Source organism: Cannabis sativa, chromosome 2 (genome assembly GCF_029168945.1).
Source record: "Cannabis sativa cultivar Pink pepper isolate KNU-18-1 chromosome 2, ASM2916894v1, whole genome shotgun sequence".
NCBI classification, from domain to species: domain Eukaryota; kingdom Viridiplantae; phylum Streptophyta; class Magnoliopsida; order Rosales; family Cannabaceae; genus Cannabis; species Cannabis sativa.
Window position 1 is genome coordinate 5,059,630 of NC_083602.1, and position 72,089 is coordinate 5,131,718.

A 72,089-nucleotide genomic window follows, 5' to 3' on the forward strand; every position below is an offset into this window, starting at 1 on the left:
GTCCATAATAACTGCCTTATTAAAAATCTTGCTGAAAACTTGATCAAAGGAAAAAGAGTATAGTGTAAACTAACTCCCCCTCATTTAGGCATTTGTGGAGATCTTCTAATCGACGAATTTCGATCTTGTCTGCCGTCTTCTCAAATGTTGATGTTGGTAATAGCTTTGTGAATAAGTTTGTAAGATTGACACTTGATTGAATATGTTGAACACCAATATGCATTTTCTTGAAGCGTATAAGAAGAATTTCGTGAAATGTGTTCTAACTCTATCTCCTTCAATGTACCTCCTTTTAGTTGAACGATGCAAGCAGTATTATCCATAGAGAATTGTTTGGGTTGATACTTCTTTATTGAGTGCAATCCATATGTTTCCCGAATATGTTATGCCAATGATCTCACTCACACACATTCTCTACTTGCTTCATAAAATGCAAGTATGTTAACATGATTTATAGTTGCCTCGTTAAAAACCTTGCCAGAAAAACCCAGTGGGACAAAATCTGAGCTAGGGAAAAGAGTACAATATGTATTTCATATTCATAATTATTTGCAAGTTGCCTCGTTAAAAACCTTGCCAGGAAAACCCATTGGGACAAAACCTGAACTAAGGGAAAAAGAGTGCAACATGAATATGTCTCCCCCTCATGCACATATGATCCATAATTCTTTTGGTGATAATATATCTCATAAGATTATTGTTATCACTTTTAAAATATCACCATATATAATCTTTGATCATATATTTTCTATAACTCTTCCAGAGTATGTATGGACTTCTAAATTATAGATGAGGGGTTCGTGGAACATTAGTCTTTATCCAACTAATTGTATCATTCATGTGTGTACACAACTTTGTTCATACGAAAATTTAAAATTTCAAGTAGATATGAACATAACACATTAATGGTACTACAAATTTTCATTTGTGACAATGATGGTACTCCAAGACCATATATTTATTCCATCTTGTTTTATGATATTAATTTCCATATCAAATGATCATATATCTATAATTCTTGATACATATGAAGTACTTCAGGACTTCAATACTAATGAACAAACTTTATACATTTAATATTTCTCGATATACAAAAGAAATAAAAGTTTGTTCTTCAATTAATCAAAAACTCTTCAAGAGTCTATCACAACGTATAATTTACGTATTTATACTGCATAGACAACCATACGTATTTTTCAAACAATAATTTACTTACATGCCTTTATTTCATACAAAGATCTTTGTCATATAGTGCGCGCGACTTAGAATTTATATCACTTAAGACATGTATTAAATTCTTCTAGAATTTTTAGATAAGGCTTATTTCAAATTCTCACTATATTAGGAGCTCCAAATAAATAACCTTTTGTTGCAACATTTATGTGACGCTTATAAATCCTCATAAAATATATTCCAGGCTATAATCAAATAATGATTATATTTTCTCAATATTTAAGCCTTACTTCAATCAATCTCATGTCTATGCAAACTTTGTACAACAATTCATTATGTACAAATACATATATGCAAATTTCTCATTAGAAATATTTATTTGCACACCCTACAGGTCTTACTTCACTTTATGTGAGTAAATTTGCCTGGATTGCGTCAAAATATTTTGGCCAAAAATCAAAATGTAAGTCGATGATTCTCGACAAATCTAATACCATGATCCTTGCTATCTCATGTTAGTTTATTGCATATGCAAACATTCAATATTTATTGTCGACAAAAATTTCAATAAATGATAATTTCCTCCCATATTGACATAACTTATAGAGATCTCTTTAAATTACATATTTTTCAAATATGTTTATCATTTATAGGTACCTATATAGAATCACTTCAGGGATTCAATTATGATCAAATGTGTTATGTCTAACTTCTCTTGGGAGTCTTTTCGAGTACGTTTTCATCACGTTATCATTTTAATACTTTATAACATTAAGGTATCTCCATGAGTACCTCTAGATTTAACAACTTCGTGGCAAATCAAATGAACATTTATTAATAATTTCTACATTGTTCATTTACGCTTCGGCGTTTTTCAACTCATTCTATCTCAACTTTGAATAATATTGATTTGCAGTTGGTATATATCATTTTGAACTATATTGTTCTTATATACTTTGTGCAAGGATCATTTTTCAAAAATTATCATCGATCCCAATTGCTTCTCTCCCCCTGATCGAGAGAATTTTTAAAAATTGTGTTATCTAATAATATTAATATACCGTAGTGGATTTCGGTATATCACAATGAATCAATATTTGTTTAAACTCATATATACTATATGACATTGAACTTCAAAGTTCAATAAACTTCCCTGATTTCAAGTTCAATCCTTATGAACTTAATTCATTTCTAAGAATGAGTCATACGTGTATAATTAGAAATACATAAATTTACACATTTTGTAAATGCATGATTATATAATCTTATCACATCGATAAGAAACTATGCAATAAAAATCTAATAATGATTGTTAAGAAAATATAATTTAAATATTTTCTATGTGCAAATATATGCACATTCTTCTTTTGAGCCTGATAAATAACAATGAGAAGAATCTTCTGGTTCTTCAACAAAATTTAGTCAAATTCTTTGACAATTTATTGCATATGATTGATCATGTCAAAATAATTCAATTCATGAACTTCAGGTTCACTATAATTTGTATTTCAATGAAACTTTCAAAATGTAATGTAAATTCATTACAACATAATCATTACAAGTTTCATTTTTATATACACGAATAATATAATTATATTATTCTCCAAAACATATACACTCTTCAGGAATCACTATCATCAATTCAATGATGTGTATAATTTAAAAGATACATGACAACTTCATCATGTTATTGTAATGGTCAAATATATATAACCATAACATATCATTTATTTTTCCTGATATCTTTTTAACAAGTCGTCTAATTTATTAATAGACTATTCATCAGTCTAATTATCATGACTTGATATATTATATATTTAAATGTACAACAAGTACATATAATAAGTTATTTATTATCACTTTCATAACTAGATAAAAGTTACACATCTAGGTACATACAAAGACATTTTACTACTCAAAGTAGCAATTGTATGTAAGGCTTCTTCAGGAAGCTTTTCAATACTAATCATTTTGTGATTCTTTATCACTTTGATTATATTGGATCACTAACAAATATTAGTAAATTATATATCCACTTTTGGGAATATGCAAACTGAATTATATGGTAACTATATATTTACATATCATGTACCAACAATAGTTTGAAACTATTGATTTCAAGAAATAATAAAATATGTATATATTAATTTGCTTCTGGCATTACCAATATATGTGAAATCTATATTCTTTGAAATAGAATTTCATGTCTATTCATTCTCTTTAGGGAATGATATTTAAATATTCTAAATGTACAATAAATTTGTACAATTCACATTCTATTCAATAATCAAGTATACTTTTATCTTGATTATAAGTATGTCCGTACTACAGGTACGCGACCACTATTATTCAATTCCACACATGATATATAAATTTCATGCACTTTGATTGTGTGTGGTATCTCATCTTTTGGTTGTTTCCACTTTTTTCTGGAAATATTTGAGTAGTAAATAATGTCATTGATTATTTAAAATCATTACATTCACTTCGCGGAATGACGTTGAACAAGTAGAACATTATTATAAATTTCTTAAAAATTTATTACTTGTTCATTCATAAAAATATAAGAAATTATTCAACAATTTCTTTTACGATCTTTCAAAGAATATATGAATGCAATTTTTGCATAGTCTCCAAGATGTATGCAAAATTTAATCTTTAATATATGTCAGATTCAATAATTTCCAACATTGCAAGTAATAACAATGTATAATAACATGACTAATACGAAGAATCTTTAAAAGTAATTGACTTCAATTCGTATCATTCTCTGCAGGGAATGATGAACAATAAATACATGACTCATGTATTTAAATTACATTAGTCATGCTCATTGTTATTCTTATACTTTGATGTTTCAATGCAATTTTCTTAACATTCTTTTTGGATATTCAAAACCCAGTATAAAATTGCATCAATAATAATCATTTTTAATGATTCTTTAGTTGTATTCACATAAATACAATCATTTTTTTTTTTACAAATATAAAACATTTACTTCAGGAAATGTTTGTCAAAATCTATATCGATATTAGATTACTTTTCATTGTCCTCAAAGAATACAAGAACATATATATAAATATGTATTCATCTCTTTCATTATATATCCATCAACTATATAATGAATATTACGTTTGCATAATCTTCTAGATATATGCAAGATTTTATTGAGGACGCATAATCATCAGGATATATGCAATATTTTATCGAGGATGCATAATCTTCAGGATATATACAATTTTTTTTTATCGATGATGCATAATCTTCAGGATATATGCAATATTTTATCGATGATGCATAATCTTCAGGATATATGCAATATTTTATCGATGATGCATAATCTTTAGGATATATGCAATATTTTATCGATAATACATAATCTTTTAGATATATGTATAATTTATATAGATTTTCTCTATCATATCATAGGCACACATACATTGTAAATATTATGAATGATAAGAACATAATATATATATAAAATTAATAATAAATATATAAAAACATATACATACATATATAATATATAGATAAAAAGAAAAAAGAAACCAAATGATTCTTGAAATTGTTTCAGTCAGATGAGTATATATATAAATATATATTTAGTGTATCGTGACTTTGAAACAATTCAAGAATTTTAACAAAATACTTACATTGGGTCTTAGACAGAGATTGATGCTTGAAGCTTGGGCAGAGACTCGTGCTGATAACGTGTTATAAAATAATATAATATAATATAAAGTAGATGAGAAGAAAGAAGAAGAAGATGTAGAGAGAAAGAGAAAGTGAAGGAGAATTTCTGAGTTGTTTATTCCAATGGGGTGAACCCCTATTTATACAAATACAAGAGTGAGATATTAAGAAACTAAGAAAAAGGGAAACTAAGAAAAGAGTAATGTTAATTACAATTAATGGTAATAAATAAAAGATTTGGACATCCACATAATTAATAATATTTATAACAGCGGCTAAATTATTTGAATTTTAAGGTTTAGTATGATTTAAATTAATTTTTGTAATATTTTAATTAATTAAGATTACATGGGCTAATGAAAATCTACCAGGTGTACATTTGTATACATAGAGGTAATCTACTTAGGCATTTAACAGTCAAAAACTAACAGAAAAGTAGAGACCAAAAAGTAATTGAGGTTTGGTGGGTTTTACCACTAAAATTTCAGAAGAGTTGATTATACAAAATCTTAAAGTTCAAATAGTTTAGCTGTAATTACCAAAAAAAAAAAAAATATTTTTTATGGTCGTGTGCGTTATAGTTATTTAGGACAAACTGTAAAATTTTGATAAATTTAGAAAAATTTAACACGCTAAAAATAAGATTTAAACAGTCTGTTGTATGTATGTCTTTTTTGTTTTATACGGTGTGTGAAATAGATTGTGTGAACACTGATTTTTATATTATAAATTATTTTAAATTTTTAAAATTTTGATTTTTTTTTTTAAATAACCATAATGTATACGATTATGAAAAAAAATTAAACTAAATTTTTTTCCTATATCAGTGCATTATTTTTTTAGGTCCATTTTAAAAGCTCCCAATATTTTTTCAACAAAAAAAATTGAGCATTGCTAATTATTTTATTTTTAAGCTTTTAAGATTAAGAAACTCCCAACATGAAAGCATTGCTAATTATCAATTTACTAGTGAAAGTTATACGTGTCATGCATGTAGAATAAAATATTTATAAAAAATACTACTAGTACTCAAAATTAGTATAAGTTATTAATATTGTTGTACAATATTATTAAGTATCAAGTCATATTGTTAATTATTTGTAAGCTGAAAACTATTTCCACTCAAATATATATATATATATATATATATAAAAAAAAATTTAAATGCACCTTAAAAACTAATTGTACAATATACATCTCTATCATATTTTCAGCATATAAAATATAATCATTCTATTATTTTTATATGACAGTGCACACTTATATTTTAGTGTCAGAGAATAATTTTGTTGCGCTTGTTGTTTTCAATAATCTTGTAAAATAAATTATTTAAATCTGATTAAAAGAAAAAATTACAAAATATTTTAAATGAGTATACAATTTGTTGGGCCTCATTCCTCCACTAGTCCACTTTAACTCTCACATTAGTATGATATTGTCCGATTTGGACCGAAGCCCTCACGGTTTTATTTTGGGCACTTTTTCAAAAGGCCTCATGCTAATGGAGTTGGCAAAACACTTATATTCAAGACAACTCTTGCTCATTCTTTTAATGTGGGACTTGGGCTGATACCCCAAAATCTTACCCTCAAACCAAGGACCACATACTCGTGACCTCCCCTCCAGTAAAACCACCTTATGTCGCCGCTATCACCAACAAAACTCGTCGCCCAACCATCAACTTGTTAGGATTTATGCCCTAAAAACTTGTAAAGATATTTCTGATTATTAATAAGAGTTGAACATTTTGATAAATGCATAAATGTTAAATTATTAATATTTAATATTGAATAATTTACATATAAATATCAAAAAATTCCTTATTCATACACGAGGTTGTGATTTAGATCACTTAGTCAAGAATAAAACAATCAGCAACATATTAAAGTTTAGGAAATCTTTAATCAATAGTTTTAGTGCAGTTCACTGATGCCCGTTATTCGGTGCAGGTAATCTTGATTCAGCTTATTGATGTAGCATGACATCTAAGTGAATGTATTGTATATAAGAAAGATTATATATGACAATGACCGATATAATAAAGTTGCCTTTATCAAACTTACAATCTACTACAAAGACCTAATTCATATCATAAAGATGATCAATAGTATATCAGCCTAAATCTTAAGTAATCATGAACTCTTGTTCATGTTATTAGGTTCTTTGATTTACTCGTTAAAGTTTCTCAGAGAATATGATTCTTACAACTTCTGTTTTGAGAATTCAATAATGTGGATGGTTGGGAACATGATCTATAATTATAGAATCTTGACTTTCCTAACGGATCAAATGTTAGTTCCCTTTAAGTGTTAATTCTAGAACTAAAAAGTTGTGCACAAACTTAGATTGGATATAAATTATACTTTCACTAGTGAATTAACTTTACTAAAAGATAAATAAGTAATTAGAAGGGTAAAATAGTAATTTGATAAAAAAAACTAATTACGAACCGACACAATGGGGGCTAATCACTATAATTGATCATATCAATGGACACTTTAGTAAAAATTAGTATATATAATTCTATTAAGAGTTCAATTTCATATTTATAGTGGAGTAATCATAGAATTAATAAACAAGATTATTTGATTGATGAAATTCAATAAATAAATCTAGTTTATTGGAGCTTAGAAGTATAGATTCATGGTCCTCAGATCGCCACATTGAAACACTGTCAAGGGGTAGGATAAATGTTGTATATAGAGGTTTAGAAAAATCTATTTTGAATTAGCAAAATAGTAATTATTTATTTTGTAATGAATAATTTATTTATCAAATTAACTAAATAGAAAAAAAAAACAAAAGTTATCGCGACAAAAGGCACATTCATTGTCTTAAATAAGACATTGGAGGCACCACATGCACTGTGTTCAGACACAGTGCATGCATCCCACATGTGTGGGGAGTCCTTATTGGCTTTGTCTTTTTGGATTAATTAATTAATTCAATGAATAAATATTTAAATTTGAAAAGTAGTTGAGATATTCTCTTAAGTGGTTGAGAGATTCTCTCAATGAGTTATTTGTTATATTTATATAAATACCTATAATCGAATCAGTTATATTGTAAATTCAAATAATTAAATATGCTTTAATAAATATATTTGAATTTAAATAATTAATTAAATAAAATCTATATTGTGTTTATTCAAATATATAGTATAATAAAGTTCTGAATATAAGTTTTAGAATAGAAATTTTCACGTAACTTTTTTGAAAGCCTAAAAAAGAGTTTTTACCAAAAACTTTTTTCTCTCTATCACATGAGAAATTATTCTTGCTCATGTGTTGAGATATATACAAGAACTATTGACCCTCTTTGTTTTGATGATTAACAAATATTTGATTATTATTTTCTACTAATGATTTGTTGATTTTGTAGTACAAATTAAAGATAATTAAGCATTTTAAAGCAAAATTAACTCCAATGGAAAAATGGTAATTTTTACCAAAATTCTCGAAAGTGATTCAAAGTAGATTTCAAGACTCAAGGAACTTAAGACAAGACTTCATTATAGTTTATTTACAAATCTTAGTCTTGTGCTATGATTTATAAGTCCACATTTAAAATTTTCTAAGTATGAAATTTGGCTCACTAACTTGTGCAGCAAGTTATTTTACAAAAATAATATTTAAATTTTCTAAATTAATTTTTAAGATAACATATCATTTAATTAAGAGAAGGCAACTGAAATTTTTGAAATCGGATAAATGAGTAAAAAGTTGTGCACGTTTTAGTTCAAAAAAAATATAAAGCCATCCAAAATTATGGTTTCCATTCGGTATTCCGGATCACGGCAGAATGCACCTTGAAAATTGTGTTAACAACTATAAATGATTATATTTCACTCCAATACTATATAAACTCATTTTTTACTCAAAAATCAATGTTGGTTGAGCATTTATTTTATATACCAAAAATATTCAAGTGATTTTAAGAGCTCCTAAGTCTAAAATCTAACAAAATATTTTTCACACACTTTGAGCTAAAACTTGTACTTATTTCTTCTAAGTGTGCTTATTAATCATTCTAGGTTCTTAATTGTATCATTATACTTTAAGAGTGAGTTTGCTTGTAATTCTAAACACATTTTCAAATTGTGATTGAGGTGAGATTGTCATCGGTATCGTAAAAAACCGAGTTAGAGTGAGATTGGCACTACAATAATCTGAAAAAGAGTTTGATAGTCCTTGGCAGTGAAAAATTATTGTAAGAGGTTTGGAAACACTTTGATGAAAAATGCCCAATTATAAGGCTTAGTCAAGCCCATTAGCTTGGCTCGATAATGGAACTCCAAGCTAGCTCTATAGCTTTGAAGATCAAGGACATAGGTGGCTTTGGTCTACTGAACCTTGTAAGAATTGAGAGTTAGTAATTTCTTACCCTTAAACTCTGTACTTTACAAGCTTGATTATTTACTCTCTATATTTACTTGTCATATTATTTGTATTTACTTGATTAATTTAAATTGCATAGTTTTGTGTTGAAAATTTTATTTTACCGAAATTAGTTTAAATTTCTAATTCACCCTTCTTTTGAAAATATATCTTGGTTAATAATTGGTATCAGAGCTAGGGCTCATTTGTTTGATTAGATTTCATAATCTAGAGCATGATGTTTCCAAGTAATTCACAAAATAACATGTTAAAAGGTTTGAGGACAAATAGAGCACCATACTTCAATGGAGTAGATTTTCCTTAATGGAAAATTAGAATGGAAACTAACCTTCAATATATGGATTATGATTTGTGGCATATAGTGTCTAATGATCATTACATTCCCAAACATGTTAGAAATGGTGTAGAAGTTATTAAGATCTATGAGGCATATGATAAGAACGATAAGAAAATACTTTTTAAAAATACTAGAGCTAAATATGCACTCATATGTGATTTGGATAGAGATGTGTTTAAAAATATTGAACAAGTCTCTACCGCATTTGATATGTGAAAAATGCTTGAAATTACTCATCAAGAAACTAGTGCTATGAAAGAGACTAAAATTCAATTTTATTCCACTCAATATGAGAACACCTTAAGTTTTTGTTTTAAGCCTTTTTCAGGACACACAATAGTTGTACAAACGGGAAAATCAAACTGATTAAGTTGTCTTTTTTAATAAAAATATAAAAATTATTTTGTAAGATATATTTTAAAAGAAAAAATTATTGCTTTATATATATATAGATATATTTTAAAAAATAAAGTAAAAGCATTATCCTTAAATCACATTCTTTAAGAAAATAAACAAGTTCTCCCATTCCTTATTTTTAGTAAACAATGGAATAGAATTGTTACTATACCTATGATATTTCCATTCCAAGTAACTAAAAATGCCATAAATTTAACATTAGTGGATTATATATACAAAGACATATATATGGTGTGATGATTTAAAATCAATTATTTAATGAATGTAAGAATCCACACAACTTAATAGAAACTTAATGAGCCTGTATCAATAGATAGGAAGTTCCTCCAGATCAAAATAAATAAATAAATAAATAAAATATTTAGGAATGAAGAATCTCAGTTTCTATCATGTAAAGATCATTTTATTCCTCTTAATTAATTAATTAATAGAATCATAGCAAATAAAGTCCAATAATTATTCTTCAGCAGCAGCAGCAGCAGCACTTGCAGCACTTAAATCCACTGATAGATCAAGCTCCTGATTCATCAATCAAAAATATTAATTAAGCTAATAAGAAACTCAAAATAAACAAGAATGAAACAATGATCAATTTATTTATTTAGTTATATATATAAATATATATATTCATGAGTTTGATGAGTAGTATAGTAAAAGTAAAAAAAGATTATTACCTTTCCAGTAATCTTGCTGTAGAGGGCAAGGACATCTTTTACTGTGGACTCAAAGTGAGTAGTTGCATCATAGCTCTGCAACAATCAATTAGGTCATTCAATTTACTTAAAACAGTCTATGTTAATTACACATAAATACCACAAAACAAGTGTATAATTATTACAATAATGCTTGATAGTTGATCTTGTATCATATTTGCAAGAACAAATTATTATAAAATCTTATGTTATGTTTAGTTCGGAGTAATCAAGGTTGGTCTTGAAATTCAGTAAGTTATATAAAAAAAATATTTTTTTGGCCTTTATTTAAAAAAAATATAATATTTTTTAAAATCAGTAAAAAAAAAATTGTAATTTTAAAAGGGAACAAATTTTTTTTGAACCACCAGGTTAAGTGAGCTTTAAGCATATGTCTACCCCGTTTATACTCAGGGCCGAGTCTTGAAATAATAAAAGTAGAAGAATATGAATACGAGCTGAAATAAGATTAAATGTAGAATAACTCTTTTTTTTTTCTTCTTATTTTTGGAAGGAATTGACAACCAAAATAATATGAAAGCCATTCTAATACTTTAAAGAAATTTTTTAATAGCAAAATAACTTCTTAAAAAAATTTATTAGTAAAATAACCATCTTACACAAACATAAAAGGACTATTATAGTGACCATAATTTAAATTATGGAACCATAATAGTCGCACCGTGTAAATTCAATGAAAATCGATTCCTTTTCTTTTTTAAAATAAAAGTTAATTATTACTTACAGTTGATATGAAACAGTTGTCGAGTTGAGGATCGTTAGTGGGTTTGAATCTATCATAGGTGTAATAAAATATCTCATCTACTGGTCCAAGTAGATCAACTCCAGGCTTCAATTCTAGTTCTGGATTCTCAGTCTCTGCTTCTGTTGAAACAAAAGCAATATATTTCCCTTTTGCAGCCACATTGTGAGCATAAGAACAACAAAATAGGTACCTATATATATATATGTATGTCAAATTATAAGGGTTGAGTTCAGAAAACATGTATGTAACTATTTAGTAGTATTTAAACTGAAGGAAAGGTTATTAATTACTGCATTATCCAGTGTTAGAGAAAGATATATAGTTAACTTACACATCAGATTTACGACCAAGTTGCTTCTGAGGCAGAATAACCTGGGCAGAGTGAGAATCCATGGTATTTGGAATAGGATGGCTCATTATACATACAGCACGAGCAACTTTTCCAACCTTTACAACCTGTTATACACATATGATTAATAGGCAAGGCAAATAATTCAAACACAACCTGTTATGTCTGTTTTTATTAGGGGACATTCTTTTTCTAGTGATTTAGGATCATAGTTAGAAAATGTAGTTATCTAAATTTCCATTGGTATCTTTGATACATATACATGAATTAGTTGTGCATGCTTTTTAAATGGATGAACAACTTGTTTCACTATATAACTTTCTATTTTTGCTTTCACATGTATAGGCCTTTAACATGTATGAAATTATTGGGTTTTTAATGATATTGGTCAATACTCTAAAAAAAAAGTCAAATAATTTATACCTTATCTGGTAAATATGATGGATCACACACAACTTTGTTGCATTTAGCTGTTTCTCCCTCTGAGGTCACTCCAATTGCTTTTCCATCACTATCAAATTCTACCTGTAGTCCAAAACATAAAATTGTCATAACAAAACACTATGAGCTAGATGAACATCCCCACAAATAAGATTAATGTAAGGTTCCTTAAAGTCTACAACACATATAACATGTCAATTTATATGTGACATTACATATCAAGCTATCAACCACGAATCAAGATCACCTGTCCAAATATTATATCCCATATTATGTCTAACCAATATAATGATGACACATTATTTAATTTATTTTTGTAAGGTTTATACTCTAAAACTAACGGAGCAAGTCTGTTAGCTACAAAAAATGGTAGAACTAATCTTTTTAATTAAGGAAATTATAATCATAATATAATTAAAATAACTAAAAAAATAATAATAATTTGTATATTTTTTATCTAAATGATAAGGACATAATATTAATAGGAATCATTGAAAAAAAAAAAGAAGAACCCTTTAATTTTTCTTGTAAAAAGAAAAAAATGATTGTATTATTAAAGACAAATCAAAATTATTATAATTGGTGTGAAGAAAAAAAAATACAAATGATCAATTGTGCACAAATATCAAAATAATAAAAATAATAAATACTTAAATATTTTGCCATATTACTATTATTATTATGAATCTATTACACATAAAATAAAAATAATCATTTGTAAATATTTGATATAGTACTTTCTAATTTTCACTATTGTTTAGAATAATCTTCAAGTTGACGATAATTTAGTGGCCATGAATGTACTTAAAAAAAAAATCATATATTCTTGTTATAAAATGAGGATATAATCAATTATATAAAATAAGTAATGTAATATGTAGAAGTGTTTTGTAAAAATAATTTTTATGAAATTTTTTATTAGTAAAATAAATTTACAAAAAAAATTATTAGTAAAATAATCTTGTAAGGTAGCGGAAACGACCATAAATTATATTGTGCAACCATATATGATTACTATAGTCACAAAACGGCTATAAATTTACACTGGGCAACTATTATAGTCGGATAGAGTAAATGAAATAAGGTTATTTTGTAAATTTTAATATTCACATTATTATATTTACAAATTTCACTATTATATATGGATACCCACTGCAAAGTTCAACCATGTTTCTTTGACTATTTTGATCTCCATGTATATTTTGAATCTATACAAATATTATATGTTAATATAAAAAATTAAAAAAAAAATATGTAGCAATTATATTGATAATATTTAATTTTAAAACTTGTAGTTAATAGAATTGCTCCGTTAGTTTTAGTGAGTTAACTTTACAAAAATAAATTAAATGATGTGTCATCATCATATTGGTTAGACATAATATGGGATATAGTATTTGGACAGAGAATCTTGATTCATCAACCACACCACCAACAAATTTAGTGGGCAGTTCGAGTGACCCCACTAATAAATTTCAACCAATTAGGAAAAAGAAAAAATAGTTAGGCAATGTTGCCCAAATTGGACAACAATGCCCATTTTATTGCTTCCCACCCCACATTTCCAACTACTTCTTGCCAATGCCAATGTAGCTCTAACATGTTATTGTGTTTGGGCAAGTTAAGGTATTTTATAGCAACACTCTTCTAATAAATATCTTAATAAATGATGAGTTTATTACCTTGCATTCTGGCTTGTTGAGCATGTAAGTTCCACCATAAACTGCACTTAATCGAGCAAATGCCTGCCAATGAAAATCACAAGTTATCAACTAATTTATCTTTTTCTCATCTACAAAATATATTAATATATATATACAAAAATATGAAATGGTAGAAACAAATTAACCTGAGGCAACTCTCCCAATCCATACACTGGATATATATAGGGTGACCCTCCTTGAAATCGTGCTAGAGAGTCTGCATAGAGCTATACAGAAGAAGAAAGAATAATACAGTTATTTATTATAAGAACAATTATATCTCAAACTTTTAAAAACATATGCTGAAGTATTTTTCTTTTCTAATTTTTTTTCAGACGATGTTCGTTATAGTCACAGCAACATTTCTGGAAATTTTTAAAGGATTCTGAATATATAGTTTTCAGTGCTAAAAAAATTTAAATGCTTCTCTGTTGTGAGTACCAATACCATAACTAGAATTTTTAGAAAGTTTTTTTTAAAAAAAAGGCTACTTCACATTTTTGCCCCTAAACTTTGACATGTACTAAATTATGCCCCCTAAACTTTTCTAGCCGTTATAAATTCTCCCTAATTTATTGAGATTGTTGGATTTAAGGACTTTTGTCTAATTTCATTTAATTTTACTAATTCGGTGATTGTCCATGAACTAAATCATGCTCCGTGAACTTTGATATCTACCAAATTATGTCTCTCGAATTTTGACATGTGCAAAATCATACCCCTTAACTTTCATCCATGTTAGACTTTTCTTATTAAAATTAGACAAAAATCCTTAAATCTATCAATCTCAATAGTTTATGGAAAATTTTTAACAGTCTTCAAATTTCATGGGCATAATTTTGTATATGTAAAAGTTCGGGGGTAAAAATCCTAATTAACCTTTTTAAAAAAAATATTCTAACATATGTTTTTGAACGCGAAGATTGAGAAAAAAGTTGACAGTAGCGCTTACCTATAAAGTTAAATTTCTTAGATTGGTTATATGAGAAAGATGGAGCAAAACAAAACACACCTTCATCTTTTGTACAAATTCCATGGCTGGCTCATCCAAGTAAGAATCATCAATATGAAGTGCCAAGGCATGACCAATGAAATCTATTGTATCATCTTCCAATCCATACTTCCTACAAAAACATGAAAAGAATTCACAAAATTAAATTATTACATCATTCAAACATCTAATTATTAATTGATCATTCAATCAATATTGAAATCTTAAAAAACCAAATCTAATTATTAAACATGCATTAGTGGAGGTTAATACATACATAATAAGCTCTCTAGCAGTAACTTTGTTCAAATCTAGTCCTTCATGAGATTTTGGGTCACTTTCTTCATAGTCTTGGACATAAATAAAGAACTTTCTTGCACGACGTTTCTCGAATAAACCCATCAATGGAGATTTCAGAGCTTCAACATCAGTGGCTGGAACTTTATATATCTAATTAACAAAAAAAGAAATTTATTGTTACTCTCAGGGTGGGTTTGGTTGGAGTAATAAAATGAAGAAACAAAAAATCAAATTTTATTACATTTTTATATTTTGTTTTGTTTTTTTATCTATTTTATACATATTAAATATATTTGGATAAATACCATTTTAGACTTTGTGTTTTGTAAAAGTTACCAATTAGACCATCTGTTTTGTTAAATGACAAAATAGACCTTCTATTTTGTTAAATGGTAAAAATGGAACCTGAGCTCAATTTATAACAATTTTAGTTTTTAATATAATCAACTTTAAGACGATTTTTAACACGAACATATACAGAAAATGTAACTAGTTTTGTCATAATATCTCTAGATCAGATTATTATTAAGTTTTATTTTGAAAAAAATCAGTTCATATAGTCCTATTTGTACAATTTTAAAAAATACAGGATAGGATCCAATTAATAACTTTTACAAAACAAATGGTCCAAAATAATAGTTACCCTACTCATTTTTATTCTTATTTTCATTCTTCCAATCAAATTAATGTACACTCAAAGTTTCACTAACAAAATATAGGAAAGAATAAAAAATCTATTTCCTTCTTAGTTGTTTGGTTGGTAAGTAAGAAAGAAAATTAAATTATTATAAAATTACTATATTACCTTTAAATTATTAGTATATTTATTTATTTTTTCACAAAAATAAATTAATAATTTTACATTAATATTTTGTAAAACTTTTCTCTCCAATTTGGAGGATAAAACTTTTAGTGCATCCCACCTCAAATTTTTCTATCTACTTCTATTTTCTTCACAATTTTCTTTCTAACCAAACAAACATTTTTTTTTTACTTCTTTCCTTCCAAACATTTCTTTCCACTCCATTTTCTCCTCTATCAAACATAGGTAAGAGATATTAAAATAGTTTACATTTTGAAGGTTATAGTATACCTTTCCTTTGTTGTAGACAAAACTACCATCTACAGCCTTGAAGTTTAAGTACTTGGTGACATTTGTGTGGATAAGAACACGAACCAAAGCACCATTTGCCATCATGAACTACATAAGAATAAAAATATATAATAGTAGAATAAACCATTCTAATAAGGCCAATACTATAATATGTTTTCATTCAATTACAATACTATAATATATATAGATATGCATATACCTTGGGTATCATATCAACATTATACTCCTTGCTCGAGCCTAAATGTTCTGCAATTGTGTCATTTCCCTTGAAACGCTTCCATAGCTATGAAGAATATGATACAAGTTTAGAAAATGGGGAAAATGAAAGACACAATTGATATATTTTTTTTTCTTTCAAGATCTACATTTATGAGAACTAGTTATTACCACACACAGTATACACTAAGAAATGATATATTTATTTTTATTTATACATATAATAAGTGAGATTTATCTTAAATAATTATATTTAGTTTAGTAACTGATTAATTAATTCAATTTAATTAGTTAGTCTTATCATTTTCTTGTATTGAACGAGTATATAAATAAAGCTCTCATCTACAAACAAGCTATGATGTTCAAGTTTGGTTATGAGGTTTCTCATTTATCCTTCTCTCTTTAATCTCTGTTGAATTCTTTTATGGTATCAGAGCATTTCTGACCAACATCCATGACTTTCTCCGACGACAACTCGTCCCCTGTAGGAGTCATTGATCCTCTGCCTTAGGCCACTCAACCCACACAATCGTTCTCTACTAGTCAACATTGAAATCTATTTTCCAATTCTCTCACTTTATGTCTTATGCTCAAACATCGAGCTAACTTCCTAGCATAAAAGTCTCAAGTAGTACCCACAGTCATTGGCCATGAATTGGACAAGATTCTCTTCAGTGATGTTACGCCACCTCTCAAGCTTGTCAATGGAGAGCCTAATCTTGTGTTTACTCAATGGCCAAAAAAAGGTCAATTACTTCTCTCACGACTTAGATCGTCGATGACCAAAGGCATTCTTGATACTGTTGCGAGCTACACTAGTTCATATTCTGTTTGGAAGGCGCTCGAATAGAAGTTTTCCGGTCAGTCTAAGGCCAGATTACTTCAACTAAAAGGGAAGCTCTCGAACATTCAAAAAAGTAATCTCAGCATTTCAGATTACATCGATAAGATCAAGTCTTTATGTGATTCTTTATCTGCTGCTGGACATCCTATTTCTAATTTTGATTTGATCCTGCATTTACTCAATAGTCTTGATTCGAAGTTCAATCCCTATTGTTTCTAATATAACTTCTAGAAGTGATACTCTTTCACTTGAAGTTCAAGCCCTACTTTAGAGTTTTTCCAGTCTTACCAGTAGTGCCTATAGGCTTTCACTTACTACTGCAGGTTCTCCTTTTGAAGACAAGAGTCTGTATAGAAGCACTTTGGGTGCTTTTCAATACTTGACTCTTACCAGGCTAGATGTTGCTTTCATTATTAAGAAACTTTCCCAGTTCATTCATGCTCCCACTTTTGTCTACTGGGAAGCTTGTAAATGATTGTTTCGATACTTAAAAGGGACTATCTCTGAAGGTCTTCTTCTCAGGTTTGTTCCTCGAATGTCCATTAAAAGTTTGCTCTGATGTAGATTGGGCTAGCATTGATGACAGACGCTCCACAAGGGGATATGCAGTGCTTCTTAGCCTTAATCTTATTTCTTGGTCTGCCAAAAAACAAGTTGTTGCACGATCTTCTACAGAGTCAAAGTTTAAATCTTTAACCAACACTGCAACAAAGGTCAAGTGACTGCTTTCCCTGATTACTCAGCTTCATGTTAAGTTGCTGGTATCCCCATTATTTGGGTTGATAATCAGGGAGTTGCTGCTTCAGCTACCAATCCAATCTTCCATGCTCGGCGCAAGCACATTAAGATTAATCAACATTTTGTATTTGATCAAATATTGAATAATGAGCTTTCAGTTTGTTTTGTGCCGTATGTGAACCAAATTGCCAATGTTTACTAAATGTTTGCCTAAGAATAGGTTTCATTAACTCAAAACCAAACTTAAAGTTGTCACCATCCCTTTTCGTTTAAGGAATGATAACCAACCAACTAATTTAATTTAATTAGTTGGTTGTAGGCTTAACATTTAGTTATCTGTCCACTCTGTTATAACAGAATTCATTTTCTTGTATTAAATTGAGTATATAAATAAAGCTCTCATCTCTAAACAAGTTATGATTTTCAAACTTAGTTATGAGCTTTCTCATTCATCCTTTTTTATCTCTTTGGTCTGTGTTGAATTCTTTCATATTTAATTTTTTTAAACATAATTATATATGTTCACCTATCATTACAAGTATATATATTTATAAAATTATATTAGTGAAAAAAATAACCTGAGTAAGATTGAGAGAAGTAGACTCTCCTCCATAATAGTCATTTCTGTCCATATGCAATACCTGATCCCAATAAATACAATGATATGTCACTACATCATATATTATATATCATATAGAAATCAAAATATGCATCTATAAAATCTATATATCACTAGATCATATATTATTTATTACAAGCATAATTAAGCAGAAATAAAAATATTGTCAGGAAAATATAACATTATAATTATTAATTAAGAAAAAATAATTGTGTAACCAAATAACATGCAAAATTATAATTAGAAATTTAGTTATTTGATTCTGTAATTACAATTGGTATGATAATATAGAGAAGCATTTTAATAATTTGAAATGAGAATATAAAGAAAAGAATGAAGAGAAAATTAGATGAGATTAATATGAATGGTAGTTAGTTACTTTGAGACCGTGAACAGAGAGAAGACCACTGAGGATGCATTCTTTGAGACCAGTTCCCAGAACGATGATGTCGTATTGTTCATCCATGGCCAAATCACAGACAGAAATCAGAGAGAGAGATTAGAAGAGAGATTAGTATAAATTAGTGATATATTGATTGATTTAATATATATATATATATAGAAGAGTATAGGAAGAAGAAGAGGTCTTTATTGGGGAGTTAATTGACGAAACTCACGCACAGATCACTACAAATTATTACACCTCTTTTTTTTATTATTTATATATAATTAATTAGATTAATTTTAACCTTGAAAAAATTACATTAATTAAGAAAATAAAAATATTAAAATTTAACTTCAAATATTAAGAAATTAAAATAACTTCAGAAAAAAAATAAGTAAATTTTCCATTAAAAAATTAAAAATCTCCTACAAAAATAACTAAAATATTAATAAAAATCTCCTACAAAAATAACTAAAATATTAATTAAAAAAAAAAAGCAGTTTCATATGAAAACATGAAAAATGTGTGTATTGACATGATTTTTTGTCAGATTAATTGTAAAAAATTAGACGATTCCAATAAAATATTTTGGCAAAATAAAACCGCGAAAAATAAAAGTGACACTAGGATTTATATAGTAGTTCATCTAGGTTTACATCATCTTTTATTAATTTAATCTGATATACTAAAGTTATTTTCTCAAGGGTGTGTATACAATAATACAATAAGAGTTCGTTTGGAACGTCGTATTAGGTCGTATTGTATTGTATTGTATTATATTGAATTGGATTATATATCATATTTTTACATAATACTATGTTAAACTTTAATTTATACTAAAATATTATATATTTAGGTGTCCATCAAATTTAATACTACATATAGTTTTACATAAAAATATTACATAAAATGCAATTCAATATAATACAATACAATACAATACAATACGACTTAATATGGCGTTCCAAACGAGCTATAAGAGATTTCTAGGCAAAATCCGTATCCAAGTTTATGAACAAAAGGCTCATGGGAGAACAAGTACTCATAAACTTGATCGCAATAGTAGTGGTGATCAATGTTCTTATGAACAGTGAACCAAAAGAGCCAAGAATAAAGAGTGACCCTTCTTCTTGGTAGAATAATATTTGAAGAGTCAATGGTGAATGTATGATGAAGATGATGTCGTTAAAGTATGAAGAACTCAAAGTCTAAGAAAGAGATGAAGAAGAGAGAGATCTCAAGAGGCGATCAAAAGGTAGTCAGAAAGCGATCCCCAAATCCTAGCCTACCATTATGTCTACAAGAGGCGATCAAAAGGTGGTCGGGGTATCTCACTCAAAATCTCGTATCTTATTACAAAATAATGAATAATAAATGTAAATAAATAAAAAAAAATCTAGGAAAAAGATCCCACACTTATAGGAAAATACTCCATAATATTGGGATTGTCGTTGAACTTGGGTAACTTTCATTTTTTTTCCTTAAAGTTTGCTTATGGGGCATAGTGCTTCATCCTTGGAGAATAAGCAAAATAGAGATATGTGACCATATTTAATTATACATCACATTGGAGAGTATGTGATTACAAATGATATGGCATAGCTCTCCCAATAACTCCTTCTGGTCCCAACTTAATCTAACCAATGAATTCTGCACAAAGTCTGCCAGTCTGTCTTGTGAGCCAATTTTGAGCCTGATAGCTTCAGAATTGTGCTATGACCATGAGACAAGTTTAGATCCGTCTTGAAAAGAGCTTTAAATTTAAAGTTGACCCAAGTTTTTTGGATAAATATTGAGAGTTCTGCATGTGTTTACTGAAAGATTGTAAGTACATTTCAACTCCAAATTCGACTTGTGCCACGTCATCATGCCAAAAAGTGGCAGTGGTCAGTCGTGCATGTTCTCGGACACTTTCGAGTGTGTTTTAACTTTTTTTTTTATGTTGAATCATATTTTTCAAGTTTTGGGGTCCCGAAACCTCATCTCGATGTCCGAAACACTAATTGGAGACCTTTGCCATCTTTCGGTGCCAAAAGATGGCAGTGCTAGGCCAAGGTTGTTGGGAAGAATTTGATAGTGCCAACTAGTAATAAATATGAGCACGGCCTAAACTTGATTGGGATAGGAGTCAACTAAGCTTGGAAGGGGCTAGGGAACAGCAGCATCGAACATCGTATTTTGTTAAGCAACTTCAATTTGCAACCAAGGTGGAGATTTGTTGGTTATGGTTACAAGTTTCGTCTTTTAGAAAGCTAGATCTTGGAAGCTAGTTGTTCTTCTAAAATTCAGTTCTGCGAAGCTAGCTGTCCCTCTGAAAAAGAGTTACGGGAAGCTTGGTGATCTTTCGAATAAGCTTGTTCCAAAAAGCTTGTGGCCATTCCGAATGGTCATTCAGGATAGCTTGTCATTATTCTGAAACATCCTTTTGGAGTGCTTGTCGTTAGTATGGAACGCTCGTTTGCAAAGCTTGTACCCATCTGGATCGTCCGTATGGGACACTTGTTTACTTACGAAGAGCGTGTTGTTGAAGCTGACGTGGAGACTTAAAGGTAATGTTAGTTAAGTAATTTAGCGCCAATATAAGTCTACATATTGCTATCATCTTTGTAATCAAGAGTGGTGAGTTGAGTTAGAGCTTAAGAGTGAAATCAATGTTGTGTAAGGTTAAAGAGAGAGTGTGTCGTAAAAGTAGAGAGAAATTTCATCTTGTAATCGATGACACAGTTTGTAAGACTCTTGTAACCTTGTAAGCAATTATCAATAAAAAATATGGTTGTTGTTGTTCCAACCGAGATGCTAAACATTGCACATGACTCGAACTCGTTAAATCCCGATGTTATCTTCTCCTTGTTTTACTAATTTAATCCATTATATGGTTCTTGTGATTATCTATTATAGTAATTTAATATTGTTCTTGAATGAGTGTCTGTTGATTTGGTGTTCTTTCATTGTAAGCCATTGATTAATTCATAACATCAGAGTATGCTTCTACTCTTATTCCTTATCCAAAACTGTTAGAATTTAGGAATAAGATGAATGAGGTTCCATTTCAAAACCAATTGGCTTTATTTCCACACATTAGCAATGTGGGACTAACTCTTAATACACCCTTCTCACGTTTGGGCCTGAAAAGTGTGGGTATAACAAACGACCTTTGAGAGACCACAGGACCGAACGTGACATTTGAAAGAATCCCACAAGGCCAAATATCGGGAAATTTGTGGGTGTAAACGTCGAGAAATTTGTGGATTTTAAAACAGGTCAAAGACCTCAACATTATAAATTGGCACACATTGGCCGAAAGGTCCCAAACGGAGGTTAAAGGAGAGACAGCGGAAGTATCTGTTTGGACCGGCAGTACTTTTGGCTCACAACGGATCACAAACGACTTTTTTGGACCGGTGGCAATTTGGGCTCACAACGGATCACAAGTGGCTCTGATACCATGTTAGAATTTGAGATATAAGGTGAATAGGGTTCCATCTCAAAACCAATTGGCTTTATTTCCACACATTAGTAATGTGAGACTAACTTTTAATAAAAACCACCTCAAGCTAATTGATGGACCCCTCCTCCATCGGACTGTCTAAAAATCAATTGTAATGTGGCTGTTGGTGTGGATTAATTCTATGATGATTGCAATAGTCAGGCCCGACCCTGGGCATAGGCGGGCTAGGCCTAATCCTAGGGCCCACCCAGCCCAGGGGCCCAATTTTTTTTTTCCTCTTTTAAAATTATACATTTTTTTTTACCGATTTTGAAAAATACTACATTTTTTTTAACATAAAGGCCCAAAAAATTTTTTTTTCCTTATGGCCCACTTTGTTTCAGGGCCGGCCCTGGCAATAGTGGCTAAAAACCATCTTTCAAATATCGTGTGGATGACTACTAAGAATTTACATTTCAAAGACCTGTTGGTGGTGAAGTCAGTGCCTGTGAATTTGCTATGGAAAATGCAATTAATAAAGCTAACCTTTTTGTAATTGTGAAAAGTTTATTCAAAGATAGTAATAAAAAAATTACCAAAAACTTAGATATTTTAATTTTAATTTGATAATTATCTATAACTATATAAAAATGAGAATGTAGGTTTGGGCTTCCTACATTAAATTACAAAAATATCTTTTTTTTTTGTTAATTACTATTAAATCCTCACATTATTTAATCACAAGAAAAAAATTATAATTTAGAGAACTCCACTTTTTATATACAATGCATACAAATACATATTTTTATTTCTTTTTACTAATAGTTTTTTCATATGATTTGTTTATATATAAAAAGACTACAAAAATAAAAAGTGTGAATAATTTTTGGGTTTTACATATTAAATTATTTATTTAACCTTTGTCTTTTTTTTTTTATTAAAATTATTTATAATTTAATATAAATTACATTACTTTAATAACCACTATACTTTTGAGAAATTTTGTAAGTGATATTTTTTGTGGATAACTATATATTAGTTAATAATAACACAACAAATCAATATAAATAATCTGTTATAAAATAATATAAAGTAGATGAGAAGAAAGAAGAAGAAGATGAAGAGAGAAAGAGAAAGTGAATGAGAATTTCTGAGTTGTTTATTCCAATGGGGTGAACCCATATTTATACAAATACAAGAGTGAGATATTAAGAAACTAAGAAAAAGATGAATATTGATTACAATTAATGGTAATAAATAAAAGATTTGGACATCCACATAATTATTAATATTTATAACACTCCCCCTTGGATGTCCATAATAACTGTCTTATTAAAAATCTTGCTGAAAACTTGATCAAAGGAAAAAGAGTATAGTGTAAACTAACTCCCCCTCATTTAAGCATTTGTGGAGATCTTCTAATCGACGAATTTCGATCTTATCTGCCGTCTTCTCAAATGTTGATGTTGGTAATAACTTTGTGAATAAGTTTACAAGATTGACACTTGATTAAATATGTTGAACACCAATATGTATTTTCTTGAAGCGTATAAAGAAGAATTTCGTGAAATGTGTTCTAACTCTATCTCCTTCAATGTACCATCCTTTTAGTTGAACGATACAAGCAGTATTATCCATAGAGAATTGCTTGGGTTGATACTTCTTTATTGGGTGCAATCCATATGTTTCCCGAATATGCTATGTCAATGATCTCACTCACACACATTCTCTGCTTGCTTCATAAAATGCAAGTATGTTAACATGATCTAAAGTTGCCTCTTTAAAAACCTTGTCAGAAAAACCCAGTGGGACAAAATCTGAGCTAAGGAAAAAAGAGTACAATATAAATTTCATATTCATAACTATTTGCAAGTTGCCTCGTTAAAAACCTTGCCAGGAAAACCCAGTGGGACAAAACCTGAGCTAAGGGAAAAAGAGTGCAACATGAATATGTCTCCCCCTCATGCACATATGATCCATAATTCTTTTGGTGATAATAGATCTCATAAGATTATTGTTATCAATTTTAAAATATCACCATATATAATCTTTGATCATATATTTTCTATAACTCTTCCAGAGTATGTATGGACTTCTAAATTATAGATGAGGGGTTCGTGGAACATTAGTCTTTATCCAACTAATTGTATCATTCATGTGTGTACACAACTTTGTTCACACTATTTCAAGTAGATATGAACATAACACATTAATGATAATATAAATTTTCGTTTGTAACAATGATGGTACTCCAAGACCATATATTTGTTCCATCTTGTTGTATGATCTTAATTTCCATATCAAATGATCATATATCTATAATTCTTAATACATATGAAGTACTTCAGGACTTCAATACTAATGAACAAACTTTATACATTTAATATTTCTCGATATACAAAAGAAATAAAAGTTTGTTTTGCAATTAATCAAAAACTCTTCGCAGTCTATCACAACGTATAATTTACGTATTTATACTGCATAGACAACCATACGTATTTTTCAAACAATAATTTACTTACATGTCTTTATTTCATACAAAGATCTTTGTCATATAGTGCGCGCGACTTAGAATTTATATCACTTAAGGCATGTATTAAATTCTTCTAGAATTTTTAGATAAGGCTTATTTCAAATTCTCACTATAATAGGAGCTCCAAATAAATAATCTTTTGTTGCAACATTTATGTGACGCTTATAAATCCTCATAAAATATATTCCAGGCTATAATCAAATCATGATTATATTTTCTCAATATTTAAGCCTTACTTCAATCAATCTCATGTCTATGCAAACTTTGTACAACAATTCATTATGTACAAATACATATATGCAAATTTCTCATTAGAAATATTTATTTGCACACCCTACAGGTCTTACTTCACTTTATGTGAGTAAATTTGCCTGGACTGCGTCATAATATTTAGGCCAAAAATCAAATTGTATGTCGATAATTCTCGACAAATCTAATACCATGATCCTTGCTATCTCATGTTAGTTTATTGCATATGCACACATTCAATATTTATTGTCGACAAAAATTTCAATAAATGATAATTTCCTCCCATATTGACATAACTTATAGAGATCTCTTTAAATTACATATTTTCAAATATGTTTATCATTTATAAAAATTTATAACGAATCACTTCAGGGATTCAATTATGATGAAATATGTTATGTCTAACTTCTCTTGGGAGTCTCTTCGAGTACCGTTTTCATCACGGTTATCATTTTAATACTTTATAACATTAAGGTATCTTTATGAGTACCTCTAGATTTAACAACTTCAGGGCAAATCAAATGAACATTTACTAATAATTTCTATATTGTTCATTTACGCTTCAGGCGTTTTCAACTCATTCTAACTCAACTTTGAGTAATATTGATTTGCAGTTGGTATATATCATTTTGAACTATATCGTTCTTATATACTTTGTGCAAGGATCATTTTTCAAAAATTATCATCGATCCCAACTGCTTCTCTCCCCCTGATCGAGAGAATTTTTAAAAATTGTGATATCTAATAATATTAATATACCTGTAGGGATTTCAATATATCACAATGAATCAATATTTATTTAAACCCATATATACTATATGACATTGAACTTCAGGTTCAATAAACTTCACGTTCAAGTTCAATACTTATGAACTTAATTCATTTCTAAGAATGAGTCACACGTGTATAATAAGAAATACATAAATTTACACATTTTGTAAATGCATGATCATAAAATCTTATCACATCGATAAGAAACTATGCAATAAAAATCTAACAATGGCTCAAGATTGTTTAAGAAATATAATTTAAATATTTTTATGTGCAAATATATGCATATTCTTCTTTTGAGCCTTATAAATTAATAATGAGAAGAATCTTCTGGTTCTTCAACAAAATTTAGTCAAATCCTTTAACAATTTTTTGCATATGATTGATCATGTCAAAATAATTCAATTCATGAACTTCAGGTTCACTATAATTTGTATTTCAATGAAACTTTCAAAAGGTAATGTAAATTCATTACAACATAATCATTACAAGTTTCATTTTTATATACACGAATAATATAATTATATTATTCTCCAAAACATACACTCTTCAGGAGTTACTATTATGTTTATCAAACTTTATATTTCTTCAGGAATCACTATCATCAATTCAATGATGTGTATAATTTAAAGATACATGACAACTTCATCATGTTATTGTAATGGTCAAATAGATATAACCATAATATATCATTCATTTTTCCTGGTATCTTTTTAACAAGTCGTCTAATTTATTAATAGACTATTCATTAGTCTAATTATCATGACTTGATATATTATATATTTAAATGTACAACCAGTACATACAATAAGCTATTTCTTATTACTTTCATAACTAGATAAAAGTTATACATCTAGGTACATACAAATATATTTTACCACTCCAAGTAGCAATTGTATGTAAGACTTCTTCAGGAAGCTTTTCAAATAATCATTTTGTGATTCTTTATCACTTTGATTATATTGGATCACTAACAAATATTAGTAAATTATATATCCACTTTTGGGAATATGCAAACTGAATTATATAGTAACTATATATATCCTGTACTAACAATAGTTTGAAACTATTGATTTCAAGAGATAATAAAATATGTATATATTAATTTGCTTCTGGCATTACCAATATATGTGAAATCTATAGAATTTCATGTCTATTCATTCTCTTTAGGTAATGATATTTAAATATTCTAAATGTACAATAAATTTGTACAATTCACATTCTATTAAATAATCAAGTATACTTTTATCTTGATTATAAGTGTGTCCGTACTACAGGTACGCGACCACTATTATTCAATTCCACACATGATAGATAGATTTCATGCACTTTGATTGTGTGTGGTATCTCATCTTTTGGTTGTTTCCACTTTTTTCTGGAAATATTTGAGTAGTAAATAATGTCATTGATTATTTAAAATCATTACATTCACTTCGGGGAATGACGTTGAACAAGTAGAACATTATTATAAATTTCTTAAAAATTTATTACTTGTTCATCCATAAAAATATAAGAAATTATTCAACAATTTCTTTTACGATATTTATTCAAAGAATATATGAATGCAATTTTTGCATAGTCTCCAAGATGTATGCAAAATATAATCTTTAATATATGTCAGATTCAATAATTTCCAACATTGCAAGTAATAACAATGTATAGTAACATGACTAATACAAACAATCTTTAAAAGTAGTTGAATTCAATTCATATCATTCTCTACAGGGAATGATGAACAATAAATACATGTCTCATGTATTCAAATAATATTAGTCATGCTCACTGTTATTCTTATACTTTGATGTTTCAATGCAATTTTCTTAATATTCTTTTTAGGTATTCAAAACCCACTATAAAATTGCATCAATAATAATTATTTTTAATGATTCTTTAGTTGTATTCACATAAATACAATCATTTTTTTTTTGACAAATATAAAACATTTACTTCAGGAAATGTTTGTCAAAATGTATATCGATATTAGATTACTTTTCATTGTAATCAAAGAATACAAGAACATACATATAAATATGTATTCATCTCTTTCATTATATATCCATCAACTATATAATGAATATTACGTTTGCATAATCTTCAGGATATATGCAAGATTTTATTGAGGACGCATAATCATCAGGATATATGCAATATTTTATCGAGGATGTATAATCTTCAGGATATATGCAATATTTTTATCGATGATGCATAATCTTCAGGATATATGCAATATTTTATCGATGATGCATAATCTTCAGGATATATGCAATATTTTATCGATGATGCATAATCTTTAGGATATATGCAATATTTTATCGATGATACATAATCTTCTGGATATATGTATAATTTATATAGATTTTCTCTATCATATCATAGGCACACATATAGTGTAAATATTATGAATGATAAGAACATTATATATATATGAAATCAATAATAAATATATAAAAATATATACATACATATATAATATATAGATATATAGATAAAAAGAAAAAAAAAACCAAATGATTCTTGAAATTGTTTCAGTCAGAGGAGTATATATATAAATATATATTTAGTGTATTTTGACTTTGAAACAATTCAAGAACTTTAACAAGATACTTACATTGGGACTTGGACAAAGACTCGTGCTTGAAGCTTGAGCAGAGACTCGTGCTGATAACGTGTTATAAAATAATATAAAGTAGATGAGAAGAAAGAAGAAGAAGATGAAGAGAGAAAGAGAAAGTGAATGAGAATTTCTGAGTTGTTTATTCCAATGGGGTGAACCCCTAGTTATACAAATACAAGAGTGAGATATTAAGAAACTAAGAAAAAGGGAAACTAAGAAAAAGATGAATATTGATTACAATTAATGGTAATAAATAAAAGATTTGGACATCCACATAATTATTAATATTTATAACATAATCGTATTTGTGTATGTATATATTACAGTTTATATCTATGTATATATTATAGTTTATATTTATAAACATTACCATAAATAATTATATATTAGCTAATAATTACATAATAAATTAATATAAATTATAATCATATTTATGTTGATGAAACAATATGTATATATTATAATTTATCTATAAAAATATTACCATTAAAAATAAAAAATTATTAAAATATTCTTTTAATTACTCTCTATGAATAATTTATAATCTATAACTATATAAAAAATATTAATAGTTTTTAGACTTTTACATCTTAAATTACTTAACTCGTATCTTTTTTCTTCCATTAAATTTTTTTATAATTTAATATAAATTAAATTATTTTGATAACTATTAGAAATTTTGTGATATATTAGCTAATAATCATACAACAAATAAATATAAATAATCATAGTTATGAAACACTATGCATACATTATAATTTATCTATAAACATTAAAATTAACAACAAAAATTATTAAAATATTCTAATCCCTTATATATATAATAAGTATCGTCTCCCCGCCTAGCTCTATCAACAGGCCCTTTCTTTTGCAATACTTAATAAGGTCTCTCATGGCCCAATTATTATTACAGCGTTCTCCACCATAGAATTCGGCCTTCGGGGTCAACCCGGCGGCTTCTATGAGGAAGGCGACGCAAAGGAGGCTCGAGGGCTTGTTAAGGAAGGTGACAAGGGCCGACGAAGGGGGGAAAATGAAAGGCGTTTTTTGGTCCCCCCTGAGCCGGGGGGTGTGCCACGACGAAACAAGGGAATGAAAGGCCGCTTTGCGTTGGAAGCTCCTAGCTTTATTGCGAGCCAAAAACCTTGATGGATTCCCCTTCCTCTTCTATCCTCAGTACTAGAGATGAACGAATTCCATATGCCCACTCGCACGTGCAGTTCTTAGGGGGGGGGGGAGAACTAGTAGGACTAGAGCCAAGCTTCGACCGCGAATGCTCGTCGCTTCTGGCCGCCTTATTCCGTCACCCGAGATCCAAGTGAGTGTGAGGGGTTCAAAAACTTTTTTTCTGATGATTTTCTTCGCTGGGTTAGATTCCCGATCCACTCATCTTCAAACGCGGCTTCCAGTATCGGGACAAAATGGGGTTGGAGATCAGAGAGAGGTTTGTGTACTGCTCCTGTCTAGCAAAGAGCCAAAGATCGTAGCGTGTCTACTATTGCTAGTGATTTAACCCCCTCCTCATATAAAGTAAGAAGTGCCACAGCTTTCCTCTCCCGCTTATTGATTAGGGCGAGCTAGATGTAATCTCCCCTTCACTTCGATCTTTGCCTTTGCCTACGTAGTCTTTTTTCCTGCTATTTGCTTTTGCCTTCGGGAGAATAGATGTATTTCTTACTTCCCCTAGAGAGACTTGGGATCACCATGTATTCTAATCTTTCCCCCCTCCTGGGCCTAGCCCTCTTTCTCAACTCGAGTCTTAAGTTCAGCGACTTTCATCGTTGACGAACACCTGCGCTAATAAGACAAAGAAGTGGGGAGTCTATGCCTTGAATGAATCAGTAACAACGAATTAGTGGAATGAGAGATCAAGAGACGAATAGGGGCCTAACCTCGGTCGGAGATAGCAGCTCATGAACTGCCCTGCTCGAAGGATCGTAGCCCGAACTGACCTAGCTGCAGAGGAGAAGTTTGACTTCCGAGAGCGGATCCTAGCTTGGACTAATCTTTTTCCCTAGCTCCCGGCGAAAGGATACGTAGGTTTTTCTGTGTTCGAATCCTTTCCATCATGAAGAAATAAGTGGCTCGACTCCCAGGCTAAGCTCCCCCGGAACCTGTAGCGGGCTTCAAAAAGAACGATAGAAAGCTCTGACAAAGCCATTCAGAGGAAATCGGGCAAGCAAGCTACCGCACTACGGCGGGAAACAAGCAAATGAGAAATCTACCGTTTTAACACTCAGAAAAAAAACCTAGATAAAGAAGCTATTGTCCTATAGAGCTTCCACCTTCCCTACACTAAATCAAAGGAGCTACTAGAACAGCTAAGGTAGGTAGTAGCTCCTTTCATTTCATCGAGTGCTGCTAGCTCCTATTCGAAAAAGATTACCTTCGTTTAATTTTCCACTGTTGGAGACCGGAACCGGAGACTTTAGGCGAGAAAATTTATATCACGTCATCGGTTTCCGTTGTTGGACCATATGTTACCACTTAAGATGCTTGAGTAATTGATGTAGCTGAATCACCTACCCCCCTTATAATCGTCTAAAGGATCTGCCCTTGCTGGATCTTTTTCCATAACTTTGGTTGCTGAGTCGGTTTCTGCCATAGATGATCAAACTGCTTTCGCCGGAGCAGATGATGTCCAAAGGGAGTTGTGCTCTTCCCATTTTTGACTTAGATTATAGGTTTAGGGTAAACCTTTGAAGAGGATCCCTATCTTTATCTCTATCCACGGGGATACCCGGAAAGAAATCTATCTATGAATCGATCTAGACTATCCTCTATCCGGATAGATATGTCCCTATGAGCGACTACGCCGATCTTTATATGTTTTGGCCACGTCCGTTTCCGCTCCGAAGAAGAAGGTTTAGATCTTTCAATCTTATGTCGTGAGGGATGTGACCTATGTTAGGTCCATAAGATACCACAGCTTTTAGTGTTCTATGATTCACCTCCGAATAACGTTTACCCACAACGGAGGAGCCGCCCCCACCAGGCAGGCGGCCACAGGTCATAACGCACTCTTCGCACAACAAATCCACTTTGAAGTTGACTTATTCGCTCGGCCAATCGTCGGAATGTGTACGAGATACCATAAGGGCCCAATATCTCAATAGCACCTTTGTCTAAAGCTTCGAATGAGACTTCATATCCGAAACGCAGGTCAGGGGCCCAGCTAACGCGTGAAACACTCCGCCTGGGGAGTACGGTCGCAAGACCGAAACTCAAAGGAATTGACGGGGGCCTGCACAAGCGGTGGAGCATGTGGTTTAATTCGATACAACGCGCAAAACCTTACCAGCCCTTGACATATGAAGAAAAAAACTTGTCCTTAACAGGATGGTACTTATCATTGGCATTGGGCAGGTGAACTTGGCTACACAACAACTCTTACTCTAGCAGAGCTGTAGCAAAGGAAGAAAGCGTAGAGGCTCCGCCTGATCCCCGGAGATGGAACAACTTCTGACCCTGGCCCCGGCTTAACCACACTAAGATTTATTCAGTCTAATTGGAGCCTTAATATATAACGCGATATGATAGAAAGATAAAAAGATGGTCATGGTTTAAACTAGATTGTCCCAGTTGGAGTTCTGACTATAGCTGCAACCTATCTCATATTGACGCCGTTCTGGCGCTCTCTCCCTTTTTTAGAGGGGGTCGCCTTTTCTTTTGATAAACCAGAACAGATACAGAAGCCTTGAGTCTAAAAACCTCATCAACTCCTTTCTTCTAGTGATCTGCTTAAACTCGCTCTCTAGGATCTATGTTTACCCAATAGTTTAGAAATTATCGACCAACCCGGGAAGAGCAGGGATAGAAGACTAAGCCTGATCGTAGACCACCCTCCTGCCTTGATCGACTGCCATAAGTAAGTACTATGACGAAGCGGCTGTTGCTCACCCGACACGATCGTACGAGGTCACAATTCACTCAACACGATCATCCGGGGTGAACAAGAATTGGGGATCGGATGCGGGCGAAAGCCAAAGTTAGCACGATCGGGAAGGGGGGACAATGAACTGACCCACTCTTCCTTCCTGCATTTGTGATTGTTCCAATGCCCAAGGAAAACAGCCCCACAGCCTCTCTCTCGTGGGCTAACCAATGCGCCCCTACTAACAGCTATCTAATGCAAATATCTCATTTATGAGCAGCTTAAAGGCAACTGAGAGCAAGCAAACCGTAAGGCCCACTCGACCTGTATGGATACCCCCGACCCGGCTAGTGGATTCCGAACTTATATCAAATCAAATGAGTAAGCAGAGTCTAAAGTTTCAGATATCAATATATTGTTTTAATCACTCTTTATGAATAATTATATATTAGATAATAATCAAATAACAAATTATTTTAATAATTATATTTATATTGATGAATAGAAATAATTTGCAAGCATATATTATAATTTAAGTATAAACTTGATCAACAATTAAAGAAAATTAGTAAAATAATTTAATTTTTTTTTGTATTAATTATTATAATAATATAATTATTTATCATATATAACTTAATATACAAGATAATTATTTATAATATAAATAATAAAAATATTATTTTTGATATATATTTTGTTTTAATTTTATAAGTATAATTCACGTGCTTACTAGTAGTACAAAACAGTAAAATAGTTCAAATAAAAATTCTGAGTTCGTTTGTAATTATATCACTACTTGTTTGAGTTATTCTAAGTGGTTAGACTGTAATTTTTTTAAGACTTTCAGGTTGTTTAATTTTAAAGCTCATAATATTACTAGCCAAGCTGAAACTTTAAAGGGTAAATATCATTTTAGACCCTCTGTTTTACAAAATTTATCAATTGGACCCTGTGTTTTGTTAAATGACAAAATGGATCCTGTATTTTTTAAAATACTACAAATAGGACCCTGAATTGATTTTTTGTCAAAATAAAGTTTAATTATAATCCGATCTAAAAGTGTTATAACAAAACTGTTTATATTTTTTTGTACCTGTTCGTATTAAGCATTGTCTTCAAGTTGGTTGTATTAAAAAAAAGTTAAAAATTAAGTTCAGGGTCTTATTTTTACTATTTTAGAAAATACAGGGTTTATTTTGTCATTTCACAAAACACAAGGTCCAATCTATAACTTTTGCAAAATACAGGATCCAAAATAGTATTTACCCAACTTTAAATGTTATTGGATTTATTGAGGTTTTTTTCAAAAAAAAAAAAAAAAAAAAATCTGTATTAGTACACTTTACTAAAAAAAATAATAATACATGTGAATAAATAATTTATCAGCATTATAAATGGTAGAAAGTATATAAAATTATACTTGACAACATATATTTCTTTTATTATTACACTTTGTCTTATTCTAAATAAAATGAAAGTAAATATTTTTAATATTCAAACTACAAACACACTGCCTTAATTATAACTGCAATTGGGAAATGGTAACCTGCAATAAATAAAATAAAAGTTACTTTCAACCATTATTTGTGAGTGAAATCGAATTTAATATATAAATATATATAGATACTTCAATAAAAAAAACCGAATAATAATATATATACACTTAAAATATATGTAATAATTTTTTTTAATGAATTATATTTATAAAGAGTAAATTTACCATAAACAAATATATTTTTTTAGAGATATTAACAAACATAAATACTTTTGAATTTCTAATTACTATAAACTCAATAATATTTTTTTTAGTAATATAAGTATCAAATATTAATAAATTGTAATTTTTATTTAGTTTCGTCAATATAAATTTCATTAGTATATGACACATATAAAACTCAAAGTTCTAAGTTATTGAATCTGAATAAAAACGTGTAATATTAATTATTTTTAAATGAATTTTCTTTTAACAAATTCAAAAGTTAAGTTTGATTATAAATTTACGATACTAACAAAGATAAAAATTACAGTTTCACTAATATTAAATACTTATATCGCTATAAAAATTAGTAGATTTATATTGTTTACGAATTTAAAATTTTAGGTACTTATGGCACAACTGCTTATATATATGTATAAAAATTGAAATAAATAAGCAACAATGTTTGTACAAAAAGAATGTTTTGGATTCAGCTTTTTATTTTGGTAGAAGCTCTTAAGAGAACTTAGATCATATGGGATATAATTCCAATCTTTAAAAATATTAGAGCTAAACTAAAAACACATTAAATTAAATCTTCTAAACTCTTTTATTTTAAAGTTTCTTTAAAATTTATTATTTATCCTCTACATTTACAAAATACTAATATTCATTATCCTTAACATATTTTATTAATTATTTGAGATTTAATTTTATTTTTATATAAGAATATATGTAAATATTAATATTTTATATTTGAAATGAATAAAATATATTAAAATAAAAAAATAGATGCATATTGTAAAGTAAAAATTTGAAGTAAAATAGAGAAATTAAAATCTTGGTGAGATAATATTCTAAAAAAAGAATTTACATAATAGACCAAAAAAAATTTTAAAAAAATTAGAAAAATACGTTAACACGAAAAAATTTTATTTTTATGCGCTTTGAGTTTTTTTATTTACAAAAACATATCTTTTGTAAAACTAATAAACTGTCTTTTTGGTTTTATTATAGTTTATCTATAGTTGTATCAAAATTGTCATGAGATTATATTTTTAATTATTTTATAATTTATTTATAGTTGATTTATAGTTGTTGTAAGGGTAATTTCTTATTATTTTTTTTGAGGAGATTTATGTATTTGTTTGTAAAAAAGTACAATACCTCTTGCTCTTGTGGTCCAAAATATAAGCTATGAGTAACCTAATTAACCAAACCAACCAACCAGGCTGTTAAACTTAACAACTTTTAATAATATGTACTACCTTGCTTGCTAGTTTTGAAAAGTAAATATAGTACTTTCTTTTTTTGAATGAAGTATATATTATATAGTACTTTTATCATACATACTTATACATACTTATATATAATACATTATAAAGGAAGTAATAATTATTAGCTAATATATTTTGCAAATTATATTATTGTATTCTAGTTTTTGTGAAGTACAAAAGAGTAATCTTATTTCAACTGCCACCAACTCTTTACTTTTCTTTATTTCTATGTTCCTCTTATGGATTTTGTATAAAGAAATAGTAAAATTATTTTTCAGAATTTTCGACAATATTAATTTTGTTCCCTAAAATATACGGCTTGTTAAGAATTTTCTTTATATTTTTACTTTTACAGAAATTTAGTCTTTCTGTTAGGTTTCATTTCATTATTCTGTTTAAATGCTAACGTATTTTTGCTAATTAATAACTTTGCTCCCTAAATTTTGATAACTATCAAACATTTTCCTTAAAAATAAAAATAAGAAAGATTCAATATGTTTTATAGTATTTCTTAAAAAATTAACTTAGCTCCTAAAAAATTATTTTAAATGATTAAGAAAACTAAAAACAAAATTAAAATATTAAAACTAATTAAATGATTTAGAAATTATTTATTTTTATGAAAAAATTCATTTAGATATAAAAATATATATATATTAAAATTTTAATTTTCGTAAAAAAATTTACGGGAACAAGCTTGAGTCTATTTTTTTTTGTCCAAAAATTTAAATTTTCTTAAGTTAACATAATATTTTTCTAGTTTAATTTATAATTTTTTTCAAAATAATTTTATATTTTTATTTGATTTTTAATTACTTTTCTTTATTTTTTAAGATATATGAGTTTATAAATATAAATAAGTTTAATTTTTTCTTAAAAAAATATTAATTTATTTAAATTATTTATTGGATTTTCAATAGTTTTAGTTTCATTTTTTAAGATAAGTGTTTATAATAAAATATTTTTGAAAATATTTTTTTAGGAATAATTTAGGTTTTCTTAAATAAACTTAATATTATTTAATTAGTTTAATATTTTTAACATTTTTTTTAATAATTTTTATTAATTTTTTTTAGAATTCATAGAATATTATAATTTTTTAAATTATTTTTTTTTAATGAACAGAGAAAAATTTTGTATTTGTCAAAATTTAGGGGGTAAAAATGCTAACTTTTAACGGTAAAAAATGGAATTTAACAAAAAATAAAAAAGTATCAAAAGTTCAAGGGGTAAAAATGCTAATTATTTATAATTATATATATATATCATTTCTAGTAATAATGAATAAATTTCATATTTTATAGGGATTATTTCACAAATACACAAAAACAACAAAAAATTACAAAAATACGATTTCACGGAATTTTAAATATTTTTACGATATTTTTATGTTATTTATAGAAAATACGGTCTTTTTATGTTGTATTCTTGTTAATTTTGTTGTTGATTTTTTGTTATTTGTATATTATTTTTTGTTGTTGTTTTAATGTTATTTAAATGTTATTTTCATGTTACTTTTATGTAGTTTTCTTGTTATTTTCGTATTGTTTTCATGAAAACCGTAAAAATATAAAAAAAAAAAATTCTATAAACGTAAAAATATAATTTTTTTATAAAAAATTGTGCCTTATGTAATTATCCCTATTTTGTATTTCTTAGGAGAATTTAAAATGTTAGGTTTTGCCAATGGTGGAGAGATTCTAGTGGATATTATGTGTAACTTTAGATTAATAAAAAAACAGTTATATGTGAATTCAAAATATGAAAACATTTTAGTGTGTAATATTTGGAAAAATATTTTAAATATATATATGATTATTCTAATAAAAAATGCTCATACTATTTTATTTATATATATCTAAAAAGAATATTTATTAGGTGCCTTAAACGGTTGAAAGTGTTAGACTAAATTTGAGAAAATTTCAGAGAGATTGATTATGCTTAGAGTTGGAGTAGTCTTTTAATTATAAAAATATATTGAGGAAATTATAATTTTTATAGGTTTTTATATTTTTTATAAATAAATATGATTTTTTTTTTCTTTTAAAAAGGTTATTGTATGGGAAAATTGGATAAGGGTAATTAAGTACCCTTATGGTAAGCTGAGGGATAACTAATTACCATAAAAGGTAACCAGTTACTTTATGCTGTTTTTTTAAAAAAAATTCTCAAGAAAAAAATCATATATTTTTTTTTTACAAATTTATACTTTAAAAATTATAAAAATGCACGAGTTGAAAAATAATTACGTACCCGAGTTTGAGAGTAGTATCTGATGAGTCAAAATGATTTTGATTTTGACTTTGAGTTTGAGGTTGATTGAATATATGACTATTAGTTGAGGTTGAGTCAATTAAGCATTTCTCTAATGCATCTCCAACTTTTACCACATTACTCTTCTGCCATAGAATATTTAATTTAATCCTCTATACCATTATTAATATATATATATATAATTATAAAGAGAAATGATAAAAGACACTCGTGGTGCCTAGCATCCTCCTACGTGTCAATATACATCGTTATTGGTCTAATTTAGTATCGGGTCTCATATAGTTTAATATAATAACTTTTAGGAAGTATTGCTAGCCAATCGTGAAACGACACGTCTTAAGAGTGTTATGCACTACTGGTGACTAATAGCAATGCTCAATTATAAAATATCACATTAATTAATTTAATACACAAATATCAAATTAACTATCACCTGTTGTACTCGCTGGTTATCTTCTAGTAGCTCAATTCCCTTCACATATAATTAATAAAAATTAATTAATTAATGGCCACACCAAGAAAAATAAAATAAAAAGTATGTGATTTCCACAATGATCATAGTATTATTAACACTCTCTAATATATTTAAAATAATGTGATTCCATTGAAATATTTGAGAAATATCCTATCAAATTTTCATCTTCACATTCACATGCATAATAAATCTTACTATATATATATAAATTCTTTTTAGTAAAATTCAGACCTATAATAAATAAACCAGTTAATAAGTTGACCATTTTTGTGAACAATAAATTAGAATAGAAGCAAAGTAAGAAGATATCAAATTAAGCATGTTTGATAGGCAAACATATATATATAAACACTAAGTATATAGTAAAAAATATAATAAATAAAATAAAAAGCTAATTAGTAATTTTTCCCCCCGAACTTTGACACGTACTAAATCATGCCCCCTGAACTTTTTTTGCCGTTAAAAATTCCCCCTGAACTATTAAAATTGTTAAATTTAAGGACTTTTATCTAATTTTAGTAAAAAAATTCTAACATGGATTAAAGTTCAGGGAGCATGATTTAATACATATAAAAGTTTGAGGGGCATGACTTGGTAGATATCAAAGTTTGGGGAGCATGATTTAGTACTTGAAACAGTAAAATTTAATGAAATTAGACAAAAGTCCTTAAATTTAACAATCTCAATAGTTTAGGGAGAATTTTTAACGGCTAAAAAAGTTCAGGGAACATGATTTGATATATGTCAAAGTTCAGGGGGAAAAATTGCTAATTAGCCTAGTTTTATACATGTTTATCAAACACTAAGAAGATATCAAATTAAGCATTAATTCTCTTTTAGAAATGGAAAACTCATTTCATTATTTTCATCTCTAATATTTGTCATTAACTAAAATTAATAGACAAATGACTCAATTAAAAAAGGAAAAATAAAAGTATTTACTCATGTGGGATGGAGTTATAGGGGTGTTCATCCGATCCAATCCGCACTTTTTTGGTCAAACAACATCCAATCCGCACTAACTGCGGATTTCATATTTTGGATCCAATCCGATCCGCATAAGAGTTTAAATCTAATCCAATCCAATCCGCAATAGTGCGGATTGGATCGGTTATTTTTTTAATAATAAATTATTTAATATTTCATAAAAAAAAATTAAAAAAAAACTATTGTCTCTTAATCTCCAATAATAATCTATTTCTATCTCTATTTATATACAAATTAAACCAATATATATCAATATATATATACTTATCTATTTACACTAAAATATATATGTATCTATTACTAAAATAAATAAGCTAGAGTATATATATATATTTAAACTTTATGTGTATGTGTCTATGTGAATAAGAATTATTTTTCTTGTGTTTTTCATTACAAAATAAATAAAATGCACCAACTCAATATATTACTAAAAAAGATTAAGAAATTAGAAGTTTGTATCTTTTTTTAGTTAATATATATTATGTATTATAATTTTTTAAATATATATATAATTAAGTGCGGATTGGATTGGATCGGTTATTTTTTGAGGTCAAACAACATCCAATCCGCACAAGTGCGGATTTTTGATTTTTCAATCCAATCCAATCCGCACAAGTGCGGATATCCGTATTTTGCGGATTGGATTGGATTGGATCGTGCGGATTGGATTGAATCGGATACTTTGTGAACACCCCTTATATTGATGTTAAGAATTGGTTTTGAAGAATATACTGATGATACTTTTTTACTTCTGATTTTTGATTTTGAGTTATGCATAATATTATGTTTTCTTTATGCAATAATACATAAAATAAATATAAATACATATATATTCTTTGCTTCATGGTCTGAATGCCCTAAAATGTAGTTTGCATATGGAATTTGTATATGAGAAACTATAGATTAAACTACATTTTCAGAGTTTTATTTATAGATCAGTTACAATATAGGCAACTAATGAAGAAAGAGGAGCAAATATAAGCAGTTAAGAATATATATATCTATAATATATATATAGGATATATATATAGGATATATTGGTTGCATAAACTATGCTCGCATAAATTATGTGGTAGAGTTTGACTCAAATCAATTTAGTTATCTGTATTTATTAAGTTGTAATTTAATTTTAAATAATTATTAATTGTGAGAAAATGTATCTTAGTAGCCAAGTTTAAAGAGCCTTAGTGATTTAAGTTTTAGAGTGTCTTTGTGCCCAAGATCTGAGACTATTTAAATATGTTTTTTTTTTTTGTATTTGTGAGAGGTGTGTGTATGTGAGAAGAAGAGCAAGATGTGATGAAGTGAGTGAGAGAAAGTGAGTGAGTAAAAAGCAAATGGTGTATTGGAATTTAATGGAGAGATTGAGATATGAGTGTATGTAATTTTGAAGTTATAAGTGATTATATCTCTATTTGTGGATTTGGTACTTTACCAAATTGAGTAAAATTTCTTCACTTTGTTTCTTTATTATATCATTACGCTTGAAGTTTATTATTTTTTTCCAACATGTGGTATCAAGAGCTAAGGTTCAAATCTACACCAAAAATGTCAAAGATGACTTTCAAAAAATTTGAGATTGAGCTTTTTGATAGAAAGAACGATTTCAGTTTATGGCAGAGCACAATGAAAGATGTGTTAATACAACAATGACTCCTGAAGGCACTGTAGGGAAAGAAGCCTGAGAGTATGATTGATGAAGTTTGGGAGTATTGTAGGCAAAAGCGGTAAGCACTATTCACTTAAGTTTAACTCTTGAATTAAAGTAAAGTATATTGAATAAAACAATTTTTTCTGGGTTATGAAAAATGTTAGAAAAACTCTATATGTCAAAATTCCTAACAAATAGATTATATTTGAAAAAACAATTATATGAGTTGAAGATAATTGAAGGAGATGATGTTAGGGATCATATAAATAGATTTAAAAAGTGCATAACTTAATTGTTAATTTTAGATATGTCAAAATTGATGAAGAGGATGATCAAACTATTATTTTGTTGGCTTCTTCACCAATATCAAATGAGACACTAGTGACTACACCTTGGGTTGGAAATACTACTTTAATTGTGGATGATGTGTCGACTGCTCTTTTAGAGACATATAGCATTAAGCAACCAAATAGTATGTCTCATACTGATCAAGCTCTTATGACAATGTCAGAATCAAGCTGTGGTAGGAGTACATCGAGAGAAAAATATGATGACAGTAGAGACAATCGCACTTATTGACACTCTTGGAGGGAAGTAGAATGCTACTGTTTTCACAAAAAGGACATGTTAGGAAGAATTGTGAAGAGTTGATTAAGCATCTTGAAGCAATGAAGAATTAAGAATGCAAAGACACGTCAGATTATCATTCCACAAATGTTGCTGGTTAGGGGTGTTCACAAAGTATCCGATCCAATCCAATCCGCACGATCCAATCCAATCCAATCCGCAAAATGCGGATATCCGCACTTGTGCAGATTGGATTGGATTGAAAAATCTAAAATCCGTACTTGTGCGGATTGGATGTTGTTTGACCTCAAAAAGTAACCGATCCAATCCAATCCGCACTTAATTATATATATTTTTAAAAAATTATAATATGTAATATATATTAATTAAAAAAATACACAAACTTCTAATTTCTTAATCTTTTTTAGTAATATATTAAGTTGGTACATTTTGTTTATTTTGTAATAAAAAACACAAGAAAAATAATTCTTATTCACATAGACACATACACATAAAGTTTAAATATATATATACTAGCTTGTAAATCTAAAGATAAGTATATATATATTGATATATATATATATATATATGTATATTGGTTTAATTTGTATATAAATAGAGATGGAAATAGATTAGTATTGGAGATTAAGAAACAATAGTCTTTTATTAATTTTTTTTTCTACGCAATATTAAATAATTTATTATTAAAAAAGTAACCGATCCAATCCGCACTATTGCGGATTGGATTGGATTTAAACTCTTATGCGGATCGGATTGGATCCAAAATATGAAATCCGCACTTAGTGCGGATTGGATGTTGTTTGACCAAAAAAGTGCGGATTGGATCGGATGAACACCCCTATTACTGGTGAAGGCTTTGAAAGTGACTCTGATGTTCTCTCTATCATAGTTAATGAAAACTTTTCTGATTCTTAGATTTTGGATTCTGGTTGTTCATTCTAGATGCATGTGCCCGTATAAGGAGTGTTTTGATAATTATAATAAGACATATGATAGATGTTCTGTTTTGATGGGCAATAATTTTGCTCTAAATTGTATGAAATAAGAACTATTAAAGTGAAGATGTTTGATGGTGTTGTGAAAACACTGACTGATGTTACACATGTTCCAACATTGAGGAAGAGCTTAATCTCCTTCAGAGTTTTAGATACTCATGGCCATGACTATTTTGTAAGAGATGGTGAAATAAATATTAAGAATTAAAGCTTGGTAGTTGTGAAAGGTAAGAAAGAGCAAAGGTAGAGTCACAAAAGACATTCAGTTTGTGTTAAAGAATCCAACAAGGTGAAGACTCCAATTTCAATAAAAGGTTGTTTGAAAAAAGAAGGCATCAGTGAAAAATTAAAAAATGTGAAGACAAGTGCTCAAGTGAAGTAATGAGAGTATGAACTCGATGCATATAACTCTTATTGATGGTTTGAGTTGTGAGTTTAGAGAATTTGAGTCAAGGTGGAGATGTTGAAGTTTGACTCAAATTAATTTATTTATCTATATTTGTTAAGTTACAATTTATTTTTGGGTAATTATTAATTGTGAGAAAATGAGTTGGTGTACAAGTTTAGAGAGTCTTGGTGACCAAGTTTTAGAGTGTCTTGGTGCCTAAGTTTTGGGACTCTATAATTATTTATTTTTTTATGTTTGTGAGAGGTGTGTGTGAGAAAAAGAGTAAGTTATGAAAAAAGAAGTGAGTGTGAGAAAGTGAGTAAGAAGAAAAAGTTGTATTGAGATTAGGGAGGGAGAGATTTAGATAGTGAGTGTATGAAATTTTGAAGTCATAAGTGAATATATTTCGTTTTGTGAGTTTAGTAATTTTACCCAACCGAGTAAATTTCTTTATTATTTCGCTGCAGTTAAAATTTATTATTTTTTCCAACATTATGCGAGCTAACATCCGCCCTCAAACTCAAGACATACGAGTTTCCCGGCAAGAGTGTGCACAAGGCACCATATAGGCATTCAGCTGTATACAAAAGATTCACCAAACGATGAAGATGAACCACCTAATGTGAGAGTAAGCTTGTGGTAGATGAAAAGGGAGAAGAATAAGTATATATATATCAATAAAAATCCTGGTAAATTTCGGAACTAAAGGGGTTTGTGCTACAAAAGGTGTTCATGATCAAATTTAACAGTTATTGAAGATGAGAAGTTGTTGTGAATGAAAATGATGAAGATTAAGTACATAGCACAAAAAATAACTTACTTATATGTTCCCCAAAAGAAGTTTTTGGGAACAAATTAAATAATTGTTAAGGTAATATTGATGGAGAACCAAACGTATGCTAAAAGATGTATGACTCAAATGAGTAATGTTTGAACAAGGAAACAAATTGTTGATGGCATATAAGTAAGATGAGATGACAATAATAGTATCATATGACTATTTTCTTCTCTCATATATATGAATCAAAATTTTATAGGACTATATGGATATAAAATAAATAAATAAATATATGGTTAGAATTTGAAAGTGTGGTTTAAAATATAGAATATGGTAAGATGTATGGTAATTGAATTATGAGGTGTTCTATCTTAAAACAATAGAGTAACCCACACTTTTATATATGTTAATAAATTTCTTACACATTATATCCATGTAAAACTCTATAATGATTTTAAAACTATGGTTTTAATTAGCCATAATAAAGTAGGTATTCCCTAATTGGTTTTGAAAAGAAAAAAAAAACACAATTAATAGTTTTCTTCAATTAGTCACAACCATTGAAAAAATTTGTAACTTTGAAAATAATGCACTAGTGTGTAATGGTTTTTAGATTCAAGCTTTTAAAAAATGTCAAGAATAAAATGAGAAATTCTTGTATATATATATATGGTTAATTGTTTTCATCAAGAATTCATAACAAATGGAAGTTTGAAATTAATATTTTAAAGTGAACTTAGGCATATAACATATAATTTGGTTACATGAATCATACATGATGATTTACCAAAAAATTATTAAATATATATATAAAAAGTTTTATTTTTTCCTAACCTTTTGAAGAAATTGTTAGACTATATATATAGTGTATGTAATATAGCATATACAATGATATGAAATGCGGAAAATAAAACTGTAATCATATCTATAATATATGCAATGAAAGGATCGATGTACCTCCAGCCATTGATCTTTGAGCTTCAATCCCTGCGATAGCTTCAGTATTGGAGTTCGGGCTTCCTCGCTCTCTCAACTCTCTTTAGATGGAATTTGCTGAATGAATTCAGAATGAGTGAGGAGCTCGGGACCGAGACCCTATATTTATAGGTGAGATACTCCATCAAGACATTCGTGCCACATTAATTGTCAGAATATTTTGACAATTAATTCAGGAAATCAAATCAGGTAATGAATATAGAAATCTGACCATATATAGAATATTACATAATTGATTTTCTCCAGATTTAATGAATATAAAATATTCATTTATCAGAAAATCAATTATTTATTTATTTCCTTAAATAGAAAATCATTTCCTTAATTAGAAAATAACTTCCATATATAAAATATTCTAATATTCTCCCACTTGGTCAGCATTTAAACTAAAATATTCAAACCCAACGTTCCTCATTATATAATAAACATACGAATCATAGCGACATGTCCTCATTATGAATCGAGTATTATCTTCCATGTATTACAATACATTTATTATATAACAATGTACTTTATGTGGCAATGTACTTAAGTGAATAAACCCTAAACCTTATGTTTATTCAGGTCCTCTGAAATTTTTCTCAAATGTAAAATTAAGATGCGCATAAATATGAGAAAAATCAAAATAAGAGTTTCATTAATAATAACTTTATTTGTACAAATTACATAAGGGAACCAAGTCCCATGTTCTCTACATGATCCTTGAATTTATGAGGTGGCAAGCCTTTTGTCATAGGATCGGCAATCATCAATTCAAGCTAATGTGTTGAATGACCACTTTATTTTCCTTAACACGTTCTATAATAGCTAAGTACTTAATGTCGATGTGCTTGCTTCGACTTCCACTTTTGTTGTTCTTAGCCATGAAAACAAAGCACTCGAATTGTCACGGAACATCTTTAGCGGCCTCGCAATGGAATCAACCACTCTAAGGCTCGAAATGAAACTCTTTAGCCATACACCATGTGATGTAGCCTCAGCGTTAAACGAACTCGGCCTCCATAGCAGAAGTAACGAAAGTTTGTTTGTTACTCCTCCAGACACAAACTCCACCAAGAACATAAACACGTAAACTCGTATGTAGATTTACGTGAATCGGTTGCAACCAACAAATCCGAGTCCGAGTAGCCAACTACTTCTAGATTGTCGGCCGTTTGAACATCGGTTTGTAATCCAGTACTGAAGATACCTCATAACTTTCTTTGCAATTTTCCGTGGTCTATCCGGGTTACTCGAAATCTTCCTAACATTCCGACACGAATAAGCAATGCTCGGTCTTGTGCACACTGAGCATACATTAGGCTTCCGACGCAGAAAGCATAAGGAATGTTCTTCATTTGTTCTCTTTCAAAATCATTCTTTGGGCACCGGCTCAAATTTAATTTATCACCCTTCATAATTGGAGCAACGCTCGGTGAACAATCTTTCATATGAAATCTTTCTAAAACTCGTCGATGTAGGCTTCGAGATAAACCTAAGATACCTCGTATCTATCTCTATGAATCTTAATGCCTATGACATAGGATGCTTCACCCATGTCTGACATCTCAAAGTTCTTTGAAAGAAATTTTTTCACTTCACGTAGCAACCCTTTATCCTTGGATGCAAGAAGAATATCGTGCACATATAAAACAAGAAAACAAACATTTTACTCCCACTTTCCTTCGGTATATGCATTGGTCCATGACATTCTCTTCAAATCCAAAGGAAGAGATGACATCATGAAATTTTAAATACTATCATTGGCGGGATGCTTGTTTTAATCCATAGATGGACTTCGAGCTTGCATACCAAATCCCGACCTTCACTTAGAGGAGAATCCTTTCCGGTTGTTTCATGTATACCTCCTCTGCATCACCATTCGGAAAAGCAAGCTTTTACATCCATCTCGCTCCACTCTAAATCAAAATGAGCAACTAATGCCAAGATGACTCTCGGGGAATCTTTCTTTGATACGGGAGAAAAAGTCTCCGTATAGTCAATTCCTTCCTCTTCGAGTGAATCCTTTAGCAACAAGTCTCGCTTTGTACCTCTCGATGTTGCCTAACGAGTCTTTCTTAGTTTTATGACCCATTTACGCCCAATGGCTCTCGCCCCATTAGGCAACTTTACAAGTTCCCGCACTCGTTGCACCTCATGTAATCTCATTTCATCATCCATAAGATTGTACCACAATTTTGATTCTCTACTCGTTCATAGCTTGTAAAAACGTTTCTCGGGATCATTTCCAATTCCAATATCGATTCTAATAAATACACAACATAGTCTTTATAAATCCTTGGTTTGATAAAGTCTAAGTAGATCTTCTTAAGACTTCACCAACGAGTTTCGGGGGAGCAAAGCAAGAAAGTTCAAGAAAGTTGTTCAACAAATGCGTGCAACTCTTGAACATTTTGATCTACCGGATTATCATTACCAACTTCAGGATCTTCAAGGATTGGTAATGGTTGTTCAACATTCGTTTGAACGACAAAGAGTGTTAACCATTATCAATCTTGCCTTTGAAGTGGAAGGTTCAAGGATCTTTCTCGTGACCTAAGTCCTTTTCGATTGATCACTCCCATCGATCAAGGCATTCTCAAGAAATTTTGCATTCCTTGATTCCACAATTCTTGTGCTATGAGATGGACAATAAAACTTGTAACCTTTAGACTTTTCAAATACCCTATAAAGAATCCGCTTATGGTCCTTGGGTCCAATTTCTTCTCTTGTGGATTATATATTCTGACTTCGCATGGACATCCCCAAATGCGTACATGATTCAAACTTGGTTTCCAACCTTTCCATAATTCAAAAGGAGTTTTTGATCGCCTTTGTTGGAACTCGCTTAATATGTACACGGATGTCTTTAATGCTTCAAATTCACAAGGATTTAGGAAGGTTAGAGTCGCTACTAGCATACTCCGCACCATGTCCATTAATGTTCTGCTTCTTCTTTCTCGCAACACCATTTTGCTCGTGTACGGCAAGGTGTAATGGGCAACAATCCCATTTTCTTCAAGAAACTTCGCAAATGCACCAGGTGCTTGTCCATCTTCTCGTGTATCTACCATAATACTCACCTCCTCTATCCGATCTCACTATCTTAATTTGCTTGTTGCATTGTTTCTCTACTTCGGCCTTTTAAATATCTTAAAGACATCTAATGCTTCACTTTTATTATGAAGTAAGTAGATATACATGTAGCGTGAGTAATCATCTATGAATGAGATGAAGTATTTCGACCATGTGACTCCATATCCGGACTACATATATCGTATGTATGATTTCTAATATTTCGAACTCCTATGGACACCGCTTTGACGACTCGGAGGTTTGCTTTCCCTTAATGCAATCCACACAAGTATCAAAGTCGATAAAATCTAAGGTATTGAGTACCCCATCTTTTACCAATCTTTTAATTCTATCAATGGAGATATGTCCCAATCTCCGTGCCACAATGTACAGTGAATCCTCTTTCATAACACATCTCTTAAGTGCGCGTGAACATGCATAACATTATTAGTGGTATTATTTTGTAAATTAAGGCAAGAAAGACCATCGACAAAATACCATTTCCAACACATTCGCATTTATAATATAAATTAAAATATTTGTCCGAAAATGTAAAGGAAAAACCAAAGGGTATAAGTCTTGAAATCGAAATCAAGTTTCTCTGTGAGAAACTTGGTACATAAAAGGTCTCTTCTAACTTTAAAATAAAACCATTACTTAAAACTAAATTGCATGTTCCAATAGCTTCCACATGTGAGCCCATCTTGTTTCCAGATAAGATGCTTTGCTCACTTGCCATCAAGGCTTCCTTAGATTTTGAATATCCCGCAAGGAATTTGTTATGTGAATTGTTGAACCGAATCAATCCACCATGTGTTAAGATTAACATTAGCCATATTAGATTCATAACATACTAAGGAAATTGGATTACCTTTGTCATCCATCCATTTCTTGAACTCGGTCGCACTCCCTTTTTAGCATGTCCCTTTTGTTTACAAAAGAAACATTTGATGGAATCTTTCTTTATGGCAGCCTTGGGAGCCATGGGCTTTTTCCCTTTGCTCTTCTTGAATGGCTTGCGTTTCTTAGGGTTGAGTGGTCGTGTGAACACTTTCTCCTTGCTCCCGTAGGAGCCTGGCTTCCTCTTGAACACACATGGTCATCAATTCATCGATAGTCCATTTTTCTTTATGTGTGTTGTAGGAAATTTTGAAAGGCCCATACCGTGGAGGAAGATTCAGAAGGATGTAATGAACCAGAAGGTATCGTGAATGATAACGTCGAGTTTCTTCAAATGAGCAAAGGATGTCCCTCATTTTAGAAATATGTTCTCGAACTCCTTTAACACCATAGGTGAGTTTGTCAGGACGAGAACTCTTGGATGAGGTTGATGAATAAAGATTTATCTCGAAGTGTCAAACCGCTCATCCATAACTTTGATAAAGTCTTTCACCTTCTCGGTGGCTCCACCGATCCACGCATTCCCATAGGAATTCCGGACATAATGAACATGATGCGAGAGACGATTAGATTGCTCCCACTTTTCACGCAAAGGTAATCTCGCCAGCAAGGTTAAGCATCGTGATAGCAACTCGGTTCATCTTTCCTTATTGCATAATCCATGTCGTGCAAGCTAGTGGAGAAGAACTCGTTCCTTCCAGATTTTGAAGTTGTCACTCCTAAGCTCAGGGATTTCACTAGTGATTTCGGCATATTTAGAGGTGGATGAAATAGCCGCAAGAATAGGATTACAAAAAATTTAGATGTTTAAAAGAATTCGAGGCTTTAATGAATTCATGTTTTACCAATGTAGAAACAAGATGAAGATGAAAATTTTATTAAATCTAAAATTGCCTGTGGGCTAAATTTTAAATCTAATAAAATTGTATGAACTTTATGATAGATTTAATGAAGTATTTAATTTAGAAATAATGGAGGAATGAAATCTATCTTTAATTAAAATTTGTGATAACACTATTAATTCAAATCCTCATAACTCCCATGTGGGGTAAATTAAGAGAATTTAACTTAATATATTATCCTAATTAATTATAAAAATATAATAAAATCCCTGTGGGGTAAAATTATTATATCCAAATAATTAATTACAAGTTTTGTCCATTAAGGTGAATTTTAATTAATATATAATTTTATATAATTAAAGATGCTGTGGCTACTCCCTAATTATAAAAAATTATATTTTCACTTTGCATTAGGTATTGGGCTCTACCTAAAAGTAATTTCGTTATTAACATAATGTACAATCACCGAGATTAGTGCTCCTAGTGTGGTCGTCCGAAGATCATTAAAAACCGTTCTAGATATGAGCATTTGTCCCTGTGTTCATGTTTTCTTATGTCAAACCACAAAACTACTTACGTTTTATTCATATTTTATTCATTTTATAAAGTTTTATGAATATTTTATGAATAATTTTATGAAGTTTTATGAAACTTAATTGCTAAATAAAATATTCAACCTATCTTAATGTTTGAATATTTCTAAATATATCTGGAAGACTATAAAAGGAATTTATGAATAGCATTTAAATCATACATATCTAAAGTAATTGCATTAAACATAAATTTATCAAATAATTACAAAATAATACAATTAATGTATGATAATTAATTAAATGCAAATTCCTTAATATGAAATTAATGGCAGATTTTTCAAAATTAATTTAGACAATAAATTGCAGAAATTTGGTAATATATAATTAAATGCACAAATTAGCACAATTTTTACATGCCTAAATAAATCATGTAATAAATTACCAAATTTAAACAAATTTCCATTTTCAATTTATACTATATATATGTATTAAACAAAAATGGAAAATTAACTAAATGCAATTTATTGACTAAATTAACACTGAAATGGGAAAATAATTAATATTCCAAATAAATAAAAATTTATAAAAAAATTCGGAATTTTTCCCTTTTTTTTTTTTTTTTTTTTTTTTTTTTTTTTTTTTTGAAAAATCCATACCGCCAAACGACATGTCGTTTTTGCAAAGAGCAAAACGACACGTCGTTTTTCCAAAATTTGAAGGGCCGAAAATGAAGAAGAAAACGACACGTCGTTTTCCTACATCGTAAAAACGACACGTCGTTTTTTCAATGCAAGGCTGATTCATAAGAGTATAAACGACATGTCGTTTTCCACAATGTGCAAAACGACATGTCGTTTTTCAAAGCAACGACAAACCGCAATGTGCCATTCAAACGACACGTCGTTTTACGCCAAACGACACGTCGTTTTCTCCAAACGACATGTCGTTTTCGCGTCGTCTTCTTTCAGCGAACCAGGTCGATTTTGACCCGTTTTTCGCACGCGGTCCGTCGAACCCGACTCCAAACCCGATCGGAAATTGCGTTTCCGACGACCAAATTGCGTGTTTTCAAATCTAAAATGTTCTAAATCAAATAATAAAGAGATCCACATAGATTTTATGCACGAAAACACGAAAAAATATATACTTTAATATCACGAAACTAATCGGTCCGAAAAAGTTTTTAACCGAAAATTTTTTCTATCTTTAAGTTTTTCAATGAATTTTCAATGCTTAGATCGATCTATAATACTATACGAATATAGTAATGTATATAGAATTCGAAATAAACACCAAAAATGAAAAAAGGAAAAAACAAAACCATGGACCGATCGTGATTATATATACGCATGTATATATATATATATGCATGTATATATCACATAATAAAAAAATGAATATTATGATTATTATTATGTGACAAAACATATATATATAATATACAATATATATATAAACATATATACATATAAAATATATATATATACACGTACGAATGTATGAGTATAAAATATATATGTATATATGAACAATAAAATATATATATATATGTATATACTGATTAAAAAAAGTATATATAATATAAATGGTATGAATATAAATATATATATATACAGAACCGAAAACAAATATGTATATATATGAACAGTATATGTATGTATATATATATATATGAAACTCAAATAAAATCAAGGCAAGTAGATAAATCGCTTCGATACCAACTCGTTTATATATATAGTGTATGTAATATAGCATATACAATGATATGAAATGCGGAAAATAAAACTGTAATCATATCTATAATATATGCAATGAAAGGATCGATGTACCTCCAGCCATTGATCTTTGAGCTTCAATCCCTGCGATAGCTTCAGTATTGGAGTTCGGGCTTCCTCGCTCTCTCAACTCTCTTTAGATGGAATTTGCTGAATGAATTCAGAATGAGTGAGGAGCTCTGGGACCGAGACCCTATATTTATAGGTGAGATACTCCATCAGTATCTGTGCCACATTAATTGTCAGAATATTTTGACAATTAATTCAGGAAATCAAATCAGGTAATGAATATAGAAATCTGACCATATATAGAATATTACATAATTGATTTTCTCCAGATTTAATGAATATAAAATATTCATTTATCAGAAAATCAATTATTTATTTATTTCCTTAAATAGAAAATCATTTCCTTAATTAGAAAATAACTTCCATATATAAAATATTCTAATAGAAATGTGATCTCTTTTAAATTGGTTTGATCCTGAAATATATAAGACACAAATAATAATTATTTACCAATATATATATATAAATATAGAATGAAATCATAAACAAATTATAAATTAAATGTATAAAAGAAGGATCATGATCAAACCTTTATTTCATTAACACGGCTTAAGCTAATATGAACTGATTTTTCTAGTTTCTTTAATTCTTCAAGACTTAGTTCTTGAAGGTTTTCTCCCATAACATGTCTGTATGCATTTAAATTAGTTAGATATTAATTAGTTAATTATATATATCAAATTATTTATATGCACATGTATATATATATATAAATATAATGTACGTACCTAAGTTCCATTGTCTTTTTTTCAAGCTCTTTCTTCAGTAATGCATATCGTTTTCTTTCGTTCTAAAATAATAAAGTAGAATATTATTAAACCATTGTCATATAATCTATTAAATTCTTTCTATTAATTAATCATAATTTATTATACAATATTAGACCCATTCATAATTTACATTAATTTTTTAAAATATTAATGTATCAGATTCTTGTTTTTACAAACGTAATCCAATTAATAAGAAAATATAACTAAATATTCTTATGGCTTACTAATTAAGTATACATACACTATTTCATGAATTGTTAATTGTAATATATATATATAAATATATATATATACGTACCTCAAGCATATCAGATGGTTGGCTCAATTTATTGTGAAGACGATTTTCATCTGAGTGAGATTTATGCCTTTCAATCACTTGCGGCATACTAATTTTATATACATATATATACAATAAATTAAAGGTATAAAAACAAATCTTAATCAACTACTATATAACAACAAATGATATACATATTTTTATATAATTAAGTTCATATACAATTAGCTGAAAAAAAAAATCACATCTGATATTTATCATTACTTTCAAAACCAAGAACAAAAAAGGTAAATTGTACAATACGTACGTACTATATATAATATATATATACCTATATATGCATAGTACAGTATTTCAAATAAGTACTATAATTGTATATTATAATATAAATATTTTATCTTGTAATGACTGAATGGTAAGTACAACAAGACAAGACAAGAATTAATTATATGTTTAAGTTGTAATTAAGCCCAAATTTTATTATTAATTAATAAAAAAAATGAATAGAAGAATTAGAAGAAGGAAATAAATAAATAAATGAATTATATAACCTTGAAGTTGCATAATGATAGAGTTTTCCAGTGGTTGAAAAGACAATGAGAGCAATTTCAGCATCACAAAGAGTTGAAAGCTCTAAAGCCTTCTTAAAAAGCCCTCTTCTTCTCTTCGAAAATGTCACTTGTCTTGCCGTTATATTTTCTATCTTCTTAATCTCTATTTTTTGTCTTGTCATTCTAATAAAATAATTAATTAAACAAAATTAATTATAATATATATATATGTATATGTATAGTATAGATCAAGCCATAAAAAACTTTACCCAGATAAGAAGAACAAATTTAAACCCCATTAAAACACTTTTCTCAACCAAATCTAAACAAATTATATTTTATATATATATATATATATTTTTATAAAGTATTACTAGTCAACCCTAGCTATCTAGTTAGTGACAGTAGAAAGATATCATATATAATATATATATATATATACAGCAATGAGTTCACTTTAATTTGTAAACTGATAAAAAAAAAGATCTGAAAAATTGAAGAGTACATTTTTGAATGAAAAAAAAAAATGATTTCCAGATTTTGTATGTGTTTAGAAAATTAATAATAATATACAGATTATAATTTTACCTTTATTATTTGTATATTATTACTCCGATTGCACCACGAGGAACCCAGTTACAAATTTAAGCCACCAATTGAAGAGAGAGAGAGAGAGAGAGAGAGAGAGAGAGAGAGAGAGAGAGAGAGAGAGAGAGAGAGAGAGAGAGAGAGAGAGAATGATTTCTGCAAGTGTGCAAGTTTTTATAGAAAGGAAAATATGGGCATTTTTTTTTCAATGTTGTCTACTCTAGAAAAAAATTAGGAAAACGATATGGTTCACTATTTACTTTTAAAAATAAGTGTAATAATAGTGGTGTTTTGTAACACTTTTTTAATTAGTTTTCTGCTTTTAAAATTGAAAAAGTGAAAATATTTTTCAAAAACATGTTCTATAAAACTATTTTCACTTTTCACTTTTTTAATTAGAAATCAAAATTTTAAAAACAAAAAAAATTACTTTCAATATTTTTTTAAACAGTTTTTTTTTTCTTAATCAATATTTTAGACTCCGACCTCGGACCCAAATCCCCTCCCCACGGCCCTAGCGCTGAACCCGACTTTTGACCCGAACCCAAATTCAACCCCGGACCTAAACCCGACTTAAATAAAATCAAAAAATGAAAATGAAAATGAACTTTACAGAACACACTTTTGTTTCTGTTTTTAAAATTGAAAAAACAAAAGTGGTTACAGAACGCATTTTTGTTTTTCAAAAATAAAATTTTTAAAAACAAAAATTTTACTTTCATTTTGTGATTAAAAAATTGAAAAACAAAAGTGTTACCAAACGATACCGTACTTTTTTTTTTAATTTTGATTTTATTTTCAATGTCAAGATATATAGTTTTAGTTTTAATTTTTGTATGTGAAGGGTAAGGGTATATTCCTATTATATGGCAAATTTATATATTATTGTGTTTTATAAATTTTTTAACCAGTTAAAAATGGTCCTTGGAAATTTTGTTATGTTGTAAAGTGTGGTCCTTTTATTAAGCTTTATCACATGTTATTAAAAAAAATTATGATATGACTGTTTATATTATTGGTACTTCAACACTACATGTATAATTAATTTAAAATTTTGTAATTTAGTTTTATTTAATTTTTTCCAGTTAATAATTGTTTTTAGTTTAATGTTTTTTTTTTCAAAAAATACATTTTTTTTATTTTTAAATTATACATGTGGTGGATATACGTGAATAGTCTAAACAATCACATTATCATTTTATTTGTCACGTGTGACAAAATCTATTAAAATGACCTAATCGAAATCTTAAGAAAAGCTAGAACAGTTAACCATGGTTTGCATGTTTGTTAGCTATTCTAAATAATTAGGGGTGGACCATCCCATAGTCATTAGATAAGAAAGTGTTTGTTTAAACAAATACAACTTTTCTAAGAAAAATGACTAAGTCTGAAAATAAAGTAGCAATTAAAGGAGATATTTTTTCTTGATTCCAAAAGTGTTCTATCATCTTATTTGACATATGATGATCTCACTGCCTCTGTTGTCTTGTCACAACCGAAGAGGTTAATACCATTTAGTTTTCTTAGACATAATTGACGGTACCTTGTCGTAGTGGGAGAGTTTCAAGGAACTTCACTTCTTATGACTTGGAAGATACTAGTGATTAAAATCCATTGTGAGTTTAAACAAGTAATGGATTGTCAAGATAAGAAACTAAGAAGAAAAGCCAATAGAACTATGGTTTGATCCATTCACATGGAGTAACCTAAAGTTTTCTATTACAAGGACATAAAAAGAAATTTTAGTTTATAAGTCTATTCAATGGACTTAACAAAACATCTTGTTCTTAGTATTATAGGTTTGAGTTTATCTAAACCTATGGCTTGTGGTATACCTGGTAATTACTTACTCTAATGCAAGCAACTTACTTTAGTAAGATGCTGAAGCATTTTCTTTCTAATGGCAATCTATAGAAGCTTCTCGACTTCTAGGCATAGATTTTATTTATCTAAGGAAAAGTCTCAACTATTCCAGAAAAGATAAAGCCATGAAAGAATTTCTTAAATCAACCGTGAGAGGTCTCAGATATGCCTTAGTATGCCTTAGACCAGACACCTGCTGTTGAGTGGGAGTAATGAGTAGGTATCAGATTAATCTAGGAGAAGAACATTGGAAGACAATCAAGTAAATCTTAAGATTAAGAAGAGGAACTATATGTTAGTCTATAAGGGTGTGTTTAAAACTCTTAGACTACACCACATCAGATTTCGAGACTTGCCTTTGTGTTAGAAAATCTGCTGATAAGATGGTGATTACTCTGGGGGTGGAGTAGTGATTTTGGAGAAGTGTAAAAACCTATCTGAAATCTCTAGGTCTACCAGAGAGAGACTGAATGTTAAAGTTGCAGGAAAGGTACTTATTCAGTCTAAGGAAAGTTCTATACATTTGTGGCACCGTTCCAACCTGTCTTAACTACTAGTGTTATTTCCTGAATAACCAAAAGTAGTTGCCAAAAGTATAGAATCCAGTATCCCAAGAGAGTAGACATATAGAGAGGAATTTCACATTATCAAGGATTTTGTGATTAAGGAAGAGTAATGGTGGAGAAAAAGTTGTGGTTAATTCAACCTGCCAGATCCTATTACGAGGAGTTTACTACTACTACACTTGATTTGTATATCAAGGTGTTGAGATTATTTGAAATGCACATTTTGTTTTATATTAGTGCAAGTGGGAGTTTGTTGGGTTTTATGCCCTAAATAAAACTCATTTCAATATAATCAGATTTACTTATTAATAAAGATCAGAAATAACATTTAATGTTGCATGGTTCACATGATTTATTTCATGATTATTTACATAATGTATGAATTCTATTTAAGTCTAGAACATATCAATTTGTGATTATAGTGTTGTCAATACAGTGGAATATAATCTTAATTATATGTTCGAAAGTTTATTCCCTGATTTGTCAGTTCACTGGATTTAGACTGACATGATAATCAGCGATAGGTATTCTTACACCTTGGATAAGTGTTATGTCCTTTCCAGGGTATTGTCAAAGTTTACCAGCATCGGATGTATGGAGTATACATCGGAAGAAATCGATATTGAACTTTGATTAGATATATTAAAATTTACCGTAATATCTATTCAATTCAATATCACTTGTTGATCCTAGATCAAATGATCTTAATCCTGATATGTTTAGGTTCGATCTCAAGAGTATTATACATGTTCTTTGATTTGTTAGTTAAGCCTACTTTTGGGTCAGGGTGATACGTACATTTTGGGAACATGATAGTATAATTGAGTGGGAGCACTAACATAAATATGGAGTCTATAACTTCTATAGGAATTTAGAAGTGAAACGATGATATCCTTCGAGCTTGGCTAAACAGAGATAAATAGTGGAGATCTCATTTCACTTCGCTGAAATATCATTTATACGGAGCTAAGTGTTTTAAGGATAAAACACATTGAAGGTGTAACGATAACTTAGTGACTATTCAATGTAGATCATCTATTAGAGGGTCATTGATCAAATTAGGATTATAACAATGGATAACTAATGACGTATCTATATCGTGGAACATATAGAGCGTTCTATATACTGAGAGTGCAATTCTAAGTTCTATGCGTGGATTCAACGAAGAATTAATAAGTCAGTGAATTTAAGATATAAATTCTTGATCTGCTTATTGGAAGCTCGGATATATAGACCCATGGTCCCCATACTAGTTGAGACCATACTATTTGTAAGACTCAGTTAATTGATTTTGATTAATCAATTATAATTCTAAAGTTAGACTATGTTTACTTTGTGAATTTTCACTAAGCAAGGGCGAAATTGTAAATAAAAAAGATTCTAGGCTTATTTATTAATTAAGAGACTTTATATGTCTAATTAATAAATATATTAAATGACAATATTATTTAATAATTAATTTTTAGTTATTAAATAATTAAAATTGGCATTTAAATGGTTGAATTTGAAAATTGGCGTTTTTGAGAAAATGAGATGCAGAAATGATAAAACAACAAAATTGCATAAGTGAGGCCCATTATCCAAAGCCCAGGCCGGCCACTATTGTAGGCTTTTATCATTTAATTTTTCATTATTTTAATGCCAAATAATTCTAACTTAAACCTAGGTGGTTACCTATAAATAGGTAGTGATGGCTTCAGAAAAAGATGATACATCTCATTCCTTCAGAGAAAAATTTCTAGCCGCCACCTTCTCTCTTCTTTTCTTCTCTAAATTTCGAAAACCTTGAGTGAATGAGTGAGTGCCCACACACATCAAGTGGTATCTCAATCACAGTGTGTAAGATTGTGAAAAATCAACCAACATGAAGGAGATTCAGCATCAAAGGAAGGAGAGAAAGAGATCCAGGTTCAGATCTTGGTGATGTTCTGCTACAGAAAGGAATCAAGGGCTAGAGATCTGAACGGAATGAGTCATTATATTCCGCTGCACTCAATGTAAGGTTTCCTAAACTTTATATGTGTTTATTTCATTATTTTAGAATTCATATTAGGATGTTAATGAAACATACATGGTAGTAAATCTAGATCCGGGTAAAATATTTCCAACAATTACGATAAATCTATTTCTCCATAATTGATAGATCTTTGAATTATCTTTTCAACTCACTAAAATTACCTTAAATCTGAGCTCTAGAACTCTAGATATGATCGTTTTAGGAAAACAGTTTTTAATCTTGCGAATTTATCCACACCTACGAATTTTTAACATTAACCTACGAATTTTTAATATTAATGCTATAATAATGTTATTTGATATCACTTATACCATTAATTAAAATTCAGTAAATAATTTATAAATCCCTAATAAACTTTCATATTGGGCTTTAATTAAACGATTACCTACCTTGTAAAAATACCATAATATTTTAATTTCGTAGTTAATACAACTTTAACTCTCTCTAGAAAATTGGTACAACAACTCTAAGCAATAATCTCAACTCACTAACAACACAAATAAATGAAATAATTATCCACGCACAATTAATATCCCAAACAAAAAAATTAAATACTATTTTAATCTGGATATTACAGCTCATAATTTAATATGTTCAAAATAAAGTTCATACAATCAATTACACATGTGTTTCTTTATATTTTAAATTATTACAATATAATAGATCATATAAAAAAACTAAAATTATAACTATTCGTATCCAAAATAGTAAGGGAAATTTGATTTTCTATACTTAAAAAACTTTAAAAAAAAAAAAAAATTAAACCAATACATTTTACATTACAAAAAATATGACCACTTTACTAATTTTCCTAAACTACCCCTCACATTTCAAAACATCACCCTCTCTCTTCTTCTCTCTCAGCCGAACCACAAAACCCAGCCCCCCTCTCACAGCCGACGCCCCCTTTCTCAACCGAGCTCGTCGACGCTTAACCCCGACCAACCCAGCTCCGTCGACCCTCAACCGCGACCACCCAGCCCCCTCTGTCGGACCCGAAGCCTCAACCACACAGCCCCCTCTTTCTCTCTCTCTCTCTCTCTCTCTCTCTCTCTCTCTCTCTCTCTCTCTCTCTCTCTCTCGGACCGAACAAAAAAAATACACAATGGTCCGATGGTCGGACCATGGGTCCGACCATCGGACCACTGTGCATTTTTTTTTTGTTTCGGTTTGAGGGAAACGAAGAGAGAGACGAAGAGAGAGAGGCACAGTGGTCCGATGGGGTCCGACCAAAATATGGTCCGACTATCGGACCACTGTGCATTTTTTTTTTTGGTTCGGTCCGAGAGAGAGACGAAGTAGATAGAGGGGGTATTTTTGGGGTTTTGAAAAAAGTGTCATATTTTTTATAGTGTAAAATGTATTGGTATAAAAAAAAAATTAAGTTTTTTAAGTATAGAAAATTAAAATTCCCAAGGGTTCATTGTACACTCGTCTTTTAAGTACACTATAAAAAATGTAAGAAGACAATACTTATTTTTGAGTGGCAGTAGTATTGTTTAATTTATTTTATTTTATTGAAATCACAGTATTAGTATTGTTATTATATGTATAGTTTTATGTAGTTTTTCATACATCTAATTCAAGTTACATTTTATAACTCAATTTTTCTAATTTTTTTTTTGATTAAATTGATAAGATACAATATAATTTGGCTTTTAAAGTTTTATCCAATTTAAGTATAATTAGGTGATAAATTAAATCAATTCATCACACATTTTCTTATTTTCATTTTACAATATTCAATTATTAGTGATAAAGAAAAAAGCTAAATTATAATGCTAAATTTCTTATTCTTTTTTGTGATAAATATTTAAGTTACTAAAGAAATTATTCTTAAAAAAATTATTAAAGAAATTAGTGTTATAATCAGAATATAATAATAATAAAACATAATAAAAATAGCTTGTTGTTAGAAATTTTATATACGGTGCCGTTTGGTAACACTTTTGTTTTTTAATTTTTTAATATGAAAGTAAAATTTTTGTTTTTAAAAAATTTATTTTTGAAAAACAAAAATGCGTTCTTTAACCACTTTTGTTTTTCAATTTTAAAAACAGAAAACAAAAGTGTGTTCTGTAAAGTTTATTTTTTGATTTTATTTAAGTCGGGTCTAGGTCTGGGGTTGGATTTGGGTTCAAGTCAAAAGTCGGGTTTAGCGCCAGGGCCGTAGGGAGGGGATTTGGGTCCGGGTCTAGTCGTAATACAAAATATTGATTAAGAAAAAAAAACTGTTTAAAAAAATATTGAAAGTGATTTTTTTTTGTTTTTAAAATTTTGATTTTTAATTATAAAATTGAAAAGTAAAAACAATTTTATAGAACATGTTTTTGAAAAATATTTTCACTTTTCTACTTTTAAAAACAGAAAACTGATTAAAAAAGTGTTACCAAACGCCACCTAATTATATTAAAATTAGATTATTGTTACGTGTAATTATACTTATTATATTTTTAGTTTTTATTTTTGCTTTGTGTATTTTAAAATTTTATAAATTAAAGGAAATCAATACTTATTAATTTTTTTTATAGTTCTAAAAAATAATATTTAAAGTTTATAATTTTTTTTAAAAAAAAAATAAATATAAAATTTAAAAATATTAAAATTGAACATACTTCTAATATTAAAAATAACAATAAAAAAATAATAATATTACAAACAATATATTAATATTTATATATATTTAAATTAAGTGCAAGTCAACTAAAATCATCATATATTTAAATAAATAATATTAATAATTATATATTTATATTAAATAACCCTACTAACACTATTAAAATTTAACGAAATATTCTTATATTCTTAAAATATTCCGTTCAACCAACAAAAACTGTTAGATAGCTACATTATATATATACTAGCAAAAACTACGTGCGAGGCACGTATACTAAATTTTATGTTAATTTTTTTCTATGTTATTTGAAAGTGATACAATTAAAAATTAAAGAAAAAACATTATTAGTTATTAGGTGAGATTATTTGAATAAAGAACAATAAATAATCACGTAAAAATTAAAAATAATTATTTGAATAAAGAATTCAATATACACAGTTATATATATGAATCTCATTAATCAAAAATAATTATTAAATATATGAACAATAATTTGTCACGCTATATGTTTCCCAATAAAGAAATCCACCTCCTCATAGTCAAAAATAAATAATACATGTAATACAGATCTTTACAATGAAGTACTTAAAAGAAACAAAACTTCAGTTAGCATAATCGGAAAAGGTTTAAGTGAACTAAATAATGACTAAGAAGATCTAAATTACAAAATAAAAACAACATGTCTATATGAGTATGATTCTATTGCTATATGAGCATAATTGATCTAAGAGAAAATAGATAAACCTATAAACATATAAATATACTTAATATTAATTTTGACAAAGAAACAATTCAATTATAAATAATTCTAAATATCAGCTTGACAATTTCAACACACTAATTACTCATTAAATAACCATAATGTATACATCATGATAATTTTATTTTATTTGATATCAAATGATAAAGATTATTGAGGTTTTCAGCCATGGAAAACACACTATGATCAAAAAGTAATGCTCATTAATTGTATATTTCAAAGAAACCCTAATTTCCATGAATGTCCCTAATAATATATAAACAATAAAGTTGTAAATTAAAAAAAAATAGCAAAATTTCATTTAATATAAGAAATAGAACAAATTGAAGATTTATACAATACTGGAATTTGAACTCTTAGAGGCCATTAGCAAAGGGGCGAAACTCGCTAGATCCCCTAGTAAAACACTACCTTAAAAAAAATTAAATGATGTGGAGGTTTTTTTATGTGTTTATGTTTCAATATGTTCTTTTAAAACACCATAAATTGTAAAACAAGCCTAACAGTTGCTTAATGTTTCCTTAGCTTTAACGTGGCACCCACTTCTTAGATTGGCTTTTTTATCTTGTATATTTATGTATCTTTTAGATTTAACGGAAAAGGCTCTATTGCCTTGAGATTTAAACCATGTTTGATTTTTTTATTATTTACAGGGCCGGCATTCTTTGGTCTATGATATAATTAAATACAACAAATGAGACTTGGGAGTGGGTTGACCTTAAGGAGGTAACAATTGTGTTTTAAAATCTTGGTTCCTGAACAATGTTTCAAGATACAAGTATGATGATTTGGCTTCAAACTTGGGTTTTTTATATTATAGACGATTTGTTCCAAAACATAATAGAACTAACCAATTTAGGTTAATGATATGGCTTCTGATACATCCATTTTAAAGATGATTGGGGGTGTGCGGTTCTGTAAATACTATGAAATAATTTTGTAGTTCGTCTGTGAATATTGCAATGAAAGTGTTGGTTTGACTTGGCAATTTTGTGGTTACAACTTACAAGAATTCTTGACAAGGTTGTTGAATAGTAAACCAATATAAAACTTGTTTTACTCTATTGAATAATATGAAAGATAATTCATTTTTTCACCATGTATAAAAATAAATACAAATTTGATGAGCATATTACTTTTTTTTTTTAATTGAGAGTCTCAGAGTATCAAATTGTTTTCTTTTTAAATGGGTTGTGATTCTCGAATATTTAGCATCAAATATCAGTTCAAATATTAATGAGATTTGTTTTATTATTATTTTATTATATATAAATAATATTTTATTATTTTATTAAATAAAAATAAAAAGTCACCCATGAATTTCTCATAAACCAAAAATTTCAGTTATATAGGCACACTTTATATAGAATAGATATATATATATATAAAGATATGTAAAACTAATATTAAAGTCATATAGGACCTATTTATAGTATTAATTAAACAGCTCTTATAATACCCTTAAGAGTCTCGTAAGTTACTTTTATTATAAAAAATCTCACTTTTAATCACAATAAAATATGTGATTGAAAATAAAAAATAAAAAATTGTAACCAATTATCAATAATAATTTCTATGTTGCGATTAAAAAATCAGTGACTAAAAGTATTCGTCACAAAAATTACAATTTATTGAACTAAATATGTTTTTAGTTACAATCTTGTATGTTATGACTAAAACTAAGGTGGTGTTTGGTAACACTTTTTAATTAGTTTTCTGTTTTTAAAAGTAAAAAAGTAAAAATATTTTTCAAAAACATGTTTAATAAAACTGTTTTTACTTTTCAATTTTATAATTAGAAATCAAAATTTTAAAAACAAAAAAAATCACTTTTAATATTTTTTTTAAACAGTTTTTTTTTCTTAATCAATCTTTTGGATTACGACCAGACCCGGACCCAAATTTCCTCCCCACGGCCTTGGCGCTGAACCCGGCTTCTGACTTGCACCTGAATCCGACCCCGGACCTAGACTTGACTTAAATAAAATCAAAAAATAAAAATAAAAACGAACTTTATAGAACACACTTTTATTTTCTGTTTTTAAAATTGAAAAACAAAAGTGGTTACAGAATGCATTTTTATTTTTCAAAAATAAATTTTTTAAAAACAAAAATTTTACTTTCATTTTGTGATTAAAAAATTTAAAAACATAAGTGTTGCCAAACGGCACATTAGTGACAATTTGTATTTAAATACTATATTTAATCACAAGAAAATTTTGTTGTGATTAAAAGGTTGTCACTAAAGATAGTTTGTTTTTTTATAGTGTTTCCCTATTTTAAACTATAAATACGTGTTTGTCGTGTCGGCTCAACTCACATAAAAGCTTGCAAAAATACGAATCATATCGTGCTGGGTACAAAAAAATAAGAAAAATTTCATTGTAATACATATTATATATTTTAATTACACTAATCTCAGATTGGTTTCTTACAATTTTAATTTTTTTAATGCTCACATTATTTCACTATCTTTTTTTTTAATATTTATTCTTTTGTAACTCAAGATAATGTTACACTAGATTCTTCAATTAAATTAATTAAAAAACATTAATCATACAATTTTTTTTATGTATAATATATGAATGATTAATAGTGAATATTACATTTATCATTTAAAATTAAAATAATTAGTGTAAATTATATATATATCACTTAGTATTATTTATATATAAATTTAATATATACTACTAAATAATATTCATAGTCTCAAGCCTCAAGCCTCAGAGATTCTAAGAAGAAAGAGAGTGATTCTACAATGTACCTCTTTTAAAGGATGTATTGATGCACTTTTTATTTATTTCAGCATTTAGAATAATTTTTTAATCTAATTTTTTTTTCATATGCATGTACGTATTAGCTATTTAAAATATTTTACAAAATTTTGAGAAATTTAGAATAATTTATAATATAAAAAATAATGTTTAAGCAGTCTATTTTATACACATATAAAATAAAAAAGTTACGCGTGCAACACACTGTTTAAACACAATTTTCGCCGTGTAAATTTTTTTGAAAATCTTAAAATTTTACAAGATATCTTAAATAATTATAATTTACATGATCGTGAAAATAAATTTGACTAAAAAATTATTTCGGATACTAAAACGAATAGAGACCTATATGTATATTCTTTTTAAAAGGTGAAGGGGAGGAGTGACGGTGACGGTGGTTTCCGTGCAAGTAGGCATGGGTGCGCAGTGCGCATATATAATGACATTTTGTACCCTCGTACCCGTCATGTTCCCTCTTCAATTTCTCACCATATCATATTTATTATTATATTATTATTATTTGCTTCTACTTTTCTTGGACCACAATTGTGTTATTATTATTATTATTATTATTATTATTATTATTATTATTATTATTATTATTATTTTATAAAGTTAAATCAAACATTATCTTCTTTCCAAACTTATTTTATAACATGTGATGTTGTGTTGTTTATTGCACTGAGTTTTACATGTATTCAAACTTATTTTTAGGCCTAATATTTGGTAGGAAGTGGGTAATCTTTATATGGAATGAGAATCTCACACATTAATTTGTGTGATCTAGGTTTATATATATTATTGTTATTTTTTTTTTTCTAAGAAAAGAAGTACAAAAGTTAGTGAATTTTATGAGATTTACTGTATGATTCTATCTTCCTAGGATTCTTATTGTTTATTGCCTTTTTTTTTTTTTTTTACAATGACAAAAGGTACAAACTAATGATGTAAATTTGTTGGTGTCGTGCTAGCGCGACTTATATTATATTGTTTTTTTTTTTTTTTTAAAATATGGATCATGTCGTGTCATGCTATAAAAAATATAAATCATGCCGTGCTGGCCTGTTTTCATATTTTAGCTCGAATTTATTTATTTTATCACATTTATTTTTACAATTAATGAGTCAATTACTAATATATATTTTTCATAGCTTCAATTATATTTATATAATTTTTAACGATATTTTAAACAGATAATCATATTAAAAAATGAATTATTATACTTAAATTTTTATGTTATATTTTATAAATAAATTAGTATGTAGTTTTAATTTTATAGTTCTAATACTTTTAGTTATAGAAATATAATATTCAATGTTCTATTTAAGTTTTGTTATTATTTTAATTAGGTAAAACATTAAAGATCATGTGAATTGATAGGGGTGCAGAATATTTGGATATACAATTTAAAGATCATTTAGTTAAACTTGATAGTTGCATCCCATCTAACTGCCCCCATCTACTCCACAAAAAAATAGTGTCGCATAGCGTCGAAATCGGACGCTTATGAAAATGGTTAGGTCTCTACTTAACTAATCAACTTTGTCAGTGTCCTTCTGGGGATATGCCTTAAAAATAGTTATTGAAATTTTAAATGTTGTCCTGTGTAAGTTTATTTTCAAGATACTTTTAGAATTATGGAATGGTCGTATGCCTAGCTTACATTATTACAGAATATGGGGGTGCCCCACTCATATCTTAAAAAAGAAAGATGAAAAGCTAGAACCACAAACTAAGGTTGCATGCTGTGGGTGGACTATTCTATAGTTATAAGAAAGTGTTTATTTCTAATATGTTACTTTTTTGGAAGATGAATATATCAAATATTTCAAACCACGTAGCAAAGTACTGTTAGATGAAATGTTTTCAAATTTATCTCCAAATGATGTTCCTTCATCTTCTATACATGTAGAGGATAATCTTACTTATGCATAAATAGACTCCCTCTTATTGTATACCGCAAGCTTGATGCATTTCACCTTATAATTGAATTTTATTGAAACTTCAAGTGCTCGAACTCCCTTCGATCTCCTTGAAAAGTGCTTGCTTCCTCTTGGAGCAAGACTTGAAAAGCAATCTCCCGAAAGCTTTGTAGAATCTTCTCCCGAAGGTAGCACTGTTGTTCTTCTTTTCTAGGCTTGAATACAGACTCAAGACAATACAAAATATATATAAACAAAGTAAGAGACGAACACTCTCTTCTCCACAAATCAAAGACACTATTTTCTTAAGAAATGAATACAATTCAAAGTGTATGAAAGAGATACAAGACCTAATTGTTATAAGGTGTATTTATAATCAATATATACACTTTATTGACAGCTCACACACGGTCTGAATAAGACCACAACTCATTAGACAATTCCTTAAAATAGATCTTCAATCAATCCTGAAATTTTCGTTTCTGTACCTACAAAATCGTAGTAGTCCTTTTATAGAAAAGAAAAGTCTTGCTTCAGTTTTCTTCACAAGAAATCTGATCAAACATATTAAGAAATTCACACAAGATCAGATTAATATAGCTGGATATATATAAAAAAAATGAGTTATCAAACTTACTCTTTATGTCTTATTTTCCATAAATAAAAAAGCTAAACATATTCTCTTCCATATATAGATCAGATTAATATAGCTGATAAATAAAATATTTTTGTCAAATAAAAGATGCCAAAAATAGAAATAATAAATTAAAATATCTCACCAAAATTACATTTTATTTGTTTTACCTCACATTTTTACATTGGTTACTTTATATTTTTCTTTATATCATTTAAATAATATATATTTTTTATATCTTTATCAATTAAAATAATATAAAAGTAATAATAAATAATGATAAATAACACTTTATTTGGAGAGAGAATATAATAAAAATGATTACCCAATATTTTTCTAATTTGGTTAAGCTTCTATATAAAATAAGTACAAGCTTTGTTTTACTTTTACTGTTTGGAAAACTATTATATAAAGATCTTTTTTTAATAAAAAAATATTTTTTAAAGTGTTTCAATATCATTAAAAAATTACTTTTTGTGAGTAAATTATTTTAATTTGTAAAATAGTTTCTCAAAAGTCATTTTGGGAGAAACTACAAATACCTTCTTCCAAAAAGTTTTTTAAATTAAAAAAATATTTTTTTTTATTTTTACCTGTGAACTTTAACATATACCAAATCATGTCTCCTGAACTTTAAAGGCCGTTAAAAATTCTCCTTGAATTATTAAGATTGTTGGATTTAAGAATTTTTATCTAATTTTAGTAAGTAAAGTCTAACATGAATTAAAGTTCAGGAGACATGATTTGATACATGTCAAAGTTTGAGTGACATAATTTGATAGATGTGAAAATCCGAAGAGTATAATTTAGTACAAGGACAATCATCGAATTAGTAAAATTAAATAAAATTAGACAAAAATTCTTTATTTTAGCAATCTCAATAGTTCAGAAAAATTTAACGGCCAAAAAAATTTAAAATATATCATTTATTTTTAGTACAAGTGAAACTTCGGGAACCAAAAATACTAACTAATCAAATAATAATAATAATTTAGCATGATAAGTTATATAATTACCGTATATATATATATTTTTATGAAATATCAAATTATCATATTAATTGAATATTTTTTTAATATTTGTATTTACCAAAATAATTTACTCTTTCAACTGTTTTTTTTTTTATTATTATTTTTGGAAAGCTCTATTGACTTTTCTTTAAAAGCTATTATCATTTAAATGAATAAGAAAAAAATAACTTTACTTTTTGTCCACTTTTGTAGAAGAATAAAATGAAAAATACATTCATTATATATTATTGTTTTTCAATTATTAATAAAATTATTTAAACTTTTTCTTTTCAAATAACAAAAAATATCTAAACCTTGTGGCACTGGATTGATGTATTTTTCTTTTTTTAACAAGACTGAAAGTAGTATTTATTCATTTAATGGAACTTTCAATTTATTTTTTTTATCCACATGTGTTACATGTTATTTACCTTCTAATCTCTAGTCTCTGCCTCTTCATTTTCCAAAGAAATTAACAAATATTTTATCTTCCTATATACCCCACTAAAAAAGTCTTTCAATGAAAGTGGCTACCTACCCAAAAAATAAAGTGAATTAGGGGTGATTATATGATTTAATCTAATTTTTTTTCTCATTTAATCCAATTTAATCAGTCATTCGATTTAAAAAATCATCATCCAATCTAATTCAATTAGATTTCAAAATCCAATCCAATCCAATTATTAGATTGGATCAGTTTTTTAATTGGATATCTATTTACACACTTAAATTTTAATATTAACTTAAAAATATAATATGAAAAAAAATATGTAAAAACTAAGTATCACCTTTTATTTAAGTTTAATATTTCATACAGATACTATCGTTACAAGTGTAATGTAGTCAAAAATTTTAAATAATTAATACAACAATATTTTTAAGTAATAAAATAGAACAAAACATCACGAAAATAAATACACAAAACAATTAAGTGTTACAAATTCAACACACAAAAAAATCTAATAAAAATATAATAAATATATATTATTTTTTTTATAATATAAATAATTTTTTAACATATATAAATGTAATTAGATTTGATTGGATTTTGAGATTGACATCTAATAACTGATCCAATATAATTAGAATTCAACTTTTAGCATCCAATCCAATCCAATTGTAATTAAATATCCAACTTTTTGTAATTAGATTGGATTGGATCGGTTCTGTTAAATTGGATTAGATTGGATGATGCCCACCCCTAAAGTGCATATTAAAGGAGAGAATAAGAAGTAAATAGAGATTAAAAGGCTTTTTAAAAATAGAAATGCTAAAAAAAAATTAATGGTGTATAGTATCCTCTTATATGTTATTATTGCTATTGGTTCAATTAAGTATTGGGTCTCATATATGTTCAAAAAAAAAGTATTGGTCCCATATAATTTAATATAATAACTTTTATGGAATATCGCTAGCTAATCGTAAGGCGACATGTCTATAGGTGCTAAGCACCACTGGTGCCCAATAACATGCTCTTTTAGAAGTATTAGGGATGTATTTGTTAGCATCAATCATTATTTTGGTTAAGGGTTCGAATGAGGAAATTATATTGTATACCCACTTTATTTATTTTATTTGTTTTAATGTTTACCTCTATTTTACATTCTTTAAGATATACTCACTTTTATAGATAATGTCTCAATTAGATCCCTTAAGTTAATGTAAATTATATGCTAGACTTAAGTATAGAATGAAGATATATTGTATAACCCACTCAAAAAAGTAGATATATTTAATAAAATATAATATGAGAGTATTTTTGATTAGTGGATACAAAAAAAAAATATTTGTTAACCTATCCTGTTCGAATCCTACCACATCTTTTTATAGAAAGATTTATGTTTGGCCCTTTAAAGGATTACTGGGCTACCATACCGTGATAATGTCATTCTTAATGAGATGAGAATCTTTGAGGTACACAGGTGACCTAATTAAGAGAGGATGAGATATATTCATTTCATGAGTTATAAAGTATAAATTTGTAAATATATGACTTTTTCTCAACAAATTTATTTTATGAGAAAATTTTAAAAATTATATGAAAAAACAAGCCTAAGGTACTTAATTATCCTTATACAGTCACTAATTACCTCTCTAATTATTATGAAGGTACATGATTATCTTTACTTTTTTAATTTTTTATTCAATTTTACTATAAAATAATTTTTTTAAAAAAAAATTATATTTTTGTCTAAAAATATAAAAAGGGTAAATACCATTTTGGATCCTGTGTTTTGCAAAAGTTACTGATTGGACTCTAAGTTTTGTTAAATAACAAAATAGACCCTGTATTTTCTAAAATAGTAAAAGTAGGACCTTAAGCTTAATTTTTGACAACTTTTTTTTTTAATATAATTAACTTGAAAACAATTCATAATACAAACAGATCCAGAAAATGTAAACAATTTTGTCATAACACTTTTAGATCGGATTATAATTAAATTTTATTTTGACAAAAAATCAATTTAGGGTTTTATTTGTACCATTTTTGAAAATACAGGGTCCATTTTGTCATTTAACAAAACAGAGGGTCCAATTGATAACTTTTACAAAACACAGGGTCTTAAATAGTATTTACCCACATAAAAATCCGTAAAATTTATAATTTCATTTATTATTTTTAGCTAATTAATATTTTGCCCCTGAACTTTGACATGTACCACATTATGCCCCCTCAACTTTTAAGGTCGTTAAGATGCCCCCTGAACTCCTGAGATTGTTAGATTTAAGGACATTTGTCTAATTTCATTCAATTTTACTATTTCAGTGATTGTTTTGTTATTTTACAATTGTTTTAGGTTGTTTTATAAAAAGAATATTTTTGTAAAAAAAATTGTGTGGCAGTAAAATTGTAAATTTTTACCCAAAATTCATTATTTTTTATAAAAATACCAAAAATAAAGGTATTATTTCAGAAATACACAAAACAACAAAAAAGTTACAAAAATACAGTTTCATAATTTTTTAAATATTTTTACAATTCTTTTTATTTTATTTACAGAAAATACAGTCTTTTTGTGTTGCACTCTTGTTAATTTATTGCTGATTTTTTATTAATACTATGTTATTTTTTGTTGTTATTTAGATATTACTTTTAAGTAGTTTTCTTATTATTTTGGAATAATTACATAAGGCACCATTTTTTGTAAAATATTTACATTTTTACGTTCAAAGAATATTTTTTTACATTTTTACGGTTTTCCAAAAAATAACACGAAAACAACATAAAATCAACAAGAAAACAACATAAAAGTAACATCAAATAACATCAAAATAACAACAAAAAAACAACAAAAAATAACATACATATAACAAAAAATTAACAACAAATGAACAAAATTTTAACATAAAAAGACCGTATTTTATGTAAATAAAATAAAAAAAATCGTAAAAATGTTTAAAATTTCGTGAAACCGTATTTTTGTTGTTTTTATGCATTTGTGAAATTAACCCTATTATTTTTGTGTTATTTCTATGAACAACTGTAAAAATAAAAAAAAAATACTTTAAACGTAAAAATATGTATTTTCTTTAAAAAAAAAAGGAAAATTTACAAAAATACTAAAATTTGGGTTAACTTTTACAAAAAATACTGTCACACGGAAAATTTTTCAAAAATACTGTGTTTTTATAAAACACCAGTAAAAAACAAAGTAGAACAACTCAAAACAATAGTAAAACACTAGTAAAACATCAGTAGAACACCAGTGAAAATTTAACACAATATACTGCAGTATGAAACTTATAAAAAAACACAGTAAAAAAGTAAGTATTTTTGTAAAAAAATGGCAGAAATTAATATACCATGTAAATTTAAAA

The 72,089-nt window shown here is 28.4% G+C and overlaps 2 protein-coding genes and 1 long non-coding RNA gene across 3 annotated transcripts; all 3 read right to left on the reverse strand.

Moving 5' to 3' along the window:
* Positions 1–10,246: 10,246 nt before the first annotated feature.
* Positions 10,247–19,416, reverse strand: LOC115720747 (guanosine nucleotide diphosphate dissociation inhibitor At5g09550). Its single transcript, XM_030649922.2, has 13 exons — positions 19,170–19,416; positions 18,750–18,812; positions 16,573–16,656; positions 16,353–16,460; positions 15,237–15,409; positions 14,981–15,092; positions 14,115–14,195; positions 13,948–14,010; positions 12,248–12,349; positions 11,807–11,931; positions 11,455–11,665; positions 10,692–10,766; positions 10,247–10,536 (listed from the first exon to the last, which is right to left on the reverse strand). The coding sequence occupies exons 1-13, from the start codon at positions 19,254–19,256 to the stop codon at positions 10,474–10,476; spliced, it is 1,347 nt and encodes a 448-aa protein (XP_030505782.2). The 5' UTR covers positions 19,257–19,416; the 3' UTR covers positions 10,247–10,473.
* Positions 19,417–34,038: 14,622 nt separating this feature from the next.
* Positions 34,039–44,600, reverse strand: LOC133034673 (uncharacterized). Its single transcript, XR_009686069.1, has 4 exons — positions 44,587–44,600; positions 38,324–38,362; positions 37,870–38,015; positions 34,039–34,189 (listed from the first exon to the last, which is right to left on the reverse strand). It is a non-coding gene; the product is annotated as an uncharacterized LOC133034673 (long non-coding RNA).
* A 7,622-nt stretch (positions 44,601–52,222) lies between these two features.
* On the reverse strand, positions 52,223–54,264 carry LOC115720605 (MADS-box protein JOINTLESS). The gene is made up of 6 exons (XM_030649759.2): positions 54,108–54,264; positions 53,520–53,702; positions 52,990–53,077; positions 52,650–52,711; positions 52,451–52,550; positions 52,223–52,336 (listed from the first exon to the last, which is right to left on the reverse strand). The coding sequence occupies exons 2-6, from the start codon at positions 53,699–53,701 to the stop codon at positions 52,238–52,240; spliced, it is 531 nt and encodes a 176-aa protein (XP_030505619.2). The 5' UTR covers position 53,702; positions 54,108–54,264; the 3' UTR covers positions 52,223–52,237.
* Between the last annotated feature and the right edge of the window lie 17,825 nt (positions 54,265–72,089).

Coding starts and splice junctions, on each gene's coding strand:
- LOC115720747 (XM_030649922.2), bottom strand. CDS start 19,256: ATGGATGAACAATACGACATCATCGTTCTGGGAACTGGTCTCAAAGAA. Junction 12,350..13,947: donor TCAACAAGCCAGAATGCAAG/GTAATAAACTCA, acceptor TTTGGACTACAG/GTAGAATTTGATAGTGATGG. Junction 11,932..12,247: donor CATCATATTTACCAGATAAG/GTATAAATTATT, acceptor TGTGTATAACAG/GTTGTAAAGGTTGGAAAAGT.
- LOC115720605 (XM_030649759.2), bottom strand. CDS start 53,701: ATGACAAGACAAAAAATAGAGATTAAGAAGATAGAAAATATAACGGCA. Junction 53,078..53,519: donor TATCATTATGCAACTTCAAG/GTTATATAATTC, acceptor ATATAAAATTAG/TATGCCGCAAGTGATTGAAA. Junction 52,337..52,450: donor GCCGTGTTAATGAAATAAAG/GTTTGATCATGA, acceptor TATATATTTCAG/GATCAAACCAATTTAAAAGA.